Consider the following 72,089-nt stretch of genomic DNA (forward strand, 5'->3'; position numbering starts at 1 on the left):
AGAAAAACTTACTAAGGTAAGTTGCAGCCAATTCTCTATTTTACTTAGGAATACCAAGACCATGGAAAAGCCCTTAACGTTCGAAGAAGTTTACAGAGAGTTCCTAAGATTAGGAAAACTCGTAAACGATAACTGACCAGGGAAGGTAAAACTGTACGACACATTCCCCCCCCCGCAGCAGTCACAGATGACATCATGGACATCATGACACACACCCTCAACAAGACTTGGCACTCTTGTCACAATCAGAAGAACAAGCAACACATAGCAACGCCTACCAAACAGCAGAATTGCACACAGACTTTCAGAAAGTACAAAAGAAAAGAAAAATATCTAACACGACAGAAATACCCAAAACAAGAGAAGCAGAAACAGACAAAGGAACAAAGTAAAAAATATCCCCAGTCATCCTAAGAGCCAAGGAACACTGGACATCGATCGCCACCGCTCTGAAAACAACAGGAATCACCTTCACAAAAGCAACAAACACGGAAGAAGGAATACGCATTCAACCAAAGACATCGACAGACTAAAGAAATAAAATTCTTGGATAACAACAACCTATTGTATCACACATTCCAACTCAACAGCGACAACCATCTGAAAGTAGTACTAAGAGGAATCACAGAAACCATATCAACAGAAGAAGTCACCACAGACCTACATAACAAAGGATTTAATCCCATTAAAGTAAGTCGAATGCACAGAGCAGGCAAGACTCCCTGCCCCTTGATCCTAGTCAAAATCTCAAAAGACCAGAAAGATATATACGACCTCCAAACCATCTGCGACCTAATTATAAAAGTATAATCTCTGAGAAGCAAATCCACAACAACCCAATGTCACAGATGTCAGAAGTTCGGTCATGCGCAGCTATTCTGCAAAGCAGAATTCCGATGCGTGAAATGCGGAGGAAAACACGCCACACTGGAACGCAAGAAACCAATCACCCATCCAGCGAAATGTGCTAACTGCTGAGGCCCACACCCCGCCAACTAGAGAAGGTGTACAGCACATCCCCAAAACCAGAAAATACAACCCCAAGGCAGCAAGCCCATACAAGAAAGCAGACCCATCCAACAAATAACATCCTCCACAACAAATGGAAGAACATATCAAGAAGTTGCAAGACCAACCCAACAACCAGACTCCAAACCCAAAACAAACTACCCAAAGCAAACCAGCAAGACCAATCTCCTCAACATAACAAGCTGCACAGGAGAGATGCTTGCAGAACTCCGACAAACTGACCCAACACAAGAGACCAAGGATATCATTCTAAAACACACACAGATTTTATTCTCTGCAATCCTTAATGGATAAAAGCAAAATAAAACCCAACTCTCTACTGATCATCAGCTTGAATGCTAACGGACTACCCAACAATGCAATAGAACTACAGGAATTCGCGGCAAAAACCCAAGCAGACATCATCTTAGTAAATTAAACACACTTGCGTCCATCTGACAAGAAAAGAATCAACAACTACACCATGTGCCGAGAGGAGGAGGAACTGCCATCTTCATTAAAAGAATAAATCACAACGCAGTATCACACCACACCTCAAACAGAACACATGGAAACAACAAGAATTGAAATACACATGGAGAACACAAGCAGTATCATGATATTTGCAGCCTACAACCCCCCCCCCCACAGATAAGAAACTGCTAGAATCAGATCTGGACGAAATACTAAATGCATGTAAAGCGGTCATCATAGCTGGAGATTTTTATGCCAAACATTCTGCCTAGAATAGGAAACTCAAATATCAACGGAAGAATACTCAACTCTTACACTACTTTACGAAACATAGCAATAATAGGACCCACAGAACCAACACACTATGGAGCAACCGGACATCCTGATGTACTTGATATAGCTATATTAAAAACATAGCGCACAGCTATGTTTTTAATATATCAAATACATGCAGTCAACGAATTAAGTTCTGATCACAAACCCATCGTATTACAACTAGGCGCCACACAAGTTTAACGGAAAATACCTCCACCTTTATAAACTGGAAACAACTTCTCTCAGCCCTCCAGGAAATTTTTGGCCCAGTACCACATGGAATATCCACTGAAGACATAGAAAAGCAGCAAAAACCTTTGAAAAACAAGTACTAACAGCAGTATCACAGGTAACACATACAACCAAATGCGCATCACCCAATAAACTCCAAAAGGACATAAAATGTCTTATCCGAGAGAAAAAACAGGTTAAGAAGAAAATATCACAGAACACTGGATCCCGCAGATAAACAGCAGTTAACAGAACTACAAACTAGGTTCGGTAAGCCCTAAAGGATCACCGTAACGAACTCTGGAATAATAAAATGCACCAATTAAACACAGAGGATCAATTGTTGTGGAGAATGATGAGATCACTTGGTTCAAAACGTAATACACTTCCCCCAAGCCAAGGAGAATATAGAGTCGTCTACAGTGACGAGTAAAAGGTAGAAGCATTTGCAGACAGCTTAGAAAGACAATGCAGTCCCAATTATGCCAATGTAGATTTATGCTTCATAAGAAAAATCCACACCGAAGTGCGTAAAATAACTCAAAACGCTTCACTCCAATCCAACAACAAATCCCTGTCACGAACAGAAATATATGACATCATAAGAAAACTAAACAACTAAAAGGCTCCGGGTGCAGATGGTATAAGGAACAAGATGCTCAAGCTACTCCCACGTAAAGGGGTTATACATCTGGTAGCCATCACCAATGCCATCCTTCGGCTAAATTATTTCCCAGAGCGATGGAAGCTTGCAGATGTCTTCCTAATTCCAAAACCTGGGAAAAATGCACAATTCCCACAGAACTAGCGGCCTATCAGCCTACTATCATGTGTAGGCAAGATAGCCAAACGCGCGATACTAACACGAATTCAAGAAGCAACAGATAACAATCAAGTCATACAAGACGAGCAATTCAGATTCAGAAAACAGCATTCTACGACCCTCCAAATTTACAGAATCATTGAATACATCGCCCAAGGGTATGAATGGCACCAACATTCTGGCGCAGTCTTCTTGGACATAACACGAGCATTTGATAGAATTTGGCATCATGGTCTAATTTTTAAGCTACGCCAAATAGGAATCCCAATACCACTTGTTCTACTTATCAAATCATATCTCAGTAACAGAAAATTAAAATAAAACTGAATGGAATCAGATCCACAGAAAGGAGAGTCATGGCAGGAGTCCCACAAGGCTCTCTGCTATCTCTCCTACTCTTCTCCATATACATGGCGGATCTTCCCAAGTTGTCGCCATCCATCACCGCTCTCTATGCCGACGACATAGTTATCTTAGCCAGATCCATCCAACAAGCTACAGAGAGTAGTCAACGAATTAGAGGACTGGTACCAAATGGCGCATTGCCGTCAATCCAGGAAAAAGCTCTACAGTACTTTTCACCAGACTTAAAGCAGAACCAAACACAAGCATACAAATGTTTGGAAAAATCATCCCTTGGCAAAACTCGACAAAATATCGAGGAGTTCATCTTGATAAACGCCTGAATTTCAAGACACACATAAATAGTATCTCCACCAAAGCAAGTCAGACAATAGCACAGCTATATCCTTTTGAATAGAAAGAGCTTCCTAAACATAAATAACAAAATCTTCCTCTATGAATCAGTAATAAGACCACAACTCCCTTACGCATCACCAACCTGGGAACACACAACTAAAAGCAACATCAACAGATTACAATCGATCCAGAACAAATGCCTAAGAATGGCATTTAATGCCCCTTGGTTCATAAGAAACCTGCAATTACACCAGGAAGCCAATCTTCCGGATATTAAGACCTACATGACAGACATTGCAGTAAAATTCTTCACATACACAGATAATCACCCAAAACAGCTAATTCAACAGGCAGCAGACTACAAACCCTCAGACCATTTCAAACAGAAAAAAACAAAATCCTCCATCGCAAGATAAAGCTAATATAGCTTACAAAGCTCACAATGAGCGAGTAATTTACCCACAATAAGCTTCTCATACACAAGCTAAAATCAGATGAATGGATAAAGAGTCAAGGACTCGGTCCATCTCCCAAAAAAATTCCAAGTTCCAACATTTTCATGTTATCCCGTGTGGTGGATTTCATGTTCATGAAGTAAAAGTTTCATTAGTTTGAGATTACTGACAATTGAAAAAAAAAGTATTAAAAAATACTTTTAAATTACTACTCTGAAATTTATGGAATAAGTTTCCTGAATTTCAATGACACATATTGCGCTTCTTGTCGACTGTTTAATTTTTTTTCTTTTTTTGTAATTTTCTAATAATCAATTTATTTCTCTTTTCACGATTTATATGCCCCCATGGAATAAATCGAATCGTGTGTGTATGTGTGTGTATATCCTACACGTTAATATCTCTGTCGGTATTAAAGTTACAACGCCCTTTGGTTGAAAATACCTATTCCTGGATCTCTTATAGGACACAAAGAAATAGTATAAGAATTTTCAATTGAATATCAGTTAACTAGTCGCAAAGGGAAGAGGAACTGAGTTTCCTCTAAGAAACTTGGGTTTATCATCTCGCGGAACAGCAAAACCCTGCCGTTAGTACACACCAATTAACATGCATAAAACGCTAATCTCATACCCTTACTTCGACAGCAATGGAATAATAACACACCCACAGAAGTTTAGCTATTCTCTACTTCACCATCATACGTATCTGATATGGTCCTTCTGATTCAGTGAAGTTCATTGCAGAGGTAGAATCATTTTATTACGTCTTCTCACGAAATAAAATCGTCACTTCTAGTCGCTTCATCAACTATGGGACCAAAGGACTTTTTGGCTGTTTATCTTCGGCAAAATTTCTCTATTTTGTCTGCAAAATTTAACTGATTTGCTCCTTTTGTAATGCGGAGAGAACCACGTTCTCTGCTAACACTTGTACTAAGCCTGGAACCACACCGGCCAGATGTGCCAACTGCAGTGGCCCTCATCCGGCCAATTACAAAGGATGTACTTACCCTTCAAAAACAGACTGTAGTAAAAAAAATAATCAAACTTCCTCTCAACCTCGCACGTAACTAAAGGAAACAGAATTTCCTCAGACTCGAATAAAATTACAAATAAAAAAGATACACATCAAATGAACAAAATGTACGCCAAAGCGGCGAGCTCCATCAAAGCAACATGCCAGGATCAATCTATCCTTACTGCTTCTATCGCTACCATGCTTCAAGATTTCATTAGATCAAGTCCATCAGTAACCTCTATAAAAAGATTCCTTCAAAAAACTCACACACAACATTTACTGATGATTAGAAATAAATTTCATCCACATTCCGTTTTAATTGCAGCTTGGCAGTGCCACAGATGGTTCGTATACAATAAAAACCAACTGCCTCTCCAAGAAGGCTATTGATCTACACGAATTTTCACTAAGATTCAATCCAGATATTACGCTAATGAATGAAATTCACAACCTGCGGACAAACCGAAATTGATAGAAATACCTGCTCTACGGGAATGACAGATTGGATTACAGAGGCGGTGGCACTGTCATTTTTAATAAAAACTTCATTAAGCACAATTCCATAGCGAACCCACCAACTACAAATTCAAAGATTATAGGCATGGAAGTCTGCACCAACACAGCCGGTGAGTTGTAAGCAGCAAAATCTGTGCTGCTTACAACTCACCTACAAGAACTTTGCTGTCGGCTGATTTAGGCGATCGATATTGTACGCATTAGGGAATCCATTATGATTGCTGGGAAATCTGAATTCCAAGCATCCAGCCTGGGATAGTAATATAAAGTATGCGACCAGTAAAAACGATCGCATACTTTATAATTACACAGGATCGAACTACATTGTAGTCGCGGGTCCTATTGAGTCTACTCATCACAGTCTTGTCAGATCAGATGTCTTTGATATTGCTATCATACAGAAAGTCAAAGACCAATATCACATTCAATCATTAAATTGAGTTTTCCTCAGATCCAGTGGCGTATCTAGGGGAGGGCGGAGGGGGCGATCCTCCCCAGGTGGAACTCTGAGCCTTTTTGAACTTTTGCCCTCTTTAATATTGTAATACTGCTGCGAATTTGCCTCACAATTGCTGTAAGTGTTGCTAGTTGTGAGAGGAGTTTTTCAAAATTAAAATTGATTAAGAATTACCTACATTACTATGAAATAGACTTCGCCAATGTCATCGACGATTTTGCTAGCAGAAAAGCAAGAAAAATAATATTTTAGAATGAATGTTGGAATTAAAGTTTTACTTCAAAAATAAACATAATGCTTTCATTGATTTCCTTATATGTCATTTTGTCTTTTTGTACTATTTTGGTGTGTATTGAGAGGGGCGGTAAATTCAGGGATTACTCTAGCGGCTAAAACTCTAGCTATGCCACTGCTCAGACGACGACGACTCTATTCTACGTAAATTAACAATCAAGAACAACTCTCTCCCTTTCACTCTTTCATATCTTGAGAAAGATTATCCAAAGTATTCTCCGAATACATTAGTCCTGTAAGATCCAAGGAATGTATTGACAAAGCAATATAAAACCTGACTAATAAAATAACTTGCAGCAGTCACCTAAACTACAAATGTCTATAAGCCTAACAGTCTTCCAGAAAAGACTTGTATTATAAACAAAATTAAAGAGAAGAATAAAGCCAATAAAAGATATCTTATCAAACCTGCTCCACAAGATAAAAACTCCTCAGTAAATTGAACAGTTTAGTCAAAGAAGATCTCAAAAATCACAGAAACCAGCAGTGGGAAAATGAATTATCCTCTCTTAGTCCTGAAGATCATTTTATCTGGATTTTTTAAAAAAAAAATATCAGAACAAAACACAAATCCCCCCCCCCCCTATGCAATCAGATCACTTTTCAGCACACACTGAATTTTAGCTATGTAATAAGTAATCTGAACTTTAAACATCAATCATGATAACAAGGTGCATCGTTATGTTAGACGCACATTAAAACAACCCAACAATAATTCAAATCTGATTACCTCTACTTCACCAGTTCACAAGCCAGGCAAAGATCCACATTTGCCTCAGAATTATCGTTCCGTCGGCCTGCTATCCAATCTACGAAAAATTGCCGAAAAAATTATCCTCTTCACACTTCAAGATTCAACAAACTGAACAGTTGCGTTCGTCGGAATCAGAGTACCACCCAACAAATTCATCGTTTAGTAGAGTATATTACTACGGGTTATACTGTAATTGGAAGCAACATACCCGTGGTGTATTCCTTGACATAGCAAGGGCTTTTGATAAAATCTTGCAGTTTGGTTTGCTTTACAAACTCATCACCACCAACATATCTATGAATATGATGCATTTATTATTATATTGTTATTATTTGACACCTCGAGGGAGTCCGAAGACTCATCGAGGGAGGGGACCTGCTCTACAGCTCTCTCCACCACTCGATCCACCAACTACAACTAACCGCAACTACACCAACGCCATCTACCGTCGACCACCACCACTAATTGTTCCACAGATAATCACAAAAATTTATGCAAAATGGCAGGATTTGAACCCGCAGCCTTTTTTGCTGGAGAGCGGATACGCTAACCACTCGGCTAGCTAAAAAAAAAAAAATGCCCTACCTTCGTCTGAAGCAAGCTATCTCATACTTCGAAAGAGACCATAAAAGTTCCTCACGTCATCGAACCCAGCACTTTGCGACCAAATGGCTTTGTTTATACTGACTGAGCTGCGGAGGCTCTGCATTTAATCAGATCATATCTTACAAATACAAAGATGCAGGTCAAAATCAATGAAACAAGTTCTACCTAACGTAGAATTTTGGCTGAAGTTCCACAAGGATCCTTAATGGCCCCGCTTTTGTTTGCAAACTACATGACAGATATACCACAGAACCCCATGACGTCCATCACGGCTTTATGTGCAGACGATACGGCAGTACTAGCTAGATCACTCCGTTCTCACCTTGAACGGATCAAACGGATCACATTGAACGGATCAAAACTTCAAGACAGCAGGGTTCTCACCCTGCTGTCATCTCAATAGAAAAATGGTTCTCAGACTGGAGAATGAAAGTAAACCTTCAAAAAAGAGTAGCAATACTCTTCACCAGACGATTAGCATCTCCCAAATGGGACATTTTTCTGTTTGGTACCAAAATCCAATAGCAAATAGTAACTAAATATCTCGGGTTACTACCAGACAAAAGAGTGTGCTTCAACAACCATATCAGGAAAATCTGTGTGAAAGTATCCAAAAACTATTGCTAAACTCTATCCTTGATTAACCGACACAACACATTAAACACTATCAGATGATGATTCGTTCTATAATTACCTATGCCTCTTCAGCTTGGAACTACACATCCAAAGTTAGCATACTAAAATTGTAATGAGTGTAAAACAAGTGCTTTCGTGGTGTCATCAAGTGCTTTCATCAGAAACGAACACATTCATCGTGATACCAACACCCATATATCTCTTCGTATTCACTTACTTCCGTTAGATCTGAAACGGGCGACCTCATTCTAAATGAAGTCACCCTTCCAGAGTCTAACAGAAGATATCCATTAAACGAGCATACTTATCATTTTTGGCACAATTTAACTATATCTTAAAAGAAATAACAACTTGCAAATTAAAATAAGAGCTGTTTATATTGAAGTTAATGTATCTATATATTAAATGTAAGTCAACAAAAAGGGCAAATGTAAGAGTAATTATCAGTGATTTTTCTACACGCGAAAGAATGCCAATAATTCGGTTAAGAAGGGGCAAAGGTCGTCCTACAATACTACAATTGCAGCGTAAGCGTTCGTGGGTGCTACCTCTAAGAAAACATCAAGACACATGCATAGCCGGAATTGGAAAGCCCCGTATCAGGATCGGCGAGGTCACCCAGTCGGGGACGAATCGGAAGGGCGAAAGGAGAGATCAAATTTCGAAAGGTGGGGCTCTTGGGGAGCGTATAAAGTTCGTAAGAATGCAGAACGGAGAGAATCCCGAAAGAACCCGAGATAGTGTAGATAAGTACTTTTACATATTCTAGCCCTTTAGAGAACTTGACTAACAGAAAAGGAAGAAAGTGTAACCCGAATTTCATAAGGATAAACTTGAAGAATTATTTTATGGGTGAATGACTCCATACCATTAGACTGAATTCTGAGAACTATTAATTTACTGGAGATTCTGTACCTACTTGAGGGAGATTAATAATGTGCCAAATACCTAGCTGGCTCCTATCAAGTTGTAAACTAAATATTTGATAAGTTAAAGAAATAGTGTAAAGATTAAGAAATCCATGTCTATCTAAGAATGGGAGAGTGGGAGAAACGGAAGAGTTTTAATCTAGCATTAATATCAATTTTATCGTTGTATTGTAATGAATTATGAATTCACTAAATTTTTATGTTACCATTCATGCTTGTTTTTCTGACCATGTTGACTGACCTAGAACCTGCATAAAAATACGAACCTGGTGATCATATGCGAGTGCGGGGACATCCTAAGTAAGAAAGGAAAAGGGGCACGACTGCAAACAGACTAGAAAACCTACGGCTTCAGATTTCAATCTTTATTTTAGTAGCATCTGATACTCTATAACCATCCTTAGACTGAGTTTGACTCTGTCCTTAAAGCCCAGGCTGGCGCAGGAAATAAATTTGTCTGAGCGAATGTGGATGACTTGTAGAGAGCAGAAAATAGGTATTTTCTGGGGACTCAAAACTTAGAGATTGTTAGATAAGCAGTAAGATTATGTACTCAGTGTTAGGCAGATGAATTAGGGATATATAAGGGTTAAAGATAGCACACAGAGGCCAACATGTTATACAAGTGAAAAACAAGACGTAATAAATGGCGCAGCCGGTAGGATTAAATCGAATAAGCTTATATATAAATAGGAAAGGATTTAATCAACCAACAAAACAAACTAAGCAAGCATAAATCATAAATAATAGACATAACACTTCCCAATTCAAATATTTGAAGTTCGCAATTTAGAGTAAGTGCTGGATTATCTTCGTATAGTTGGCTATAAACGAATTTAAACTTATATTTAAATGCAACGTAATTCTATGGACTTAAAAGAGTTTACTAGCATCATCAATTAAAAAATGATCAATAGTTATCTTAGTGTCAAATTGGGGGGTTTTGTAGTCAAACTGGAGTTTCTTGTTATTTAAATATAATCTTCATTTGTCACATTTCATCGCATTCATCAATGTTATATTAACCCAAAAAAAAAAAAAAAATGAACTAAAATTTTAGCTCTTACGTAAATCTGACATCTTCTCTACAAGCATTCGAACAAAATCCCAAATAAGGGCAGGAATAGGTATAATATATGACTCGACAATATTCTTCGACAGCTTCACTTTAATGACGAGACCGACAGTCTTTATGGTTACTTCTCTAAGTATAAACGTCGGGATACAGGCGGCTATAACTAAACATGCCAGCTAAGAAATAAAAAGAAAAATATTATATAAAAGTTAATTTTGCATTCAGAATATCTTATGAATTACGAAATTAAACTATTAATGAACACTTACGTCACATTTTAGAATCAGACCAATCTCTCGGGTCGTAAACTTTTTTTTTAGTAATTCCCAGTGAAATCGAAAGAGCCAGGCACCTGTTATAGCTGTAGCAGCTCTAGATAGAGCGTGCGATATTACATTGAAACTAGCGCCGTACCAAACGTCATAATTCAAAAAAGCCCAGTTAGGATTTTGTGGAAATAAATAGTAGAAACTAAACACAGTAAACCAGCAAAGGTAAAATATACAAAGGCACTTTAGACAATACATTGTATAAGTTGACTACTTAGAGAAGGCACTAGTCGAATAGTAATTTAAATCGTTCTTGTATTTACAACACTCAGTTCATAAACTGAAATTTTAGAAAAAGAACTGAAAGATAAGTGTTATTACATTTCAATAGTTATTTGCAAAGCGCACGTAACGATATGACGTCACAAAAAAGTATCTTCATTGTTGGTGTTGATCTGTATAGTCTATGGTTTTGTAGAAGTCTCTTTTAGCAATAAAAAATATAACAATTGTATGAATTGTCGTTAACTGTGACGAGGCTCTGGGTCTGAATCCCATTGTGAACATGAATTTTTTTTAAGTCCGTTAATGTATAAACGATAACGAAAAAATAAATGAAAACCTCCAGAAAATAATTAAAAATGAATTTAGAAAAGGATTTTCAAAAAAATAAGATCCTAACTTTTGCGAGTACTATTTTTTTTGGGGTCTTTTTTCTTTTTATTAATTATACTATTTTCTCGTTTATCACATTTACTTATTTTTCATAAAAATTCATTTTTAATTAATAATATTATTAAAAATATTATTATAATTAAATATTATTATTTAATTAAAAAGATTGTTGATTTCAGTTGGAAATCAATAATCTTTTTCGGACTAAAGCTTGTCAAGATAAATAAAAATAAAAAAAAACTTCTGAAAACCCCATTTGTTTGTGAAAATGAGTTGAAAATCTAAAAATCCGAATGCATGTGTGCGAGGGCGCTATAGACAGCGATCCATCACTTATTGCGCATGTGTTGATGCGCAATAAGTGATGGGTCGCTTATTGCGCATCAACACATGCGCAATAAGTGATGGATGATGCTAAGTGTTGCTTGTGGTCAATTTAACATTACTATACCTGCGTGTAGTTGCAATGGGAATGCACCTAGCATAACTTATCGAATCGTGTATATGGAAATATAATTGTGTTTTAACAGTTTATTTATTTTGTTATTTATTTCATCTAAAATGTCGAATGAAATTTGATCTTTTTTCTGAGTTACATATGCATATATAAATATCGGAATAATACTTGGGATTTTTGTCATTTTACTAAATGAATGTCTAAAACGATTTTAACGACATCTGTTACTAAATGTAGTTAGTCAAATTCCATAACAAATAGCGATGTTTATTACACAATTTACCAAAATTTATTTGTACAAAACACTCGCAGATTACCTGGATTTGTTCGGTTCTTTAATTCATTTAATTTTTGTAACAAACAAAATGAATAACTTTCAAGTCTTGAAAAAATTTTAAGTCTCCATGGAGAATTAACCCTTTTTTTCTTTTCTCCTTTCATTTCTCAAATTACGCAAAGTATAGCTGAACCATTTCTTAATTAAAAATTATCCTTTGGGACCCACTCCAGTGCGAGTGTTCAAGTTTTACGGGGGGGGGGATGTAGAATTTTTTTTCGATTTAAATATTTTGAATTCTTGTTATTTTAAAATTATTTATAAATTATTTAACACAGCTTACGTTTCATACGGTCATACTTACATCATTTTGATACAGAAGGTATCAAAATGATGCTTAAGAAATAGATGATGAAACGTAAGCTGTACGCTTACGCGTACAGCTTACGTTTCATCATCTATTTCTTAAGCATCATTTCGTCATAAGTTAGACTGTATAGCCATTGTTTCGTACAAATCCCAAATATCCCTCTGGATTATTACATTAATCTAGATTTTGGCAATGATGATCGCAGCAGTTTGAAATATACTGTACCGCATTTTTTAAAAATTAGTTCTGTTTGCATCAAACCATTCTTATTACTTCTTAATTTGCAAATGGTAGCTCAGTGGATGTGGCGTTTGCACACCATCGCGCTAGGCCGCACGAAGGAAGTCTTGGTTTCGAGTCTAGTCGGCGACTAGAGGAAATTTTTCTAAGCCTTTTTTCGACCGGTTCCCGAGTTAGTCGGTCTCTGGCACGGGCAAGCAGGTTTTTCCTCCCGGAAACTCGGGTTTTTCGTCCTGTAAACTCAAGAAAATCGACCGTAGAACCCACATTATTTCAGACATTAAATATATTGTGTTAGGGTTAGAGACCACGAGATGGCGGCACATTTGAGCCGTCTCTCTTCACTGCGTACCGCTTAATTAGTGATAGCCTTGGGCCATCTGTCTCTGATTGGGTACCAGTGGAGATTGAACTGCCCACTCAGTCTCCAAAAGTTAGATAGGGCAAATGGCCTCGCCTACTCCCGTATATACGGGAATAAAAAGGCGTTAGCTGATTTTTTTTTTTTTTTTTTTTTTACTTCCACTTGCATTTGTCGGCACTGGTTTAACTGCTTTTAAATCTTTTTTGACTCGCTATTTTACTCGTCTTACAGCTGATCAAATACATTATTGTTCATAAAAAAATTGTTCCCATCATCCATACACTTTCCTTGTATTTAAGATTCGGCTGCTAATATATATTTGATACTAGTTTATGCTGAGAATCGGTATTCGCTCCTCTATAGGTCATAGATTTCCAGGTAATTTTATGAATGTCTTTATAATTAAACATTGTACTACACTTACGATATTTCGTGAATCAACAAAGTTGATGAATCTGATCCCGATGACATTAGACTCAGTACGGAAGCTACATTTTCCAATGATTGATCTGTATCTATCCTCTTTGCCTATCTTTACTCTTTTACACTAACTTCGGTTTTCAAATCACCGATAAGAATTTTAATATCCCCTCTTTAGAACTCTTCTTCTCGTAGATCTTATCTAAATCATTACAATCTACTCCAACAATATTTTAAAGGCGTACAGCTTACGTTTCATCATCTATTTCTTAAGCATCATTTCGTCATAAGTTAGACTGTATAGCCATTGTTTCGTACAAATCCCAAATATTCTAAAGAGATATTGAAGAGTTCCTTCCCATAGCAAGTCTATAAACGAAGTCTCTAAAAATGTCTAAGGCCAATTAACATAACAAAACTAATTCAACGTAAATTTGATTTAGTTACCATCTGTTGTTTTTGTTAAACTTCTGGTTTCATAGTTTAAAATGTTATTCAAATTAGAGTTTAATTAATATTAATGTTATTTGATAGCTTACCATTTATAAAGTCTATTCATTCATACATGCGTGACTTATTAACATATAATTGAAATTATATGGCCTACTGTCATAAATCATAAATATTCAGAATATGAAGAAATGTGGAAAAACAATCATAAAACCGTAATGCAATATAAATAAAAATAAAAAGATTATAAAATAATTGAATACTCTTAAACACTTACTACAAGCTATTGATATTTTGGAAAATTTTATAAAACTAATAGAAGTAGCAAAATACACCATAAATATTCAAACATAAAAGAGATATTTAAACTCTTATCTGATGGAGTTTTTTTTTTTTTTTTTTTTTTTTTTCAGGATCTGTGATGGCGGCTACCGTGTTAGTGTTTCGTGTATTGTGAATTTGATTGTTTGATATGTTTTTTAGCGATTTATACTTATTCATTAGCAATAGCAGTTAATTGCTTGCTATCATAAACAAACTCTTTATTTTTCCATAGTGGTTTATCCAGGTAAGTCAATTGAAATTACAAGGACGATACGCTAGGCCTACCGCCGCTAGTATCGCCTTTGTTTTATTTCTTGTAATCATAAGCAACTGTCTATTTGCTATGGTGACAAGGGCAAGGCATGTCCTGCCCCACAGAAGATACTTTGGGGCCAATCATGGAGGCACCATATGAAGAGCTAAATTTCAAAGAACTTCTTGCTATCTTCAAGCATGTAGGCAATCTACTGCAAACTAAATGGCCAGGTAAAGTCGTAATTCTTTAAATAAAAGCGATTGATTCAGATGACCCTCAAATCTCTGAACTTCTTCCCAGTATCCTTCAAGATAGCACCAGCGTAATAGAAACAACTGCTGATGACAATTCCATTGCAGATCACAGCGATTATCAGGAGGTTCGCGCTCGCAAAACTGCAGCCTCTCACCCACCCAAAGCGGATCGAATGGACGAAGACAATCCTGACCCGGACTCTCCTACCTCCTCAAGGGAAAATATACCTCCGATTATTCTGCGAGAAAAGAAAAAATGGATGTCCCTAAGAACTGTGATGTCTAATTTAAAGATTTCATACAGTCAAGCAAAGAATGTCACAGAAGGTATCAAAATACAGCCCTGATCAGTGATGGATTATCGAAGGGTGACTGGTGAATTGGATGTCAAAGGTATACAGTATCACACATTTTCGCTAGGATCAGAAAGAAACCTCAATGTAGTAATCAGAGCTGTCTCGGAAGACGTATCCATAGAAGAAGTGGTTGCGGATCTACACCACCAAGACCTACCACCCGTTAAGGTCAGTAGAATGACCAAAAAAGACAAGACAATGCCACTGGATCTAATTGAGATCAGTCAAATTTATAAGCATATATATGATCTGACATCCATCTGTGCACTTAAAATTACTAGAGAACCACTAAGAAAAAGAGCTTCAACAGGGCAGTGCCACAGATGTCAAAGATTTGGTCACGCCCAGAAGATGTGCAGGGCTGAATTCAGATGTCTAAAATGTGGGGTCGCCCACCCAACACATACATGCACAAAACCAAAATCTACCCCGGCTAATTGTGGCGGTCCTTACACTGTCAATTACAAAGGATGTGCTCACAATCTAAGAAATAGAAAATCAGAAGAAACATGTTCTTCCTCACTCAGCACACCTATATCAGAGACTACTTCACAGTTTCCTGAAGTTCAATATAAAAGGTCAGACGAAGCCAGAGGTTCCCAAAAGAGTAACTCCGCAACAACAATCTAGGTCATATGCGCATGTAACTCGTCCTAAACAGCTATCATTACCTCTTCTCTCGCAAATATGCTGTTGGATTTTAGCACATCCAACCCTTCAGAAAGTTCTACTAACAGATTTCTAAAGGACACACAAGCCATTATCTCAGCGCTCACTAATGAACAGTAACGAATTAAAACCAGAATCTCTAGAGATCATTGCGTGGAACGCGAACGGCCTGAGGAGTACGATCTTAGAATGTCAAAATTTCGTCCAAAGACATCAGCAAGATGTCCTCTTACTAAATGTGACGTACCTAAGACCTTCAGACAACCCTAAAATTTGAGGATACCAACTGTACAGAGCTGATAGACTATCCCACAGACGAGAAGGCACGGCCATTTTCATTAAAAATTTCATCTCTCATCAGTCCATAAACATCCCTCCTACCACCAACCTCGAGGTCACCGGCACTGAGATTCTCACGAGTTCTGTCGGCAAATTAAAAATCTTCGCAGCATATCATCCTCCACAAAAAACATTGCCGCTTAATTAGCCTTGGGCCAGCTATCTCTGATTGAACTGCCCACTCAGTCTCCAAAAAGTTAGATAGGGCTAAAAACGGCCTCGCTTACTGCCTGTATATACGGGAATAAAAAGGCGTTGGCTGATTTTTTTTATATTTTTATAATAATAATAAATTTGTTATAATTATATACTACAATACTACTATATTTTAATAAAGAACTAATACTATTATATTGAATTTAACCATGTCAATACTTCCCGGTCATTTTGTAACTACTATCACATAATGCAGTATGTGTCTACCAGTCTTTGCTATTCTTCGTTTTCTAATTTTTAATAAATTCATTCTTAAAGTTTATCTTAGCAGATGGCGCTGTGCAACCTGCTGTTTTAAAATAATACGATGTCCGTATACGTGGTAAAAGTGCTATGTTTGTTTCAAGTATAGCAATTTTTCAAATTGTAGAGTTTGTCTTAAAGGTGTAATGTAATTTATGTGTGTGCAATTTGTATTAGTGATCCGAATTACGGAGGAGTCTAAGATGTAAGTAGTTTGGATATTAATAAAAGAATGTATATATTTTTAGAGTTGCATTGTGAACGAAGAACTGTTGAACAAGTAAAAGATTTCAGCTGCTTAGGCACAATTTTTAGTGAAGATGGTAATTTAAATATGGAAATAGACAACAGAATCAACAAAGCTGGTATGGCAGGAAGTCAAGTGAATAAATTATATGGAATAAGAAAGAAATTATTATTATTATTCGTGACACCTCCAAATTAGTCAAAACACTAAATTAGCTGTATTCAAGATAGTGTTCAAACCAATTTTAACTTATGGATCTGAGAGGTGGGTTAGAAATAAAACACTTGATCAAAGGCTGCAGATATGAGAATCCTGAGAAAGATTAGGGGCATGAACAGTGTTTCTCAACGTTTTTTGAATCATGCCCCACCTCAACGTCTCAAAGATTTTGATGCCTACCCCCACTAGCATAACAGTCAGCTAAGTTCTGAAAAAGTATAATTTAAATATGTATATTATAATTGCTCCCCTGTTGAGAAACACTGCGATAGAGCTTCCTCTAGTTAAGCCATTCTAACTCCATGTTATTACTGTTATATTCCTAAATACATTTTGCAAGATGATGATATAACACTTTTAAGTTATGGTTTCAAGAATTTATAAGAAAGATTGTTAACGCTAACTAAAATCTTTATTATAGGTAGATATTTTTTTATCTATCTTAAGGGTCAAAGCTGTATAACTGAGAAGAGATCCCCACATAGCCTTTAAAGGAATGCGGAGAACCGACCAGGGCTTCTGACCTATTGTTCAATCCTCACCTTCTCGTGGCGCACCCTGTTGGGTATCTACCTGGATACTAAACGAACGAGGATGGGCTGGCAATTTGGGATTTAGCCAATCAAATTTTATTCTTATTGGCTTAAAACAAAATGATGGTACAACATGACAAAATTTTATGCTAGCTGGGGCATCGCCTGGTTAAACAAGGCCCCCATTGTTTTCACCAGGGAACCAGGGTAAACAGCAAAAAGTCAACTACTGGAACAAATCTGAAAAAGCACCCCAACTCAATATCACCAGAGTTAAAGATCAGTGCTAGCAACATAAGAAGCCTGAATGGCAAAGAAATGGAGCTAGCTGAGGAATTAGATAAGTACCAGATCGACATAATAGGAATCACTGAAACAAAAAAGACAAGAACTGGTGAGAACTTTCTGAGCAATAAATACAAAATGCTATATTCAGGCAATGACAACCAAAGAAAAGAAGGTGTAGCCATTATATTCAACACTAAATATGAGGCTAATCTTGAATGACAGGCAGTCTCAAGTAGAATGATGTGGGCAAATATCAGAATGGGAACTGGACAATGAGACTTATTTGTGCCTATGGTCCCACAGAAGGTTCTACTAAGGTAGAAGTGGAGAAATTTTTTCAGGATTTAGAGAAAGCAGCTGACACAATGAAAAAGGAAAAGTTGGTCCTTGTTAGGAATCTAAATAGCAGAGTAGGAAATGATTGTCAGACATACAAAAAATATTTTCGGAAAATTTCGAGAAAAGAGCAAAGCTAATAATAATGATAAATGCCTGTTGGATTTGTGCTCAGGGCATGGACTGGGTATTACTAACACCATGTTCCAACATAAAAATGTGCACGAATTCACATGGAGAGAAGAGGCAAGAAATAAGAAAAGTCTCATTGGCTATGTTATTGTTGATAGTGATGTTTTCTCCCTGGCGCAGGACATCAGAGTGTATAGAGGATTTGAAATTGCAAGTGATCACTATTTAGTCTTGAGTAGGATGTAATTGGATTTCATATTGAAAAGAATAACATGTAAGAAAGTTTTAAAGCAACTAAAAGTTGGGCAGCTCTCAGATGTGAACTGTAGACTAAAATACACAAAGATTATTGAAGAAAAAATGAAAGAGTTTGAGAACAGGAACCAAACCTTGGAGATTCAGTGGCAAGCCTTGAAGAAAACCTTGATTGATTCAGCCAGAGAGGCGTGTGGTGAGGTTGTCTGCAAGGATAGGAAAATCAGAACTCCATGGTGGACACAGGAAATTAAAGAGGCAGTGAAGGAAAAGAAGAAAGCATATCAGACGTTCCTGGCAAATAAGTCAGCTTGTGCTCTTAGAGAATACAGAGACAATTGTAAGAAAGCTTAACACTGTGTGAAACTAGCTAACTAAAAGTCATGGGAGGACTTTGGCAAGAACATAGAAAATAAATATCAAGAAGGTAGCAAAATATTCTGGAGGTTGTTGAAGAAGCTTAGAAATGGAGAAAAGTGTGTTGTAAAAGGAGTTAGAGATGATAAAAGTGACATGAAACAGGAGGAAAAAATATCCTTGAAGTATGGAGTAATTACTTCGACAAATTGCTAAATGAAACAAGCAGTGATAGCACAGTGGTAAAAATCACTCAACAAGATACAGTCAGGAATATATATCCATACTTGAAGTAGAAAAAGCCATCAAAGGTTTGAAATGTGGAGTAGATGATATTCGACCAGAAATGCTGAAGTATGGTGTATTCAGAACTATCCAGGCCTTCAGAACTATGCAGTGACTGCACTGCATAGTTCTGAAGGCCTGGATAGAGGGACGAATTCCCGATGATTGGAGTAGAACTTTCATAGTACCCATATATAAAAAGGGAAATAAAACAATGTGAGAATTACAGTGGTATTTCCCTACTGAGTGTTCCTGGCAAGATCTATGCAAGTATACTTGAGAAACGGTTGAGAAGAATTGTGGAAAAAAAGCTTGGTGAAGAACAAGCTGGATTCAGGCCAAATAGAGGCTGTCAGGATCAGATCTTTACTTTACAACAAATAGTTGAGAAATCATTGGAATATAACAAAGATCTCTATTTAAATTTTGTAGATCTGGAAAAGGCATATGACAAGGTGCCAAGAGAGAAGCTGTTCAATACTCTACAGTTATATGGTGTCAATGGGGCATTATATCAAGCAATACTTGGTCTTTATTTGAGTTGTAAGTCAGCAGTTAGAATTGAAGGAAGTACAGGAAGATGTTTTAATGTTAAATCTGATGTGAGACGGGGATGTACATTATCCCCTGTGTTATTCATTATCTATATGGATCACATTATGAAGGAAAGTGGTATTATTAGACATGATATCAAAATTGGAGATGTTAATGTCAGCTCTTTGCTTTATGCAGACGATGTTATACTTATCAATAAATCCGCTACAAGTCTGCAAGATTCCCTGACTAAATTGAATAACTGTTGTAATATACCATGAAGGTCAGCAATAAAAAGACAGACAATGGAAATAGGCAGAATTGTTGAAAATGTTAACTGCATTGTGAATGGAGAACCTGTGGAACAAGTAAAACATTTCACCTGCTTAGGCACGATTTTTAGTGAAGATGGTAAATTAAATATGGAAATAGACAACAGAATTAACAAAGCTGGTATGGTAGGAAGTCAATTGATAAATGTATATGGAATAAGAGAGAAATTAGTCAGAACACTAAATTAGCTGTTTACAAGACTGTGTTCAAACCAGTTTTAACTTATTGATTTGAGAGCTAGGTCAGAAGTAAAACACTTCACCAAAGACTAGAGATCACAGATATGAGAATCATTATGACTATATTGACATTATTAATAAATTCAATGAGTGCAAGAAAAAATCAGAAATTCCTGTGAAACAAAAGAAAAGAGAACAACTCTCACCTCAAACTATAGAGCTACTGAAAAAGAAAAGAACTGAAGAAATCTGAAGGAAATTTTCTAGAATACAAAATTATCTGTAAGTTACTAAGGAAAAGAATTCCAGAAGACTACAAAAGTTTCAGGATACAGAAACTAAGAGAAGCAGTGCAGGCAAAAACTGGCCTGAAAAAACAGAGAAAGACTTAAATTTTAAACAGTCAATTTCATCTGCTTTACATCAAAATGGAGAAAAACATACTAATAGAAAAAGGATAAAAGAAATTGCATAATTTTTATGATCTTTATGCAATTAAGTGCCAAGTCTCAGAACCTATCATTCTTAAACCAAAAGTGTATACCAGATCTACTTCCAGATGAAATAGAACATGCCCTTAAGAAAATGAGTAAAGGTAAAGTCTCAGGACTTGATCATGTTAAGGCTGAAGAAATCTAACTAGGTGGACCAATTATTTTGTCAGTGCCTTATGGGAAATAAATGTCAACCCTACTTACATCCACATGATAAAAGAAATTAATAAAAATCAGATCACACAAATAACCCTATTTGGTCAACCTATAAATATAGATATAAAGAGAGGGATCTGCCAAGGCGATGTGATCTCCCCAAATCTATTTACCAGCACTTTAGAATACATTCTTAAAAAAAAAAAAAGTAGACCTAAATGGAGGAATAAGCATAGATGAAAAACTACAGATCCTTATGTTTGCCGATGATCTATGATATCCCACAACCTAATAAACCTAGAAGAAATAGGTGAAAAAATATACACAAACAGCAGTAAGATAGGCTTAGAAATAAATCTAGAAAAAACCAAATGGATCAAAAACATCTATACAAATTACAATCACCTATGTATTAATAACATCCTTATAGAATAAGTTGACTCCTACGATTACTTAGGATAAACAATAAAAATGAATAACTATTTATCTGAAGAACTAGCAAAGCGAAAGAAAGCTGTCTGGCTATCATTCAGCAGACTAAAAGAAATACTGATACAAATCTTGACATCTCTGCAAAGGCAAAACTATTTAATAGTGACATTCTTCCATCACTCACATATGGATCAGAAACATAGATCACAAGAAGAAAAGAAGAGACTCTCAGAATAACTTGGCATGCAATAGAATGTAGGATTTCTAACATCAGCAAAATGGAACATGTTGGAAACAATGAACTAAGAAAGAGATCAGGCATAAAAAATGTAACTGCAGTACATGATGTGCCTACCCCCCCCCCCCACACACACACACTCAGTAGTTTTTCGACATCGCAGAAGAGAGGAAAAGCCACAACACCCAGAAAAAGGTATGTGTAAATTTCTATTCCTTATGCTACATATACTTTTTGGTACATTTACACTCACAATGCCCTAAGAATCCATGAGTAAATAGCCAATGACATTTAAACAGGGGCACTCCTAAACTGAAGCAGGCAAAATAGCTGTAATTATAATAATTCACTTTTATTTCCATGAGCAGTCATCACAACTTAGATTTTGCTGTTATCATTCAGGGGAAAATATCATATTTACAACACTGTGTTAAATAGATTACCATTGCAATTTTAAAGTTATAGGAATTTAAAATGTTGTTCTCCCAAAACAAGTATGTGTTATTAGTTTTTAATGTCGTAAAAATTCTTCTATTGTCACTGTAAATTATTCCTGTCTTTTGATGAGAGGTGTTGAATTCTATTCCTGGAGATATCTAAGTGAATAAACTATATCAAGTTGTTAATCTTCTTGTTTGTTTGAACACATCAGATGCTGTCTGAAACTGCATTTTTGTATAATACACTGTCTGTCATATACAATGGTGTGCTGGAAAGGTGTGATAATTACCATGAAAGAATTGAGGTAGAATCATCTAACTTGCACATTATTCTACATATTCCCCATTAAGTGTCATACGCTTGTTATAACACTCCTTCATCATTTGCAATCCTCAGAGAAAAAGTCTTTACCTTGTTGTACAAACCCATCCTCAGCTGCAGATATGACTTAATCATCTGTAGTAAATTTTGTTCCTTTCAAGTTTCTTTAAATTTTGGAATAGAAAATAGTCAGATGGCGAGAGGTCTGGTGAATAGGGTGTGTGAGGCAGACATTGAAACCAATAGTTGTGTATTGTCGGATTTCGTGAGCAGGTGCCTAGTCGTGAAAAAGCAATACACCTCTGGTCATTTTCCTGCTGCGTTTTTCCTTCGGTACCTCCTTCAGTTTCTTCAGAGCTGTTGAATAAATTGCTATTGTAACAGTTTCACTTTTTATGTAGTTTCTTGTATAAGGATTACGCCATCCATATCCCAAGAGACAATGGCAAGAATATTACTTGCTCGATTTTCAGTTCGAAACTTCTTTGGATGTGGTGAATCTGTGTGTCTCTACTCCAATGACTGTTGTTTTGTCTCTGGATCATAGCTATGAAGCCTTGATGACAGACAAATACCAGCTGTAATTGTGACTGTTTCATCAACAGTCACAATATAAGCAAAAAATGTGTACCTGCTTTCTCAGAATTGCCTGTGAGCTTTCAATATCCAGATGTTGGATGATGATCCCAACTCATTCCCTGGATATCTCCACAGTCTTTACAATGTTTTTGGATGGTATATGTCTATCATTGATGTTTTCAAGTTTGATCAATGGAAATTTTTCCTGATCTGGGTGCATCTGTTGTCTTTAGGATGGACAAGTTTAAACTTGTCCATCCATCTTGAAACTATTGGCAGTGCTGGGCCATAATCCGCTTCACACAAAATTTGGTGAATCTCACTTTCGGACTTTCCTTTCAACATGAGAAACTTGATGACAGCCCACACCTCTGCATCTTCGAATTTCTTCACAAGCTATGTCTTCTTAAAATGAACACTTAAAATTATTACAATTCGATGGAACATGGGTGAGCTTATAAGATTTCAGATATGTTCTTTCTTGTAGTTATATTAGTTGCTTTAATATCATTTTGTTGTAGGTGTGTAATATATATTGTTGTTTTGTTTAGAACCTTATTAAGTCTTTCGTTATATTATATCCTTGTCTGCGCCTTTGTAAAATATTTACTTTCTTTACTTTTCCTTTTATCTTCTGCTAATCTATCTACTTCGTTACTTAAATTTTTTCTTGCCCACCCCCTTTTTTTTTTTTCTATAGCTAGATAGAACTTGAGTAGCAAGTCTATCTAATGTAACAGTCCCTGAGCAATCGCCCAATATCAATTAAGAAATTTATTTATTCGCAATGACTGTGCCACTTAATTAACCTTTTTATGTTTGAAAGTCATGACGAGGAGATGACAAAATTAATTTAATACTTTTATACAATTTCTTTACATGCACATCGTGGCTTGTAACTTTATTCTATTCCCACAGGTTTGTTAATATTTTCGGGATGATGCATTGGCTAAGGAATGAGAACCAGGTAATTACAAAACAAAAACATGTTTATTATCAAACTAAAGGATATGATACAAAGCACATAAAAGTTAATAAAAGAATTAATCTAAAGCACTTTAACACACAAAGACAACTTGCTATCTAAGCAACAGAAACTATAGTGCGCTCACTTTCAGAAAACTTATTGTACTTTGAAATAACAGCAGCATCTTCTATGACACCACTTGGCCTGCAAGCATGCATAAATATTCCACAAAGGATCACGTTAACTTTCTTCCAACACAATCAATACTTAATCGATACTAATTCAGACACTGTCATAAACAACTTATGAATTGGACAAACTTAACAATACATGTTCTTCCCTTATTGAAATTCAATGTAACCGCCAGTTAACAAGTAACCTCTCTCAATCCTTTATGATTTCGAGTTACAGTCATATATCATTCTACAACAAAATAATGGCTTACTTGCTAACAATCTCGAGAGGAAAGTCCGATTTATATTCCGTAACACACATAATCTGGAGTGTCTTCCGTTCAGTCAATCCTCAAGAGTTTTCCTTCGTAGGACATGCTGGGGTTCTGCTGTAGCTACCCTGAGCCTAGAGAGAGAGAGTCCACGACAGAGAAACATCTGGTGTCAGCAACAGGAAGAACGATCCTCCTGGATTCAGGGAAGGAACCCCTATAGAAAACGTAGGTGAAGGGCCAAGCAAGAGACCAAGGACCAAAAAGCCCAGAACCATGTGCTGCAATGTCTTTTATTCCATTTTCAGTCCTTTGTTCTTAATTCAGAGTATTCCAGGATTAGCCAGAAGCAATGAAAGATTTGACGCCATTGCTGGCTGCCAGACCCTATGATTTTGGTGGTATTCAGTGCTAATCCGGCTTAATTCCTATTAAGCTTTTATAAACAAGTCTAAAGTGCAGGTGCATTTTAACAGTAATTTATTCTTTTATGTTTGACATCTTACTAACCACATTTTTTTTATACTTTCAGACAAAAAAAATTGGAAAATCTTTAGACAAAATTCTCTTAAAAAAATAATTTCTCGCGAGATTTTACAGTGTATATCAGAACTTTCCATATCCCCCCCTCGTACTATTAAAGGACAACCATTGTTTCCTTATATTTTCCTTCCGTCATAGTATATGTGGTTTATGAGAGAATTTTTGCATTTTCAAGAAGCTTGATGTTAGGCAAACAATAGCACAAGCTGAATCGAAATATATTGTCCTTTAATTATCCACATGGCTATAAGGCGTTTAACTTTATTTTTTCTTGGATTTTCTTAGATTTTAGTTCATTTTTCCAAGCAGGTGCAATGTATAATATCATTGGTAGTAGAGCTCAGTTATGTATTGTGTTCTGTGCTCAATGGCCTAATCCGCAGTTTATCCAGTTATATAGATGGTAAGAGATGGGAAATTGTTCATGAGGCAGGACGACACCAGACTTCAACGAACAAAACAAAACCAGTAACCTAAAACTGAGTGCTACCCTTCTGTGGAATACTGAAACAGGGCTGTTCCTAATGTATACGACCTACCACTTGAAATATTTGACTGTAGGTGTGACTGTTAACTATAAAAAGACTATAAAATGTAACCTTTGTAAAAACTTTTCTTTCATATAATACTTCAAACACATACTATGTAAACTTATACCATACAATTATTAGATGGTTAAAGGAGAAATTTTGATAATTTTATCTTTGTCTTCTCAGAAATTGAACGATATGTATATATACTAGTAGTGAGATATGAATTGAATAGCCTGAAATAGGTTGATATTCTCATGGTAATCATGATACCATTCAATACCGTTTGCATAGTAACAGTTCTGGCAGTATACCCCTGTACACTGGAAATATAATACTCTTCATCTACATAATTTATAATCAAATATGCAGTACTTAAACTGTGATGATTTGTGACATAACAACAATACTCGTATATGCTATATATTTTGCAAGTGATGGCACAGTTGATTTATTTTAACTGAGTTAAATAATGTTCTGAAGACATTAAAACAGAAGAATATCATTCTTCGGTGGTTTAAATTTAGATTTAAATAACAATGATAGCAAAACTAAAGAATATAAAACTATATTATCTTTGCATGGTTTCTTGCATACATAGAAAGCAATATTAGGAAGCACGCCATTCCACAAACTGTATTGACTACATATTTGTAAGAAATCAACTGTCCTTTGTGGTTGTTATGTGCCAACCAGCCATTATCAACTGTTGCTCATTCTGAGAACAAAGGTTCTCCATCCCATTTGGCCTCCTGTCCTTTCTTTCAGTAATTGTAAGTTCATCTTGGTAAGTTTTTTTACGTTGTAAATCCAACTCTTTTGTGGTCTTCCTCTTCTCATTCCCTCAGTCTTCCACAACATAACTGCCTTTTCCAATGATTCATCAGCTCGCATAATATAACCAATGTACAATTACTTCTGTTTGACTATTGTCTTCAAGGAGCATACTGTCGTTTTACTCTCTAAAACCTTCTAATTGGTCATTCTTGCAGTCCATAGAATTCTTAATCATCTTCTCCACACCCATAATTCATTTGAATCAATTTGCTTTCTGTCTTTTTTCTTAATAATCCAGCTTTCACATGTATACATCACTACTATAAATATCATTGATTTGACAATTCTAACTTTCGTGACCTTACTCACACCTGTATCTTTCATAATTTTGTCAGATTTAACATTGCTTTTTTCTTGATGCCTATCCTCTTAATTTCATCTTCACATTTACCATCTTTTCTGATTCTGAACTGCAGTAAATCATAACTTTCGACAATTTCTCTTTACTTCGTATTATAAATTCATTTGAATTGTCAGAAGCCATCACTTTGGTTTTGCTGATGTTTAAATTAAGCCCGGTGTTTTTATATTTCGTCTTAATACAATCAACCACTCCAGATCCTGTTTCCTCTACCTCTCCCAAATCCTTTTTAAATTTCCACAAACTCTTGGATTTGAATTTTTATAATTGGGATGAATACTGATGTTTTCCAATCTGTAGGCCAGTATATTTTCTTCCAAACCTGATGACAAATTTCAGTCAATATAATCACTACGTCATCACCAGCTGCTCTCAATAATTCCACTGCACACCATCGGCTAAAGGAGCTTCAATTTTCTTGCACCTTTTGTTTAGATGCTTTTCTTTATCTTTCCTAGCCTGTCTTAGGAATCTGCACTTAGTTGTTGAATTTCCTAATTTTCTTTGTTTCTCTGAAGTTCAATTTTCATCTTTCCTCTTCTATATGAATAGCTTCTTCTGACAACCATTTACAATTTTTTTTCTTGTTGCTTTATTTAATCTCCTTTGTCTTCTTCCCATAGTTCTAATTTTCTTGCTGTCTTCTCAAAACTTTTTAATTTCTTTCCGAATTCTACTTTAAATGCTTGATTTATAGGATTTAAATAAATTCTTATCAGATTTGATTTTTTTGTCTTTTTGTTTCTTCTCAGCCCTTGATTTCAGTTTAACTTCAGCTATCAATAATTCATGATCTGTCGCACAGTCTGCACCAGTGAAGTCCGTGTCTCCAATCTTCTTTTACGTTGTTGAACAAAGTGTTTGCAATAAAGCAACTGTTCTCAACAAATTTCCTACATCCTTTCACCTGCTTCATTCCTCAGCCCAAACCAAAATTTCCAATGATGCCTTGTTCTCCTTTTTCATTCAGGTTTGCAGTCCAATCACCTGATATCAAAAAAAAATCTCTTTTATCAATACTGTATTAAACTTGTTGCATGCTGCTGTAAAATTCTTCTAGCTCATCTTCACTTCAGTCTGTAGTAGATGCATTCACCTAGATGAATGTAATATTCACTGGATATGCTACTAGTCTGATTAGAATTATCCTATTGTAACCAGGTTTTAAGCCAAAATGTATATTCTGTATTTTCTTCTAACTATGAATGCTACTCCATTTCTTCGAAGGTTTTCATGTCCAGATTAATAAGTGACCCATTCCAGTCCTCATTTCACTGATTGCTAACATCTTAATTCGAGTTCTTATTTCTTTCTTCACTAGTTCCCGTTTTCCTTGATACATACTTCTTACATTCCATATTCTTAATGTATGTAAATCAGTACAGCAGAGGCATCTTCTTCTGAAATTAACTATATCAGAAGTTGAACTTCCAGAAGGCTTTAATCCAGCTTCATCATTCTTGTTAACTTCATTGGAAGTTCCTCTCTGCTCTTTCCCAGTACCCATTTCAGTGTCTGCTACACCATACCCACACACAATCCAAGAAATTCCTTTACATTCACTGAAAGCCTAGTTTGATGGGGGTTTTCAACTGCATTTATAATTGGACCTTTCTTCTTTGAAAACATTTTCCATTATGATCCCTGGAGATGTGCAGGATAGGACCCCCTTTACAAATCGTTCAATCTGTACTGGATGTTCTTCAAGAACATTCTACAGAAGCCACAGGAATCAGCTGTTTGTTTCCTACTGCATGAAATCCTTGTTCACTATTTAACCAAATGTGATTTCCGGCTTCAGGTATTTCTCAAAGATAGGGTTTATCGAGATGATTTTGATAACATCCCAAGACTAAAAGACGCAATTTATGGCATAGCAGGAACTGCAGAATATTCGACATTACAGTCCTCAAATGTATAGTCAAAGTGAATAAAAATATATTGTTGATGCTTATCTCTCCATTTTCTACTTGTTAGTCACAGAAATATTAGTAGACCCTCTTATCCGGGGAGATACGTTCAAAGACATTTCACGGATACCTGAAACCGTAGATAGTACTGAACCCTATATACACTGTGTTTTTTCCTATACATACACACCTATGATAAAGTTGAATTTTTATATTAGGCACAGTAAGAGAAAACGCAGAACTGATCAGAACGGTGTCAATTCCAGATAGTCTTGATTTCCGAAAGGCTGCAAGATGCATATATCTTTTTCCACCTTTGCAACAAGTTGACCTGGTGCTGGACTACCTCTGGAATGAGTGGAATTGCCTATAAAGAAAGGGCCATATGACCCTTTCTTTTAGTGATAGGCAAATCCAAAATGTTTGTAGAAACTATGAAAGTTTCATAAGTTGAGCTGAGAGCTTACGAGAATACAATCATCGACATCCAAGAGTTAAACTATCTACTTGCCTTAAGTAGCTTAGGCAACTTGGGGATGCCGATTATTGTATTCTCGTAAGCTCTCAAGTCAACTTGCGAAACTTTCATAGTTTCTACAAACATTGAACTTTGAAATAGTGTTGAATCTAAGATCCACTTTGTCAATGTAATATAAATTGTTTTTTTCCAGAATTTCAATTTAATGTATTCAGACTGGGGTTGACTGCAGATAACAAAGCGCAAATTGTGAACCCATGTAAAGCGGATGACTACTGAACCTACATTTGGTACATCATACAGCTCCCCAGGTAGTAATTAAAAAGTAGTAATTTTAGAACTACTTTTTTCTTAGATATTACTTCCGCATGATGAACAATGTATTCATGCAAAGTGTTGCAGTATTTCTATTAACATTTTTAACAAATGTATTGAACTTCATAAGTAATGTCATACATTAAGATGCTGTTACTATTCAACGGTATAGTCTTTACTTAAGTATGGTAGAACTGTTGGTTGGAGATTACTACATCAATCTTCCTCTGAAACGAAATGGAGTAATCAGAGCTTCATCCATTACTAGAGTCTTTGTATATTCAACTAGCGACCTGTCTGCCAGCTTGTTAACATTTTGACATTGTGGAAGCTATTTATATAACAGTATAATATATGAAAGAATAACACGAGAAATTTCTTTGTATTTCTGAAGGTTAACAAAATTTTGAGTACTTAGTACCAAGCATCTACAACAAACACACGAAATAGCATATAACATCAGAACACAGTCCTGGAAAGCAATTCAGAGACTATCTCACAGCATTAATAAAGTTGACTTTTATTTTAAACGTATATTATAAGATACCAGATGAAATGTTATATATTATTTCTCAAATATATGATGTGTTGTATGTTCTTTCATAGATGCAGAAATTTAATTTTACAGTGACTGCCCACATTTGTTTTTGAATAATAACACTGGCCAACAAAAAAAAAAATTTTTTCCTGCTGATTATGATCTGATACTTGTTTTTTTACTAATTTGGGTGCGCTGATTTCAAATATCAAACCCATTTTTCTCTATCACGTCAGGTTTTTCCTCTATGGCATTTTCTTTTTGCTAATTTGTAAGTTTTTGATAGTTTTAAGGAGGCAGTACTATTTAGAGGATCAAAAAAATCGATTTTTTAATATTATTTTCTGAAAGCATGTACTTTTAAAAATCTGTTCCTAACTTTTTATCAAGAAATTCAAAAAATTCCCGAAGATATAGCCTATTATTCAAAGCGGTGTGCAGATCAGAATCGGAGCACTCACCGCTCTCGCTTGTTAGTAAACGAATAAATGCATAAGAACCTGCAACGGGACGTACTGGTGCTTTGAATGCGAGAGAGGCTGATAACCGACCTAATACATTTAGGTGATGAAAAGTAGGCGATGACAACTGCCTAAAACAAATGAATGCTATATGCATCATAGCGGACAAAGAATAATCGAAATCAGTCAATCGTTAATCGATCATGAAAGTATGATGAGCACTTATAACGTTTCAATAAAGTCTCTGTTTTTTTTTTGTCTTGTTAATTGCATGTTAGTCGGCAGTGAAGAAAATACATCATGTCTACTACTCGAAATTGTGTCAATAGTGTAGATTCCTTCTGCTACATTTGTGGCAGCTTTACTGTTCCCAGTCATAGGACAAATATCACTGATTTCATTAAGAAAGTGTACTTTGCATACTTTGACATAAAAATTGCAGATCAGGACAAGTCATGGGCTCCAAATAAAGTGTGTAAGTCATGTGTAGAAAATTTACGACAGTGGAGCAAGGGAAAACACCAAAAATTAGCTTTTGGCATTTCAATGATTTGGCGTGAACTGAAAAATCACGTAGATGATTGATATTTTTGTTTAGTTCAGACTTCTGGTTATAATAAGAAGAATAAGAAAAAAATTGTGTATCCAAATCTCGACTCAGCAATTTGGCCAGTTGCTCAATCCAATGAAATAGCCGTGCCAATTTATAAAGGACTTCCTTTACTTGAGAACGAGCATGATCGGGATGTGCCAGATGTTCTTGAGGAGCAAGACCCGGATGTTGATTTAGACAATGAAAATTTAATTTCAAGTTCTGGACCACAACGTTTTACTCAAGCAGAATTGAATGACTTAGTAAGAGATTTGGGCCTATCAAAGGAATCATCGGAATTGTTAGTTTCAAGATTAAATGAAAAAACTTACTGGAGCAAGATACGAAGATAACTTTTTATCGTAGCAGGGAAAGTAATATTGTACAGTATTTTAAACACGAGTGTGGGTTTGTTTACTGTAACAATGTGTCAGGTTTACTAACTGAAATGAGTGTTGTACAATATCATCCAAATGAATGGTGTTTATTTATCGACAGTAAAAGCAGAAGTCTCAAGTGTGTCTTATTACACAATGGGAATGTATATGGCTCAATTCCTATCTATTCAGTCCACTTAAAGGAAACATATGAGGACATTAAAAAGGTTCTGAAGTTATTAAAATATATACAGACAATAAATGGATCATCTGTGTGGATCTTAAAATGGTTAACTTTTTACTTGGCTTTCAAAGAGGATATACAAAGTTTCCGTGTTTTCTATGCTTCTGGGATAGTCGAGCTAGAAACCAACACTGGAGTCAGAAACATTGCCTCTTAGAATATCCTTAAATGTTGGAGAACAGAATGTTATAAATCAACCTTTAATCGACAGAGAAAAGATCATTTTTCCACCTCTACACATCAAACTAGGTCTTATGAAGCAGTATGTTAAAGCTTGAGATTTACAAGGTGACTGTTTTCAATACATATGTGAAAAATTTCCATGACTTAGTTATGAAAAAATTAAAGCCTGTGTATTTGATGGACTGTAAATTAGAACTTTAATGAGAGACCCAAATTTCATCAACTCTATGAACGAAATCGAGAAAGAGGCTTGGACTTCATTTACGATGGTTGCGAATAATTTTCTTGGAAACAAAAAAGCGTGCAATTACAAAGATCTAGTGGAAACAATGCTTGAAAATTTCCAGCACCTAGGTTGCAACATGAGCATAAAGCTTCATTTCCTATACAGTCATCTTGATAGATTTCCCGAGAATTTAGGTGCTGTAAGCGATGAACAAGGTGAAAGATTTCATCAAGACTTAAAAACTATGGAAGATCGGTACCAAGGAAGATGGGATTCTCACATGATGGCCGACTACTGTTGGAGTATTCAAAGGGATTGCCAAAACAGAACACACAGCAGAAATTGCTACAAACAAAAATTTATTCCCTGAAACTCATGTGTAAGTAAAATTGTTATTTTTTTTATAAATATTCTTGTAATTTTTAATGAATATTGTTAAGTAGTTATATATCTAATTATCGGCCTCTCTCACATTCAAAGAGCGCCAGCACGTGCCGTTGCAGGTTCTTACGCATTTATTCGTTTACTAACAAGCGAGAGCGGTGAGCGCTCCAATTCTGATCTGAGCACTGCTTTGAATAATAGGCTATATCTTCAGGAATTTTTCGCATTTCTTGATAAAAAGTTAGGAACAGATTTTTAAAAGTACATACTAAATAATATTAAAAAATCGATTTTTTGATCCTCTAAATAGTACTGCCTCCTTAAAACCATCAAAAACTTACAAATTAGCAAAAAGAAAATGCCATACAGGAAAAACCTGACGTGATAGAGAAAAATGGGTTTAATATTTGAAATCAGCGCACCCAAATTAGTAAAAAACAAGTCTCATATAAAAGTCAGCAAAAATTGTGTTGGACAGTGTAATCAGTGGCCACGTCTCTTGGGCAAATACTTTGCACAGTTCCTTGTAGTCTGTTTCCATTTTCTTTTCTTCATTAATAAGCTTTTCTTTAATTTGTCAATCTCTATATTACTGCTTATCAGTAATTGTAGTATTTTTATAATATACGTAGGATTGCTTTTATCATCTGAAATTGTAATTTTCACTCTTCTATTATATGACTGTTCCATTCAGTTCTAATTTTTTATATCTGGCCCACACATGAAAGGCCACAAGAACTATAGCACACTAGTACCCTAGTACCGTGTGTCGGCAAGATGAACGGAATTAAGACGTCTCTTCACATTTTGCTTAAACAACTGAGAGATGTAATCTTTGGGGAAGCCAGAAGAGTGGTGGAGATTTTTCCAAAGGACAGAAGATGGAAAGAAAGAGGACACAGTAAAGATAGTTTGGTGAGTTTCAAGATAGACTGTAAAGGTATGTTAGCAATGGCTCTTGCTTTAATGATTTTGGAAGAGAGTGGACGAATAATAGTGGCCAATTCAGAAAAGACTTGGGTGCACCTCCCCAGATATGGGAGCAATATGCAATGGCTGAGAGATTTGTATTTTGTACAGAGTTAGTAGCTGTGAATGTCTGTAGTAGTCTTGTGCAAAAAAGTATACCAAGTTTATTTTGCTGGCCGCAGAAGTTAAGTGGTAATATGATTGTGCCAGGAAAGATGGAAGGTGGAAACACCCCAAGAAGAGAAATCTGATCGTGTTTTGGATAACTCTGTATTACTGAATTAAGGGGAATGGATGCAAGCTCTTGCTTTCGAGAGATCAGACAAAATTGAGTTATGGTAGAATTGCCCCACATTCGACAAACCACCAAGAGGTTTGTCGAATGAAATGTACCATCTTAACCAAAGCTATAAGTAGGATTGGAATTCTGTGAGAGCAGTTTGTTTACATACAAGAGGAACAGAATGCAAATAAGAACAGAACCCTGGGCTAATCTTGCATTAGAGGGAAATACGCTAACCACTGGTGTGGTTGGCCAGCCTGTTAGCATATTTGTTTACCAGCCAAAAGGCTGCAAGTTCAAATCCTGCCATGTGCATGGATGATCGTGATTGTCTGTGAGAATATTCATGGCGGTAGATGGCATAGTTGATGGATTGAGTGAGGAGACAGATGTAGAGTAGGTGTTCTCCCTGAATGGGCCTTTGTACTCCATGGAGGAGTCATGTATTAATAATAATAAAAATTCTGAGGAGTGTAAGCTGTCTATCATGACACGTAGTGAATGACCGGTAAGAAAGTTAGCAATCCAGTTGCAGAGCGAGGACGGCAGATCGCAGGATGGAAATTTTTTTGAGAAGGCCTCTGTGCCAAACCCGAGCAAATGTTGAGGTCAACCACGTGTGTTCTTACAAATTAATCAGTGGATTGAGTCCATATGTGGGTGGTGAAAGCAAGAAAATCAAGTGTAGATTGCAAGTGGTGGAATCCATACTGCTAGTCACTGATTAGTTCGTATGTCTGGATGGTTCAAGAGTTGGTTGCTGATGACCTCCATAATTCTTGACAAAACAGAAGTGAGTAATCGTACGGTAGTTCGCTGGTTGACTTTTATCAAATTTGTTTGGGACAGGCTGGATGTGTCCCGTTTCCATGTTCTCGAGAAAATGCCAGTTGAATAGAACAGATTAAAGAGGTGATATAGGATAGGTATTAGTTCTAGGGCACAATAGGTAGGATACTATCATGACCAAATGCCTTGTTTGTGTTCAGGTTGTTATGGATTCTTGAGATTACTTTTTGTCAGAAGACTGGGAGAGTTGAAGGTAGCCGTACTTTCTAAGATCGAAGGAATTTTCCCCAGGTTTTTACGACAGTACCATCTGTAGTCACCTTAAGTAGGCTACTACTTCTTGCTCAGCGCAAATAAACTTTCAACTTGACAAATTTTAGTCCTTAGTGGAATTTATTTGATATAGGAAAGTTGTACTAAGAAAGATATGCATTTTCAAATTCTATGCAGAGAAGATGAAAATTGAACAGTTGATATTGTTGTTAATAGCAGAATTGCATCCATCAAAATTAGATGCATCACATAACTACAACCATTTGCTGTAGTTATGCATCACATAACTACAGCAAATGGTTGGTGCTTTTGATGCTTTCGTATGCGAGATAAATGTGATTATTGCCAACGATAAATACCCGAGTGTTGGATTTCGATGAAAAAGAAGTAGGCATAGTAGTGTGCTTTGACATTTTACCTCAAATGAGCCAAGGACAATTAATTATCATTTAACACTTATAGAGATGTGCAAGAAATATCATATGCAGGAAGAAAAAATAATTTATCTAACAACTGGAAATCGATTGTGTAGCATAATAGGAAGAACCACATAATACTGTGTTATTTGGTTGGAAAAGACTTGGCTTCGATTTTCCTTGGAAACGAGAATCTTTTTCCAGGTTGCCTGAAGTGAAGATGATTTAGACTATCCTCAACAGAAGGAGCCTTCATTATTTATCATTTTCTATGTTTGTTTAAATTTCTCCTGCAGGGAGATTCGCCCTAGTGAAAAATATTAATGACCGTAGATGGTATAGTTTTTGGAAAAACTATTAAATTAAAGAAATAAAGAAGTAGCATATGTAGAGACTGGACAGAGTGGAGTTGAGATGATTCTTGGAGTCTGAGGGGTAACCTAGAAATAGATAAAAATAATAATTATTATTAATACAGTACCTGATGGAGGTTAAGTTTACGAATGCTGATTTCTTGATAATATAGGATTTTTCATGTCAGAAAGATCATACAGGGTTGGCCTGGATGCATCCATGAGTGTAAAAATTTTATTTGCAGAGGCATTTCACTAAACAGTATCCAAAAATCACAAAAATGATTTCAATTGCAAAAGGAATCTTTTAAAAATACATTCATTCACTCATATAAAATAAAATTTTTGAGTCATGTGTTTTACATGTTTATAAACAAAACATTTTATAAATAAATATTAAGTTTAAAATTTTTATAGCTTATCATACTGCATTATAATTTTATATTCAATGCTAAAGTGAAGAGATTCATAATTAACATTCGTACACTCTTATTAGAAACACTAAATATTTTGCTTAAGGTCTGTAATGAAATTAACCTTTATTCAGATTTATAATGACTGTACATAATTACTATAATGAGGCTGTCAACACCTGTCACAGTTGATTTATAATTAATCATTTGAACAATGATTGAGTAATGACAATAGATAGTAAAGTTGTTGGAATGTGGCTTTGTCAGATGGAGGTTTAAGCAGCGAGCATATACAGAAACATATATGCAAATGTATTGTGTGTGTGTGTGTCATATAGTTCGAATGAATTTCTTATTTAATTCAGAACATCATATGCTTTGACTTTGAGTAATTTTGAGGAGAATTTATTTGCTTCTGTTAAAATTTGTTCTAATGCTTATTTAATTTTTTGTAGGAAAAAAAAGATAAATTACAAAATAGCTGATAGAGGGAAAGAACACAAGCTGAAGGTGTGCCATCTCCACTCCAGCAACAGCAGTGTACAAATTATTGATGAAATAGTTACATTATTGTGAAAAACATAATATTCAAAAAATTACTATTATGAAGAAATGAGAACATGTAGAAATTCTCCTAATTCAGTAAAATTATTGAACTTACTTGCATAATACTGCAAGAATGTGTGGCTTGCATAATACTGTGTAAAAAATGATAGCATTTAAAGTGTGAAAGTTGAAGCAACGATTTTAGAAGCAGGGTCAGGTAAATTATCACAAGAAACATGTTTGCCTTTTCAATTCTCCACAATGGTATTTTGAACTCGACTAAGCAGAAAACAATTTTGATACTACTGAGCAAAAACAATGTCTTGTAACATCTATAGGAGGTATTGAAATCAGATAGTTTGAAAAGACATTTATTACTTCACTCTCATTCACAACCTTTCTCCTCTTGAAAAATACTTCAATAATCTTCAAGACGAATTACTCGTTCATAATAAGAAGTCTCTCCCTTGTGCAATGTGTGGCAAAACCTTTTACTCATCAAGTATATTGAAAAGACATTTGTTAGTTCACACTAAAGAAAAAACGTTTTCTTGCAAGGCATGTGGAAAGGCATTTTCGAGGTCAAGTACCTTGAAAAACCATTTGTTAGTTCATACTGAAGAGAAACCATTTTCATGTGAGATATGTGGTAAACTTTTTTCACGATCTAGTGTACTGAAGAGACATTTTATCATTCATACTAAAGAACAGTCATTCTCTTGTGAGAGTTGTGGGAAGGCATTTTCAAGGTCAAGTAACTTGAAAAATCATTTGTTAATTCATACTAAAGAAAAACCATTTTCATGTGAGGTATGTGGGAAGCTTTTTTCACGGTCTGGTGAACTGAAGAGACATGTTATGGCTCATACTAAAGAAAAATCATTTTCTTGTGAGATATGTGGGAAGCTTTTCTCACGAACTAGTGTACTGAAGAACCATTTTATAGTTCATACTAAAGAACAGCCATTCTCTTGTGAGAGTTGTGGGAAGGCATTTTCGAGGTCAGGTACCTTGAAAAATCATTTGTTAGTTCATACTAAAGAAAAACCGTTTTCATGTGAGGTATGTGGGAAGCTTTTTTCACGATCTGGTGAACTGAAGAGACATTTTATGGTTCATACTAAAGAACAACCATTCTCTTGTGATAGTTGTGGGAAGGCATTCTCTTTGTCTAGTAACTTGAAAAAACATTTGTTAGTTCATACTCGACAAAAGCCATTCTCTTGTGCAAGTTGTGGGCTAGCATTTTCGCAGTCAAGTAGCTTGAAAACTCATTTGCTAGTTCATACTCAAGAAAAACCATTTTCATGTGATAGATGTGGAAAGCTTTTTTCACGCTCTGGTAACCTGAATAGACATTTAATACTTCATACTCAAGAAAAGCCATTTCTTTGTGAGAATTGTGGGAAAGCATTTTCACATTCAAGTAGCTTGAAAGCCCATTTATTAGTTCATACTTCAGAAAAACCATTTTAATGTGATAAATTTGGGAATCTTTATTCACCCTCTACATGCATTTAATAGTTCATACTGAAGAACAACAGTTCTCTTGTGACAGTTGTTAAATGGCTTTTACACAGACACAATAAAACTAGAAAGACATTTGTTATATCCTAATAATAAGAAAAAATTTTCTTATGAAATTTGTGATGTGCTGTTTTGGAATCTTACCATCTTCAAGCCATTTATTAGTTCAAACTTGGAGGAATAATTTTGTTGTCAAACTTATGGGACATTATATTCAACATTCCAGTAGCAAGGCTTATACATTGATCATACATAACTGGTAATTAGCTTATAGAATTTACAACACATATGAAGGATATTAATTAAAGTTGCCTTTAATTAATATCCTTCATATGCATTATTTCCGTAAGCTAATTACCTGTTATATATTCAACATTAAGATTTCCAAAGCTCTTTATTGGATCTTTTCTGTGGATAAAGTGTTTCATTGATTATAAAATATTTTCATGAAGTTATATGTAAAAGCATTTTTGAGTTCTAAATCTTTCCCTAGGGGAAACCATTTACACTCCAGATATGGTTTTGTCCTCTTTCCTGTAGCTATACTTTCATGGCTGAGTAATGTGAAGACACCTTTCTTAGATTATAATCAAGAAAAATCATTCTCCTTTGCAACACCTGCAAAATAACATGATGTTATTAATTCAATATCACACAATATTGAAGAACTCATTTTGTTGAGTATCATTATTTTTGTAGAATTTGAAACAAGAAAGTTTACAATTAAGAGGTCATGCTCTACTTTGCAAAACCAATTTTCTTGTATAATATAGTCAGAAACCTAAATCAAGTCATAAGAATGCTCAATTTACTTTGAACTTTCAATTTACTTTCCCTTGTAATATTATTATTATTATTATATCAAGTAATTAATCTGTAAAGTTCTGCTATTTTTGTATGGAATAAATCCTTTCACATTTAATTAGGAATTAAATATTTTGCTCTCAACCAATTTGAATAAAATTTATTTTATATTCAAAACTGTTTGTACCTAACAAAAATCAACAGCTTGTTTCAGATTAAAACAAATTTGCCCACTTCATACTCTGATATAAAATCCTTTCATGAATAATACATTATTAGTGTTTTCTGTCATTCATAAATTAAGCTTTTGTATTCCAATGAATTTTTATGTTTATTGTATTTTACATGAGGGTATATTCTTTCCAGGTCTTAGAAACATTAAAAAATGCATATCATTCTGTTCTAAATTGATTCATATTTCTGGAACAGAATCCTAAATGAAAGCTTCATATTCGAAAATATTAGTAGAATAATAGAATACTTGGTAAATAAATATTTGGTAATTTCTTTACCATATTATGGGGTTGATTGATTGAACTACCTATGTTATGATTTGCAATTTACATTCTCTTGGTATAAATTACAAATGGATGTAATTTTTTATGTATTCTTTTCCTGTTTGGTCATGTGTAATAGTAATTTATGTTAAGCATTACTTATTATCATTCTCAGAAAGCTTCTGGTGCAACTTGTTAGTATTTATGTATCTTTACAGTTTGCAAAGTTTGTTGTTCTTGCAAACGTATTCTGTTCAGCTGATCTATCTTCTTTCTCATACTTAATAAACAATCTTGTTTTGAAATGCAGGCCAACTTATTGCTATGTAATGAAATCATTTTCAAACTACACTAGAATCCCACATACTTTTAAAACCGAATAAGAAACTCAAAGATTGGAATTGGAGAGTATCTTGCCGAATATAGTAAACTATAAAGTATCGGTGAACACTTAGCGTGAGCTAATGCAAGTGACCCTAGTACGTATTATAGTACAGTACTGGACGACTCGTTGCAAAGGTGGAGAAAGTTCTTAGGTATTTTCCATAATGTAAAAACACATTTCCTAGGAAATGTATGCTGTTATTACATTATTTTATGGAGGGAAGTCACTACCCATACCAGTTTCAGCCTTATGAATAAGTAAAGCCGTCTCTAAAAATTCGGACGATCCCTATCCCTAGGCCACTCAATCGTGGGCGAAAGACCGTCCATCTCAGCGTTGGCTCCATTCAGTGATGGCCTTCCACCCACACGCCACCACCAAGCAGAACCGCTCAAATTCCGAAGAAAAGCATTCACCGACAAAACCCCTCAGCGGGCTGTGCTGGAGAACACTCTCCCCGGAGACTCAAATTGCTCCCTTAAGGTGAAAACCTTAAGAGAGCGAACTCATAATAGCCCCACTAGTTTCAGCCTTTTTTTGAGACTTCATCAGTAAGTAGCTAGACCTAATAAATAATACCAAAGTGTATAGCGAAAAGAACTTATATACTCTGTGATATGAGTTTCCAAACAGGTGCAAACATTAAGTTACTTAAGTATAAAGAGCTAATAAGCTTCATTTTGGCAATGAAAACATTACTTAAATTAAGGGGATATTAAATCCCACATAGTTTTAAAACCGAATAAGAAACTCAAAGATTGGAATCAGAGAGTTTCTTGCCGAATACAGGGTGTTCGGGATAAATTTGACAGTTTCGTAAGGAAAAAGAAAATCTTCTTTGTATCTATTAAATTTAATGAATTGACAAAAAAACATTACAGGCAGAGTTAATTACAATACTATCAACAAGATTTACTCAAAATAACCACCATTAGCATCGATCACAGCTTCAATTCTGCTTCGGAACCTCGAACAAGCTGATGCTACAGTCTCCCTGGGAAGGGCCGCAAAAACTGTTTTAATTTTATCCATTAACTGGGCTTTTGTATTACTGGAAGTGCGATTGGTGTCTTTTTCAACTGCGCCCCATACAAAATAATCCATGGGGTTAAGGTCTGGGGAGTTTGGAGGCCAAACATTTGGACTGGTGAAGTCGTAGAAATTTTCAGACAACCATTTTTGACTTTTCCCAGAGGTGTGGCAAGGGGCCGAATCCTGCTGCCATACATACTGCCTACCATTGGCTACCCTTGTTATCCAGGGCTTGACTACAGTTAGCAACTCCACGAACAAAGCCCGAATTCCAATGCCAGGGTTCTTCAACACCTGTTCCTGCAGATTTGCGAGGAATTCTGCTGTACGAACGCAATCAGATCGTCTGCTAGGGATCTTTCTTCTTGCTACATCCTCGTAGTCACCATTGCAAGTCTCTAGTTCATGCCTGATTGTTTTTACTGTATTCAGGGAGCATTGGGCAGCAGTCGTAATATCCTTATTTTGATGGCAGGCACGAATCATCATGATACAAGTTATTCTCTTCCATGATTCAGGTGGGTTCCAGCTATCCATCCTTTCTGACATCTTGTATATGAATGAAGAAGGGTCCAAACTTTTAAATGAAGAGAAGTGTGTGTTAATACATGTAACTTACGGAAAAATATAATTAATTATAAATATGTCAAATTTATCCCGAACACCCTGTATAGTAAACTATAAAGTATTGGCGAACACTTAGCGTGAGCTAATGCAAGTGACCCTAGTACATAGTACAATACTGGACGACTTGTTGCAAAGGTGGAGAAAGTTCAGATTGCTATTCTTAGGTATTTTCCTCAAAAAAGGCTGAAACCGGTCTGGTTAGTGACCTCCCTCCATAATGTAATAACAGCATACATTTCCTAGGAAATGTGTTTATACATTATGGAAAATACCTAAGAATAGCGATCTGAACTTTCACCACCTTTGCAACGAGTCATCCAGTATTGTACTACGTACTAGGGTCACTTGCATTAGATCACACTAAGTGTTCGCCGATACTTTATAGTTTACTATATTCGGCAAGAAACTCTGATTCTAATCTTTGAGTTTCTTATTTGGTTTTAAAACTATGCGGGATTTAATATCCCCTTAATTTAAGTAATATTTTCATTGCCGAAATGAAGAAGCTTATTAGCTCTTTATACTTAACTACACTAGAATATTTATTAATAGGTTGCAATAAATATTTTGGTACAACACATATATGATATTCTTTACTGAAATATTATATTTAATTTCCAAATATTTTAACAATGCATGCACTGTATTTGCATTTAAGTAGATTGCAGAGTGTCACACTGTGGAAAAGTTAAGTTTTGGAATAACTACAAATCATTGGAGATATTTTCACAAAAAAGAGAAATAATTTTTATATCAACAGCATGGAAAAGTGTTGCAGAGATTTTGTCATGAATCTTTTTAACTATACAAGAGGAGTTATTTAAATCTATCAGTTACATGAATCTAAGGAAGATTTAATCGATGAAATAGCTCAATATGTGGACATGTTTAATATATAGAATAAAAATCAATTGTATAATCAGCTTTCAATCTTTTGTTTAGTATTTGCTTTACCAATGAGAAAAGTGATTATGAAATTTATCGAGAGCATATTTGCAAAAAAAAGGGGGAAAGTGAATGAAATTCTGTATTCCCTTTATTTCATTCATACTGGGTGAATGGAGGACTGTTGGAATAAACTGGTCATCCGTTTCTGCTGGTTATTTGGCATATTTTGCCTATTATCTACGTTTTCTGAAAGGGTTAACAATAGATGAGGGTTGTTTGAGTTGCTTAAATTTCAAAGCTAGTTAGCTGTGGAGAATCTGCAATTGCCTCTAGGGACTGCAAGTAAATGAACAGGAGCTTCTATTCTGGTGATCTCTACTTTCTCTTGTTGTATCATTATTTTGCATCTACATATATACTCAACTGCAGAAGATTGTCTGTACTTTCATTTTTATCAAAAAAAAAAAATGTTTCATTATCAGGATGAACCCAAACATAAAATGTTGGCACAACATAAGAAAATATTATGCTGATTGCTGTCACCAGGTTTAAGTAGCCAGTATGTTTTTGACAGAAAACCAGGACATTCACTGTTCAGCTCATCTCAGTTTACTTACAATGTCTACAAAATTATTCTTATGGTCTGTAAACAAACAAGCAAACAAATTCAAGTCAGTTACTCCTAAGTGAAATAACTATAAGATAATATATTTAGCAAATGCAATCAAGTTATGCAAAATGTAAATGTACCAAACACCACCATAAATTTCTTGAATGGCAAGCAATCATCAAGAGTTCATAGGCACAAATTCTGACAAGCTAAAAAAATTCACATTGATCTGATTGGAGCCTAAGAATTTATACAGTTTCTATTAAGACAGTGTAGAAAAATGAGTTATTTTGATATTTGTTATGAATTGAAATAAAAACTAGCAGAAGAGATAGGAATACTAAATGTGTAAAAATATTTTGTTAAATTATGGAGGAAACTCTGGTTTTTCATCCTGCATACAGAAAAATCGGCCTTTCAGAACACACACAATTTACAGAAAACAATACTAGTTGTGTTGGATGGTAGATGACATTGATGGAGATGATTGGTGGTAGAGTTTGGTGTAGTGGTGGAGACAGTTGTATAGTAGGTGTCTTCTCGTGATGAGTCTTCAGACTCCTTGAAGGTGTCATGAATAACAAGATAAATTCACAAAGGTAATAATCTCAAAGTAAGTTTAAGCTAATAATAGTAGTATAAACTTGGCAGAGCCTAGAGTTAAAAAATATTAATTGGTCAAACATTTGAAGGAATCTACTCAAGAGATTTGAGTAGATTCCATCAGAAACATCCTTGAGATAAGTGATGGCAATATGGTGTAAATTCCTGAGAGAATCAGGTGACATCAAGAACTCCTCAGTGAAGCTTTACCAGTGACCTTGCTAAATGTGTTTAATGGCATCAAATTTTTGACATAGTGATGTGATAGATCATGGATGTAAAATGGTCTGGGTTTTCTTAGAAGAACTGAAAACTGAATAATTCATTTATTTAACCAATGAAAAATAAAGAAGTCTAAAAATCAAAGGAAAAGCAATGATCTTTTTCTACTTCAGGAGGAGTACAATTTTAGCATGAACTTGTGTAGTCTTGTGATGAAGTCCAGAAAAGGAAATCTATACATCAAAAATATCCACCTGAATGAACCATAAAGAAACCCTAGGTTTTGCATATGATAAACACTATAGCATACTTCGTTGTTTATGAAATTCACCATAGCTAATCTGACTTTGCCAAGCTAATAATAGTTCATGGTAACAAGTGTTTTGTTTACAAAGTATTCCATAACTAAACATGCTGTCCCCACCTAACTCCTGGTTATTTGGAAACAGTTAAATGTGTTGAAGACATAAAAGCAATTTTATAAAGAATGTTTGTACAAAGAAAATTTAAGATTTATACATTCAGATCCATTCTAGATAGAAATGTTAGAATGAAGTTATCTTGGCAAATAAACTTTACTGACATGAAGACAAATACAGGAATGAAGTTTGCTGAATTTTTCTTAGAACACATGCATGTGCTCACAGATGCATGCACTCCCACATGCACCTTCATGTGCATACATACTAATCCCACCTTTTCAAAGTATAGGTTAGCTTTTATGGAGAGTGGGATTAGCATAAACCATTTATCTTAGGTATTTTTATAGGTGGAAAGTAGACATTTCATTGGTGGTTTGTGAAGTGAAAAATAGTTAGGAGTGCTATATTTGTTGTGTTATTATAGCTTCTGCAAATCGTGTTTTTATGTGCTATAATTGTCTGTGTTTTAAATTTTGTGGTAGGTTGAGTAGTGGGTATCAGATGTCATTTCACAACTGTATGAGTTGTTGAAGGATCTGGGGGTATAAAGAGTTGTGGTTTGTCATGTTATATGATATGTCTTGATGTAATTCCTTAGTAACAAGTAGCATTTCAGAATTTTATGCAATGCCATATAAGATTCGGTTAAAGGCTGTTGTATGCAAGGCCTCCAAATCACTGTTGAAATAATTTTCTGATGTAATGTTTCATATTCTGCTGGTGTTATGGGTGTGATTTCAAGATGCTGGCAGCTATTTTTGTTGTTGCCACAGTGGTATTTGTGAGAGTGGTGCAGGGCGCATGATTATTGGATTATGTACAGTTAACATCTGCATTTTAATGCTATTCATTATAATTGAGATCTGGTAGAAGGGGGTTGTGATTTCATTCAGGTCTTGTGCTTTGGAAAGAGGGGGTTTGATGTCTTTGTGGACTGCCAGTAGAACTGTGTCATGTGTGTATTGATATATTTTACTTTGTGTGGTCAAGATGTGAATGTCGTTAATGTATATGTTGAACAGGGTAGGTGATTAGTGCCTTATGGAACTATGTGTTTTATCTGTATATAACCCGGTTGTTTGAGAGAGAGTTCCTCAACCAGGTATGCAATGTTCCTCTTATTCTGACTGAATGTATTTTGGTCAGCAGTATATCAAAAACTTTGGTTCAGTCAATAAGTATAAGGACAGAAACTTGTTTTAATCGAGAGTTAGGTTTGTGGCGTCGGCGATGTCTTCTAATAAGGTAATGGTGCTTTTTTTCTGAAATCCGTATTAGTTTTGTGATATAACGTAATTTTGTAAACAGTTCTGTAGTCTAGTTTGTGTTATATTTTCCAGAATTTTGGAGATGACTGGTAGGTTCCCTATTGGTGTGTAGTTCATTGTATTGTTTCTTTTGCTATGTTTGTAAATTGGCGTGATTGTCGCAGTTTTTAGTACTTGTGGATTAATCCAGTATCGAATATTATGTTAACGAGTTTCAGAAGTATAGGATTTATTTGTTCAAAGTGCGTTAAAAGGACTATGAGTCCTTAGGATGTTAGGAAGTTGTTGAATTGAAGAAAAAAAAAATTATGATTTTTAATTGGATTCATAGGAATAGTAATTTCATATCATATAAATTAGTAACTATACACGTGACATTTTTTTTACTTAAGAAGGTTATATAAAATCTGATATAAAGTATAATATTGTTTATAAATATAAAACTATTTATAAACAACATTATACTTTATATCAGTTATTAATATTAATATTAATATGATATCTGATATTATACTTTATATCAGACCACCAGAAAAATGTCATAGAATCGAAACTATGACATTTTTCTGGTGGTCTAATGTAACGGAACGCACTAAATTATCAAAAGATTGTCACTTTTCTCTAAGTTATTAATATTTTAGTTATTATTCCAACGATAGAGAAGGGGTGCACCTAATGACCGTTTCGCAATAGCAGGAATAGACAGCCCCACTCGAAGAAAAAAAATATCCTAAAACTAGCGATTCTGTGGCGCTAATTTTAATTTAAATTTCTCAATTTTTAAATACCTACAGAACAAGCAAATCTAGAAAACGAAATGTACCTTGAACTGTTATTGACAAATTCGTTATTTTCCCAAACTCAAATTTTGTCATCCAAAAACGAATTTTTAACAATTTATCAAGGCTTATTGTTTCTCATTACAAAGCAATTAAAACAAATTAATTACAGTGCATGAAAAGAGTACTGCAGGGCTGAAAAGTTCTCGGACTAAGAATGAAGAAACGAATTTATAATTTCGAAATTACTTTTATTTTTCAACATAATCTCTCTTTAGAATAATACATGTATTTCGGCGATGCACTAGCCCATTATCCCGTCCCTGTAGTGTTTGTCACTAAAATCTCAATCACTTATTGATTCGAAGAAAAACGCTAACCAGCGAGGAAATGCTAGTTGTGAAAAGAGATAGAAGTCAGTGGAAGTCAAATCTGGAGAACAAGGCGGATGTACCAACAATTTATAGTGGAGATTCTTTAATTTTCCCACTCCCAAAACACCTTTGTAGGCAGGTGCAGTGTCCTAGTGAAAGATGATTTTTTTCCCCTGCAAACTGGGTATTTTCTCACTAATTTTTTTTGTCTACTCTGGTTTAAAGATCGTAATAATATTCCCCGGTTATTGTTTTACCCTTTTCAAGATAATCAACAAAATGTCTTTAGCATCACACCGATACCCTGTCCTTGACTTCTTTGGACAAGGTCATGGTATCAGCTGAACAACCTGCTTCTGTCCACTGTTTTGACTGCTGTTTGGATTCTGGTGTGTAATGGTGGATCCAAATCTCATCCATAGTAATAATTGGACGCACGAAATCATTTTTGTTTTTGTTAAAACGCCCCAAGCACTTTTAAGTGATTTTCATGCGAGTGCGTTTTTAATCTTCCTTGAGCAAGCGCAGCAGCAATCTTGACTTGCGCAAAGGTTTATCATTTCCAATTCTTCATGCCTATAGTCTCAGCAATTTCAACCAATCCCATATCGTGCAATTGATCAATGCTTTCTCATGTTGTCACACTTTTTGGACGTCCGTCACGTGGTTCATCTTCAAGGATCGTACGGTCACGTTTAAACGAAGGAGAAGTGTGCACATAAAGGTTTATGAATTTCGTTTGCGTTTAACTGTCATTTACACAGAATTTTATAACCGCACAATTTTATCCATTTCAAAGGCACAGACAACACTTTTGCTTCCGACAGCCGAATAAAATAAACCAGTCAATGTCACATGAATGATTAAGACATAAGTGCCAAATTAGAAAAAAATGGTTCCGATATTGTTGCCATTTATGATCTAGGCTGAAGACGTACAGACCACACACGTTTGATAACCTGATAACCTGATATGGCTTGATGGATTACAGTCCCGTGGACTTCGATCCCTTAATCGGTATGAAATAGTCGTGTAGTAAATGTTAGCGAGCACCTGGCTCAAACTATTTAGGGTTGTACGGAGGTACCAGAATCGATAAGCAAAGCAGCTTTCGGGCGCTTATGTTTCCACCTATCGTGTTCGTCATAATTCGATGACTCTTGAATGAGTTGATTTGGATGAACAGCTGCTTTGGCAAAATAAGCAGCAGCACTGTTATGGAGGAAAGTGGGAATATCTGGAATATCGGCATCTCGATGTAAGAGAGTATTTCTTACAAACCACGGAGCGTTGAAGATCATACGGAGGCACTTGTTTTGTATAACTTGTAGCTTTTTGATGTTAGTGGGGGAAGTGTGACCCCAGACTGGCGATCCGTAAGTTAACGATGGTCTGATAATTGTTTTGTAGATCCGTAGTTTGTTATCAGTGCTGACTTGACTTCTTCTATTGAGGAGAGAATAGAGTTGTACAATTGCAGAGTTTGCTTTTTTGCATGCATAAACTATGTGGGAGTTAAAGTTTAAACGGTTATTAAGTTGAATGCCTAGATATTTGGTGCTAGATCTCCATGGGATGGCTGTGTTAAAAAGTTTAACTTCTCCAAAGTGAGATGCTTGTCTTCTTGTGAATAGAATGGCAGTGCTTTTATCGGCATTTACAGATATTCTCCATTTTTTGAACCAGTCTTCTAAATTTGTTGCTGCAGTTTGTAGTCGCTGAGTAGCTATATTAGGCCTGAGAGATCTGCTAAGAATAGCCATATCATCTGCATAACTAGCTATAGTGGTTAGTGATGTGCTAGGAACATCAGAAACAAAGATGTTAAAAAGCAGCGGTGAGAGCAGCGAGCCTTGAGGGACACCAGCAGTGATTTTTTTCAGTGAGGATCTAATTCCACGCAACTTAACCTGAATTTTACGGTCCTATACAAAGGAGTTAATAATTTTGGTAAGATAAAGAGGGATGTTGGCTGCAATTAATTTGTAGATGAGACCTTTGTGCGAGACCGTATCGAAAGCTTTTGCAACATCTAGAAAGATAGCTCCTGTGTGCTGTTTCCAGTTAAAGCCTGTAGTGATGAACTCAGTCAGTCTGTGAATTTGCTGTGTAGTGCTATGTCCAGTACGGAAACCAAATTGTTCTTTCGGAATTATGTTATTTTTATTCACCTCCTCATTAAGTCGGTTGAGAATGACTCTTTCTGCTATTTTTCCTAGGCATGATAGAAGACTGATGGGTCTATAGCTCTGTGGCATCTGAGGTGCTTTACCAGGCTTGAGAATAAGGAAAATATCGGCTTGTTTCCATCTTGAGGAGAAATAATTAATTCTCAGAATTGCATTAATAATGGCTACTAAATGCATGACAGCTTTGTGTGGGAGGGCTTTAATTGTTTTGTTGGTAATTTCGTCTGGACCAGGGGCTTTTTTGTTTTTAAGCTTTTTAATGATTGAATAGACCTCTTTAGGTGAGGTGGGACAGATATTTTCACAGCTACAAGATTGCCGAAGCACAGATCGTACCCTACGATGTATTTTTTCTATGAAGACTAGATCCGCTTGTGCATAATTAGGACGGCACTGAAGTTGGAGGGCCTGAACGAGAGTTTCCGCTTTTTCGTTATCTCTGTAAACAAGACTTCTTTCTCCGTGAATGGGCTGGATGTTAGAGCGATCTGTACGGAGAGCTTTAGTCAACTTCCACAGAATTATCTTCAGTTTTGAGAGAACAGAGTTTTCTTTCCCATTGCTGGTTTCTGTGATCTTGTAAAGCGTAACGGACTAGGTTGGACGCTGTTTATTTCTCGACGGTCTTGCGGAGATAGCGTGTTGTGATAGCGGCGTCTGAGCCTATTTTTGTTCCTTATCAGAGCAAGGATTTCTGCAGGAAGTAAGTTAACTTGAACTGGGGTGGAAGTAGAGCAAGCTGCGGATAAGCCAGCCTGTATTTTACATTCAAGATTGTTGACTGCCGCGTCAATTTCTTCACGGGTGGAAATAGTCGGTACTGAGTCTATGATAGTGTTCATTTTAGTCTTGAATTTTGCAAAGTTTGTGTGGGATTGGCTGGGAATGAGCTCAGGCTCCTCCCCTAAACTTAAGAGTACTGGATTGTGATCTGAGCTTAGCTCGTCAACCACTTGAAGTCGGAATTGCTGAGAAATATTGTTAAAAATAGCAATATCCAAAACATCAGGTCTGCCGATCGCTCCGTAGTGTGTTGGCTCAATCGGTCCTGCAATAACGATATTTCTCTTCAAGGCAAAGTTGTAGAGGATCATTCCGTTGTTGTTAAAGCTTTTGCTGTTCCGTAAAGGATGCTTGGAATTGAGGTCTCCTGCTACAATTACTGCTTCATTTGTATCTAGTAGCTGAGAGAGATCAGAGGGGAGTAGAGGTTTGCCAGTGGGGTTGTATACGGAATAAATTTTTAAGCTGTCTGCATTGTTGGTAAGAATTTCAATGCCTGTCTCCTCGAGGTTAGATGTATTAATCTTCTTAGTCTCATTATAGCGAATATTTCTTCTGACAAAGATGGCAGTGCCTCCACCTCTGGCATTAAGTCTGTCATTTCTAAGTAACGAGTAGTTTCTGAGTTTGGGATTATCGCAGGGACGTAGGTGTGTTTCGTTAATGAGGAGAATATCAATTTGTAAATGATCTGTAAGCTCCTGTAATTCCAAAATTTTGCTGTTGAGACCGTTTGCGTTCCAGAATATTATCTGCATAGAATTTGATGTTAAAGCCGGATTAGTCATTAATCATGGAGAAGATGACTTGAGTATTCCTAAGGAATTTGTTGGTGTCGGCCTGGCTTGGATTTGTTTTGCTGAAGGCCATTAGCATCTCCCCAAGTGAGGCAGCGAGTATTGCTGAAGAATTTTGACTGCTAGTTGAGGGGAGTACCTTAGTGTTACTCGAGGAAACCACGGAAGCATAGGATTTATCTGGTGTAATTTTTCGCGCTTTGATTTTAGGCACAGATCTCACAATATTTTTCTGAGTGGGCTGGGTTAATTCCTGTCTAGGCTTTTGAAGGTTGAATGGGTGGAGAGAGCAACCCTTGTAGTTTGCAGGGTGTGGGCCACTGCAGTTCGCACATTTAGCAGGTGTGGTCTTTGGCTTGACGCAAGTGTGCGAGGGATGGTTGCCACCGCACTTCACACACTTGTAGTCTGCTCCGCATAGCATTTGCGCATGCCCAAATTTTTGGCAGCGATGGCATTGACCAGCCGATGCTTTTCTTCGTAGTGGCTCGGTCTTGATGACCAAGTTGCAGACTATTTTAAGATCATAAATTTCTCTCTGGTCTTTACTGATCTCTACTAAGACCAGAGGCATGGGGCGCTTGTCTGCTCGATACATTCGTGAAATCTTGATCGGCTCCAAGCCTTGTAATCTGAGGTCAGTAGCTATTTCTTCTGTTGTTATGTTTTCTACCAATCCTCTGATCACTACCTTGAGGTTCTTTTCACTTTTAAGTTGGTAAGTATGGTATGGAAATTTATGATCGTCCATAAGTCTGGTGAGCTGGCGGTAGTCCGTTTTTCCTTCAGGCTAAATGTGTACTCCGTCATCTGTGTTTTTGGCTCACGAGAACTTGATGTTACTTTTCTTCATCGTCTCTGCAAGCAACGACCATTTTTCCTTAGATCGCAGGACTACTGGTGGGATCCTCTCTTTGGGCTGTATCGGTATATTTGTCTCAGTGCTTGCACTAGATTGTGCTGATGTGTCCATTTGAGATGCAAATTCATGTTCTGCAGCAAGAGACTCTTTCTTTCTCTTCTTTCTGCTGACTTCCTGGTAATCATTAGAGTCTGTGTCGGTTGTAGCGGAGGAAATGACGCTGTCATGTGTAGGGCGAGGGGAAAGTTCGGAGGTTTGAGGGTCTTCTTTCTCGACCTCCATAATCTGATGAACTTCTACCTTTCCTGGCCATTTTGTGTGTAAGATGTTACCAATTTGCCGAAAGATAGCTAAAAGTTCTTTGAAGGAGAGATCTTCATATGGTGAATCCATAATCTAGACTTGAAGTGGGGGAAGGACCTGCCTTGTCCCTTCAACCACTGAGTGTCGTACTGGGCGGGAAATAGGAGAGAACCTGAAAATGTTTTTGAAGGTGAAAATAAAAAGTCTTACCTGCTCTGATGATCGAGCACGCTGTTAACGCATCAAATAATCACTATTTAATGTTGAAAGTAACTCTGAATTAAGCATTAAAAACAAAACTTAACTCACTGCTGTAATACTACAAGGAGCGCAGATAAACACGTCTGTACTCACTGATAAACATAAACAACTCAAGATAGATCCCCTCCTTGCGGTACAGTAGTAATCTCAAAATAGTAAAAAAAAAACGACCTCAAGTTCCTCCACACTCAGAATTCGGATCACCACACACGTTTATACAACACGTTATATATATATACGATGGCCACCCATCTGTTGGATTGAACAATGTTCACCTTGGATATATGTAACGATTCTTTCGCCAGATATGAGGTTGCTTAAAAGACAACAGAATTATTTTCAACAGAAGAACTGCATATCAGGTTGGATATTTTCACGTCTGTGTGCATTATGTTATATGTGCATAATGTGTACAATGGGGTACCAAAGCAATTGATGTCAAGTCATTATTCTCTGTGTACAAGTAGCCCAGTCGTCAGTTAAACATGTGAAGTTAACTTTGCTTTAACTTGAAATCAATGGCATGGAAAACAGATTGTTGGTTAAAACATCAAAATGTAATCGATGAGGCACGGCAGATCAGCTTGCAAATCTTGACCAATGTGGCAAAATATCTGTGACAGGTAGGCATATATGCCAAAAGGCCTGTAGTCTGTTTCCGTTTATTCATAGCTCGTCGTAGTGCACGTTTTCAGTAGTGTTGTGTTCATTACAATTGGACGAGACACTAATGGGCTAATGGACTCTTTACAGATGAGAATCGTTTTATTGTCTTTCTCCCGATTCTGCGCGGCACTTGATCTCGTGTGAAATTTATATTGGTTACTGTCGCGAGAATGTTTTTGAAAGGGACAGCCGCAGTGGTGTAGAGGTCCTGGTGTTGGTAGGCATTATGCTTAATAGAGGGCCGAGCTACAAGAACTGGAAAAGGGAATATGGCTAATGAACGATGTTGCGCCGAAGATCTTCGACGTGGTGTTCCATTGCTCCTTTGTGCTGTAGGTGAAGAAATCATTTTTATGAATGACAATGCCAAAACACATCGTACATGAGCAGTGGAGATACTTATGGCTTCATAGGTTATTAATTCAATAGAGTGGCCGGCACTCTCCCGAGAACTCAGCCTCATAGAACACGTTTGGGACGTAATAGGAAGATGCATTCAAATTTCCCTCCAGAAAATAAACCAGCCATTGTGCTTGTTATGAAGGAGGGTTGGCCAGTTTGCCTCAAGAACTGCGGAATCACTTGGTGTTAACCGTGGTAAAACATTGAGAAACCTGCGTCGAAAATCAGGTTAACATATTCGATACCGAAATGTTTCTTTGCACATTTTCTCTAAGCCTTGTACATTCATTCCTTATGGCATTAGCCCATAGAGTATCGTAGCCTTTAATGTCAATAATAAAACGAATAGGCTCATGCATGGCAATAAATAAAAAATTATGAAATTCCCTTTCGTTTATCTCACAGTTCACTGGCAAATAAATTGAACATACTCTAATAAGAAATTCCTGAGATAAGTGACCTTATGTTTCCAGAGCAATATAAATCTTGACATGATAGCAAAGAAAATGACTGATCACCAGAAGAGTACTCGATATTTGTAAAGGACCAGCTCCAGTTCTCTCCTTGTATAGAACAGCGGAATTGAATTCCTTAATGTAGGGTCATGTTTGTGTTTTAAATACAACAGAAACAAAAACGCTTATGTGACTGTAGCATATTTAGCACTGCGATCGATTATCAGTAGGTGTTCAACTTATTAAAATTATGAAAGTGAACACAGCAGTGGGATTGGGATGGGTACCTGCTTGTGTATTTCGTGAATATGTAAAAGAATCGCATTCCTCCTGACGAAGGTGTTCTTATCTCTTAAGGTTCGAATGGAGTGGAAAGAATGTAAAATAGTACCGTTGCATAAAGTTGGATTCAAGACAGTGTTAGCAAACTATAGACCATTTAGTATATTGGTAGTCATTGTTCAAGTATTTGAAAAGTTGGTGAAATGTAAAATATTACCGTGGGTGGATAAGAATGCAATACTCCATAGCGGGAAAGATGAATTTGCAAAGAGTCTTAAATATACACATTTATATTAAAGTCACATCAGAATTGGATTCAGGTAATGGATACACCATGTTACTGCTCGACTTTGCCAAGGTATTTGAAAGAATGCTAAATGGAAAACGATTTACAAAAATACAGGAAAGGTAAATGGATATGAAATTAGCGGCATCATGGAAGTGGGTGACAGACATACATCAGAGAGTAGTATATGGGAGAACAGAATCTAGGAGATTGATGGTGACTACTCCATTAACTGAGAGTTCCAGAAAACAGATTTTAATTTGTATATCCCTGACAGAGGGAACGATTCAGGAGTGGATATTTCAGTTGATCGCTGATGATGCAAAACTGGGGGAAAGCAATAGCTGATACAGTTGACGATGATATCCTGCAGGAGACCTAACAGTGTGATGTCATTTATTATGTCACAAAGAACAAACAAACATTGCAGCATGAATAAATTCTAGAAGTTTTCTTTCTATGATTACAAACAAAACTAATTGTTATGCATATCATTGTTGTCACTGTATAAAAGGAGTCGAAGAGTGGATAATTTACGGGCAAAGTACTTAGTGTATTTTAAACTGGTTATAGAAAGGTTTCGTCCCAGTCGCGGTGTAATTCATGAAGGAAATTATTCTGCAACATTTCTATATTGGACACACCTCTGTGGTTTCAATTGTGTGGAATATATTTTTTATCATCTGAGTGCTTCCAGAAAGCATCTGTTGATCTAAAAATGTTTCTTTATTGAATAATGGGGTGGTTCGGTGGGAATTTAAAATGTCACATAACGTGGCATTTTATGTGGAGGCACATTTTTAAGAGGGTGGTATATGAAGGGATTATTGCGATTATATATTTCTATTAAGGATAATGAGATAATGTTGTCACCGTAGTGTAATGGATTTGCTCATTTATTCCAGAATAAATTAAAGTATAAAAAGAAAACTTTGACTGACTGTTAAACGAACCAAACAGTGACAGAATCGAAATAAACAGTAATACTGAATCAGTTTAGAAATGAGAAATGGGTAATGAAAGTCCAAAATATCCAGGTCACCTATATACTTTAAATTAAAGATACGAAGAAATTATATACTTGGTTTAATCCTTTATCCAGGAAAATCGGTCTGGGTAGTAACAATTCCCACAACGCCCACCATTATAAGTGCCGTAAGTATATGTGCTTTGCATTATGGGAGACTAAGGCAGGTTATTCAAAGTCATTAGCTTCTATATATACCAGTTCCCTCACTCCTGATTATATTTCAGGTGCAAACTATGGAAACTCGTATATGACTACTCGTAAAGATCGTTTGGTCTTTCAAATTTGAAGAGGAATGTGAAAGATTTACTGAGAGTTTAGGATGGTTACACCGAGTTAAAAATCGAACTGCACTGCATAAACTAAAAATAACTGGGGAAACTGCTAGTGCCGACAAAAAAAAAACTCTCGTTTCGTGAAGAATTGCAAAGGATAATTCAGGAGAGTGATAATGACGATCGGAAAATACTGAACGTCGAAGAAATTGGTCTCTTTTGGAAACGTATGCCTACAAAAACTTTCCAATCTAGAACCGAAGCATCTCAACCACAATGCAAAGCATCTAACAATCGTCATACGCTTTTGGCAGGAGCCAATGTACAAGGCGAATTTAAACTCAAGCCTATGTTAGTTAATCGTGCGCGAAATCCAAAATCCAATATTTTGTAGAAATCATCACAAAATATTAGCATTGGGATTTCGCGCACGAGAAACTAACAAAAGAACTGGAATATAACAAAGGAACCGGAAAACAACTGGGATTTATTGAACTGGATAAACTTGGTTAAAAGATTCAACCAGGTACATGATTTCTTGGTATCTTTAGTTTATAGTATAACCAAGTGGAGAAAACTTACATCCCTAATATATTTTAGTGATCAGCATTGATTGTCGTTGAATAGCTGTAATGATTTATTTATTTATTATTTATTTTTGACTTCCACAATTAGCATTTCCTCGCTGGTTAGCGTTTTTCTTCGGAATCAATAAGCGATTGCAGCTATAGAGAGTATTTTGTAGATTTTATTGAGAAACACTACAGGGACGGGATAATGGCACTGGTGCATCTCCGAAATACATGTATTATTCTAAAGAGAGATTATGTTGAAAAATAAAAGTAATTTTGAAATTTTAAATTCGTCTCTTCATTCTTAGTCCGAGAACTTTTCAGCCCTGCAGTACTCTTTTCATGCGCTGTAATTAATTTGTTTTAATTGCTTTGTAATGAGAAACAATAAGCATTGATAAATTGTTAAAATTTCGTTTTTGGATGACAAAATTTGAGTTTGGGTAAATAACGAATTTGTCAATAACAGCTCACGGTGCATTTCGTTTTCTAGATTTGCTTGTTCTGTAGGTATTTAAAAATTGAGAAATTTAAATTAAAATTAGCGCCACAGAATCGCTAGTTTTAGGATATTTTTTTCTTCAAGTGGTGCTGTCTATTCCTTCTATTACGAAATGGTCATTAGGTGCACAACTTCTCTATCGTTGGAATAATAACTAAAATATTAATAACTTAGAGAAAAGTGGCAATCTTTTGATAATTTAGTGCGTTCCGTTACATTAGACCACCAGAATAATGTCATAGTTTCGATTCTACCATCTATAATATTCAAATAGTTTTATAATATTTAAAAACAATATTATACTTTATATCAGATTTTATATAATCTTCTTAAGTAAAAAAAATGTCACGTGTATAGTTACTAATTTATATGATATGAAATTACTATTCCTATGAATCCAATTAAAAATCATAATTTTTTTTTTCTTCAATTCAACAACTTCCTAACATCCTAAGGACTCATAGTCCTTTTAACGCACTTTGAACAAATAAATCCTATACTTCTGAAACTCGTGAACATAATATTCGATACTGGATTAATCCACAAGTACTAAAAACTGCGACAATCACGCCAATTTACAAACATAGCAAAAGAAACAATACAATGAACTACACACCAATAGGGAACCTACCAGTCATCTCCAAAATTCTGGAAAAGATAACACAAACTAGACTACAGAACTGTTTACAAAATTACGTTATATCACAAAACTAATACGGATTTCAGAAAAAAAGCACCATTACCTTATTAGAAGACATCGCCGACGCCACAAACCTAACTCTCGATTAAAACAAGTTTCTGTCCTTATACTTATTGACTGAACCAAAGTTTTTGATATACTGCTGACCAAAATACATTCAGTCAGAATAAGAGGAACACTGCATACCTGGTTCAGGAACTGTCTCTCAAACAACCGGGTTATATACAGATAAAACACATAGTTCCATAAGGCACTAATCTCCTACCCTGTTCAACATATACATTAACGACATTCACATCTTGACCACACAAAGTAAAATATATCAATACACACATGACACAGCTCTACTGGCAGTCCACAAAGACATGGGATCCCCTCTTTCCCAAGCATAAGACCTGAATGAAATCACAACCCACTTCTACCAAATCTCAATTATAATGAATAGCATCAAAATGCAGATGTTAATTGTACATAATCCAAGAATCATGGGCCCTGCACCACTCTCACAAATACCACTGTGGCAACAACAAAAATAGCTGGCAGTGTCTTGAAATCACACCCATTACACCAGCAGAATATGAAACATTACATCAGAAAATTATTTCAACAGTGATTTGGAGGCCTTGCATACAACAGCCCTTAACCGAATCTTATATGGCATTGCATAAAATTCTGAAATGCTACTTGTTACTAAGGAATTACATCAAGACATATCATATAACATGACAAACCACAACTCTTTATACCCCCAGTTCCTTCAACAACTCATACAGTTGTGAAGTGACATCTGATACCCACTACTCAACCTACCACAAAATTTAAAACACAGTCAATTATAGCACATAAAAACACGATTTGCAGAAGCTATACTAACACAATAAATATAGCACTCCCAACTATTTTTCACTTCACAAACCACCAATGAAATGTCTACTTTCCACCTATAAAAATACCTAAGATAAATGGTTTATGCTAATCCCATTAGCATAAACCATTTTATGCTCTCCATAAAAGCTAACCTATACTTTGAAAAGGTGGGATTAGTATGTATGCACATGAAGGTGAATGTGTGAGCACATGCATGTGTTCTAAGAAAAATTCAGCAAACTTTATTTGCCAAGATAACTTCATTCTAACATTTCTATGTAGAATGGATCTGGATGTATAAATCTTAAATTTTATTTGTACAATCATTCTGTATAAAATTGCTTTTATGTCTTCAACATTTAACTGTTTCCAAACAACCAGGAGTTAGGTGGGACAGCATGTTTAGTCATGGAATACCTTGTAAACAAAACACTTGTTACCATGAACTATTATTAGCTTTGCAAAGTCAGATTAGCTATGGTGAATTTCATAAACAACGAAAGTATGCTATAGTCTTTATCATATGCAAAACCTAGGGTTTCTTTATTGTTCATTCAGGTGGATATTTTTGCTGTATAGATTTCCTTTCCTGGACTTCATCACAAGACTACACAAGTTCATGCTAAAATTGTACTCCTCCTGAAGTAGAAAAAGATCATTGCTTTTCCTTTGATTTTTAGACTTCTTTATTTTTCATTGGTTAAATAAATGAATTATTCAGTTTTCAGTTCTTCTAAGAAAACCAACACCATTTTACATCCATGATCTATCACATCACCATGTCAAAAATTTGATGCCATTAAACACATTTAGCAAGGTCACTGGTAAAGCTTCACTGAGGAGTTCTTGATGTCAGAAGCAAATTTTATGAAGGAAACGATCATCGCTAAGTGCAACGTTGGCAGTCTTTAAGTGTTTTGGAGACCTCATGTCACCTGATTCTCTCAGGAATTTACACCATCTTACCATCACTTATCTCAAGGATGTTTCTGATGGAATCTACTCAAATCTCTTGAGTATATTCCTTCAAATGTTTGACCAATTAATATTTTTTTAACTCTAGGCTCTGCCAAGTATATACTACTATTATTAGCTTAAACATACTTTGAGATTATTACCTTTGTGGATTTATCTTATTGTTATTCATGACACCTTCAAGGAGTCTGAAGACTCATCACGAGAAGACACCTACTATACAATTGTCTCCACCACTACACCAAACTCTACTACCAATCATCTCCATCAATGCCATCTACCATCCAACACAACTAGTATTGTTTTCTGTAAATTGTGTGTGTTCTGAAAGGCCGATTTTTCTGTATGCAGGATGAAAAACAGAGTTTCCTCCATAATTTAACAAAATATTTTTACACATTTAGTATTCCTATATCTTCTGCTAGTTTTTATTTCAATTCATAACAAATATCAAAATAACTCATTTTTCTACACTGCCTTAATAGAAACTGTATAAATTCATAGGCTCCAATCAGATCAATGTGAATTTTTTTAGCTTGTCAGAATTTGTGCCTATGAACTCTTGATGATTGCTTGCCATTCAAGAAATTTATGGTGGTGTTTGGTACATTTACATTTTGCATAACTTGATTGCATTTGCTAAATATATTATCTTATAGTTATTTCACTTAGGAGTAACTGACTTGAATTTGTTTGCTTGTTTGTTTACAGACCATAAGAATAATTTTGTAGACATTGTAAGTAAACTGAGATGAGCTGAACAGTGAATGTCCTGGTTTTCTGCCAAAAACAGACTGGCTACTTAAACCTGGTGACAGCAGTCAGCATAATATTTTCTCATGTTGTACCAACGTTTTATGTTTGGGTTCATACTGATAATGAAACATTTTTTTTTTTTTTGATAAAAATGAAAGTACAGACAATCTTCTGCAGTTGAGTATATATGTAGATGCAAAATAATGATACAACAAGAGAAAGTAGAGATCACCAGAATAGAAGCTTCTGTTCATTTACTTGCAGTCCCTTGAGGCAATTGCAGATTCTCCACAGCTAACTACCTTTGAAATTTAAGCAACTCAAACAACCCTCATCTATTGTTAACCCTTTCAGAAAACGTAGATAATAGGCAAAATATGCTAAATAACCAGCAGAAACGGATCACCAGTTTATTCCAACAGTCCTCCGTTCACCCAGTATGAATGAAATAAAGGGAATACAGAATTTCATTCACTTTCCCCCTTTTTTTTGCAAATATGCTTCCGATAAATTTCTGATAATCACTTTTCTTATTGGTAAAGCAAAAAGCAAATACTAAACAAAAGATTGAAAGCTGATTATACAATTAATTTTTATTCTATATATTAAACATGTCCACATATTGAGCTATTTCATTGATTAAATATTCCTTAGATTCATGTAACTGATAGATTTAAATAACTCCTCTTGTATAGTTAAAAAGATTCATGACAAAATCTCTGCAACACTTCTCCATGCTGTTGATATAAAAATTATTTCTCATTTTTGTGAAAATATCTCCAATGATTTGCAGTTATTCCAGAAATTAACTTTTCCACAGTGTGACACTCTGCAATCTACTTAAAGGCAAATACAGTGCATGCATTGTTAAAATATTTGGAAATTAAATATAATATTTCAGTAAAGAATATCATATATGTGTTGTACCAAAATGTTTATTGCAACCTATTAATAAATATTCTAGTGTACTTAAGTATAAAGAGCTAATAAGCTTCTTCATTTCGGTAATGAAAACATAACTTAAATTAAGGGGATATTAAATCCCACATAGTTTTAAAACCGAATAAGAAACTTAAAGATTGCAATCAGTTTCAAACTACTCAGACCGGCTTCAGCCTTTTTTGCTGTATAGGAAATCTATACATCAAAAATATCCACCTGAATGAACCATAAAGAAACCCTAGGTTTTGCATATGATAAACACTATAGCATACTTCGTTGTTTATGAAATTCACCATAGCTAATCTGACTTTGCCAAGCTAATAATAGTTCATGGTAACAAGTGTTTTGTTTACAAAGTATTCCATAACTAAACATGCTGTCCCCACCTAACTCCTGGTTATTTGGAAACAGTTAAATGTGTTGAAGACATAAAAGCAATTTTATAAAGAATGTTTGTACAAAGAAAATTTAAGATTTATACATTCAGATCCATTCTAGATAGAAATGTTAGAATGAAGTTATCTTGGCAAATAAACTTTACTGACATGAAGACAAATACAGGAATGAAGTTTGCTGAATTTTTCTTAGAACACATGCATGTGCTCACAGATGCATGCACTCCCACATGCACCTTCATGTGCATACATACTAATCCCACCTTTTCAAAGTATAGGTTAGCTTTTATGGAGAGTGGGATTAGCATAAACCATTTATCTTAGGTATTTTTATAGGTGGAAAGTAGACATTTCATTGGTGGTTTGTGAAGTGAAAAATAGTTAGGAGTGCTATATTTGTTGTGTTATTATAGCTTCTGCAAATCGTGTTTTTATGTGCTATAATTGTCTGTGTTTTAAATTTTGTGGTAGGTTGAGTAGTGGGTATCAGATGTCATTTCACAACTGTATGAGTTGTTGAAGGATCTGGGGGTATAAAGAGTTGTGGTTTGTCATGTTATATGATATGTCTTGATGTAATTCCTTAGTAACAAGTAGCATTTCAGAATTTTATGCAATGCCATATAAGATTACAAACCATAAAGGCTGTTGTATGCAAGGCCTCCAAATCACTGTTGAAATAATTTTCTGATGTAATGTTTCATATTCTGCTTGTGTTATGGGTGTGATTTCAAGATGCTGGCAGCTATTTTTGTTGTTGCCACAGTGGTATTTGTGAGAGTGGTGCAGGGCGCATGATTCTTGGATTATGTACAGTTAACATCTGCATTTTGATGCTTTCATTATAATTGAGATCTGGTAGAAGTGCGTTGTGATTTCATTCAGGTCTTATGCTTGAGAAAGAGTGGGTTCGATGTCTTTGTGGACTGCCAGTAGAACTGTGTCATGTGTGTATTGATATATTTTACTTTGTGTGGTCAAGATGTGAATGTCGTTAATGTATACGTTGAACAGGGTAGGTGATATAGTGCCTTATGGAACTATGTGTTTTATCTGTATATAACCCGGCTGTTTGAGAGAGAGTTCCTGAACCAGGTATGCAGTTCCTCTTATTCTGACTGAATGTATTTTGGTCAGCAGTATATCAAAAACTTTGGTTCAGTCAATAAGTATAAGGACAGAAACTTGTTTTTATCGAGAGTTAGGTTTGTGGCGTCGGCGATGTCTTCTAATAAGGTAATGGTGCTTTTTTTCTGAAATCCGTATTAGTTTTGTGATATAACGTAATTTTGTAAACAGTTCTGTAGTCTAGTTTGTGTTATATTTTCCAGAATTTTGGAGATGACTGGTAGGTTCCCTATTGGTGTGTAGTTCATTGTATTGTTTCTTTTGCTATGTTTGTAAATTGGCGTGATTGTCGCAGTTTTTAGTACTTGTGGATTAATCCAGTATCGAATATTATGTTCACGAGTTTCAGAAGTATAGGATTTATTTGTTCAAAGTGCGTTAAAAGGACTGTGAGTCTTATTTTGTCTATTCCTGGAGTAATCTTTGTTTATAGCTGTCAGTGCGCTTCCTTCAGTTCCTGTTTTGTTACTGGTATAAAACACATGGTTTGATGTTGACTTTCTGTTGGTAATTTTTTGTTCTTTGTTAGTATATTATTGAGTTTTGATAGAAGAGGGTTGTGATTTCATTTAGGTCTTGTTATGCTTTGGAAAGAGGAGTGTTGGTGTCTGTGGACTGCGTGGATTATTCTTGGTTTTTGAGTTGTGATGTTTGTCAAGGAGTAGTTGAATTGGTCTGCTAGTTCCTTTTGGTTTGGGTGAAATTTTTAGTCTTTTCCATAGATTTTCCTTCGCAGTAATACGATTTAGAATGTTGCCATTTATCCTTTGATTATTATAGGTAGGATTTATGTGTTACCGACAGTATATCAAGGTACACGTTAGTGGATGAAAGAGCATGGTCAAGAATATGTTAATATGTGCTATTAGCATGAGCATATGTTGTAGGGTTCAACGCCACTTAGCCATGATTCTAATTCATGCAGAAAGCTGAGTGGATTATTATCTGGGGTTAATTTTTATTATGTATTTGATTATATGTTTGTTGCTATTTATGAATTCCAAAATTAGTGTTTCTGCATGTTTGAGATGAGTTTGGTTTTCGGTCACACTGTATTTTCTTTGATAAATGCCATGATGCCACCCTTAATTTATTTGGTCTACATTAGTTGCAGGTCTGTTAATTATTAATGTTGTATGCATAAGTTTCTGTGTGGTTTATAGCAACTTCCATCAGTATTAATGCATCTATGTTTGTCAAGGTGTAGTTGAGCAGTGTTATCCTTGTAAGCCAGTGTTTCTTTATACTTATAATGTTTGTGAATATGATAGTGATGTCGGTATTGGTGAAATGTTGCTTGTTCAGAGTCAAAGATTTTAAAGTGTATATTATCTGACTGGATATGTTCGCCTAGATATGAGATCTCCATGACGTGGTTTTTAAAGTAATTTTAAATATTGTTAAGAGTGTGGGAGTGTTAATGTATTATATTGGTAGGCTGTATAGTTCGGATTCTCTTGTAGTTATATGAACTCGAGTGTTTTCATTCTGTCTCAAATATCTGAATTCTTAGTCCAGAGGAACTTGTAATTTTTCTCTGTTGTTGTTTTCCTTGCCTGGTATAAAATATTTTTAAAGTATGAGTCCAGTGTTCATATATATATAAATATATATTATACACACACATTGGTGGTGAGAGTTTGTTTCTCTTCAGTTAGGATCAAAGTTGTCAGCCTTGTTTTCCTGCTTGCTGAAAGAATGCAGTCTCTCAGACTTCTGCTGGTTAATCGAGCGATGATTGGGCGATCTCTCATTGTTCTTTTGTGGGCCTCAGTTAATAGAGGCGATGTTTTGTATTCCCTCAATTTCAAATTCTTTTTTTTTTTCATTCATTTTGTAGTATGTGCTAGATTTGGCATTTTGGAGTGTTTTACTATTTCTGCAACTTTATTTTAGTGCTTGAGGTTTTTTGCACTTCTATAGATACCGTTATTTCATCATTCTGTCTCGCACAGTTCCTCACATTTCTTCAGTGGTTTCATTATTCTAGTGTAAGTAATGTTCATGCTCTTCGATTTTTTTTGTTAATTTGTTCCATGTGTGCATTTAGCAAGTCTTCAACCATGAGTTTGAACGAATCTATGCTATCTGTAATCTTAGTAGAAGGAACATATCTAGCTGTGCATCGTTGCTAGTGTCTGTTCTTTGTTCTTCATTTTCTAATGGCATTGTGCACAGCACCATTTGGTACGTTTCACAGACCGCTTTACTTTCCACATGGTTTCAGAGATCCTCGAGCAATTGTAGTGTAGTCTTCGATCGCAACCAAAGCAATGCAGCCCGTCCCCTTCAGAACTTACAGCTTGGTACACTTGTTACAGGACATTTTGATTAGTGACCTTCGATGTCTCAGTGACCTTTGGACTTTCTTGCCATGAGCAACTAGCATGTGTGTTAAAATGGCGATGTCCTTTGTTCTTCGCTCATTGGTGATGACAGTTCTCTTCGTCTAAGATTTTCAGAATAAAAAGTTTGGATTCTTCTAAGCCGATTTCGAAGAATTATACATCAGTCTTCAGTGTGACATAATAATAAATAGAGGCATTCGCCTGTTAACAAATAACACAGTTTGGTTGTTTTTGGAAATGTTCCCAACCTGAAGCAATTTTGCAAAATTATGAATTACACAAGATCTGCCATTGCTTGTTACTGTGAAATATACACGCATAAAAGAAACCTGTGCGGCCTCGGTTGGATATAATTTACTCATTTTTAATTAACCTTACCCTTTTTTGCTTACCCATGAAAGTAGACACAGACCATTCACAATTATTCCATTTGCCATCTTGCAAACCATCCTCAGAATGATTTGTGGCATTTCCAGAAGTTGAAGATTTTTGTATTAATTACGTAGCTCCCTCTTCTGAGCAATTGATCATTTAATAAATTCACTTTCTTGCCGAATTACTCGTAGAATAACGGATATATTATCATTCAATTCAACTCAGGAGAGGAACGTTTATATAAGTTGATTTAAGCTGAAAGTGAATTATTCCAATGCAGGAGACGATTCCTTCCAGAATATTAGATTTCTTTCTTTCTTCGCACTTATCTTCCCATTTCTCCAGTTTCTTATAGAAATTGAAAGTATTTCTTTCATTATTATACGATTTATGACAAATGTATACCGAAACCATAAGAAAAATACCAGATTATAAATAATGGATGTATTTTATAAGTCAACCTCCGATTATTGATTGAATATCATCAAATGTGTAGGAATGGATTGTGATATTGACTTCTTATGATCTGGGTTTGAATCTCTCCTCGGAAATCCCTAATAACGGATTTGCCAGTGCAGAGGATATTTACGATTGCATGTAGAGGTCACGTGCTTTATCTTTCCAGAAATTGGTATTTTTTTCTTTCACAAAACAAGCAAGCCAGAAAGAGAATATTCTTATGTCAATTAATATTGCCTCAATTAATTTTAGTTGCTATGACCGTAAGTTGAACTAAATGAATCACAAATAATACCCCAACTAAATAAATCAACATCCCTAAGCCTGTATCTAAATAAATGCGATTTTCTATTATCAATTTACATTCTAATGATACCTAAAACCGCGTTCAGGTGATCGATTCGACTCAACTAATTATTGTCGACAACACCAGCATCAGTGCTAGTCAACAGCTGTTTACCGAGACGAAATGGATTTAAGTCTTTCAAAAATATACGAAACAGTTGTTTACCAATGAGGACACATCACAAAAATCCTTTCAGTTATAACTCCAACTTCTTTTTTTGCCTTTTTTTTCTTCAATAAAATCAGGTTTTGCATTTTGAAAATTAAGCTTAATCCCACCAACCAACCCGCATGCACCTCCAGATTAAAGCAAAGGAGGACCTACGTTAACACAGATCTACCTTTTCCGTCATCCGATATCCCCGCTGTCCAACCCCTATTCTCCTTCAACCTCTAACAGCCGGTAAACATTATTAATGGCCTCTAGTCCCAACATTGTTTCTCAACTACTAGAGGTCATTTTCTTCCCCGCCACCAGCCCACCTTTCTCCTTCACTGGAGCTGAACACGCAAATTCTTCTCTATTTATAGTAAAGCAACAATTGAACAACAATGATAGTTTATCAAACAATACAGACTTATTGTTTGACGCGTAAAGAAACATCTAATTCTATAGTTTGAATTATTTTCAGAACTGAGTTAGCACTCGACGTCACTTAAAGAATCATTATTACATTATTATTATGTCAACCATATTATTGCGTCACTATAGCTACGTTTCCTGAAATTTGTATAAATATTGGGTTCGTTAGGAGTTTCTCTCGGCGACGAAAGCTGTAAAGAGATGCTGTTTATATTGTAGCCAACATCTCTCTTGGCATTCGTGTTTGGAGTGGAAAGAATGCGAAAGCAGACGATTCTTAATAAGGGTTAACTCATGGAGTTTTTGTTGATACTGAAATAGGCGTTATTTCTGATACCTACTTGCAGACGACTCTCCATAAGCGTCTCTGATGTAGGTTGCTGACCATGAAGTAGGTGTTTCTGACACTTACTTAAAGGCGACCGTTTAAGGTGACGACATACAGTTTTGCTGAAACTGAAGTAGGTGTTACTTCTGACTTGCTCTCTTAAAAACATCAACCATCTTTATTTCCACCCAAATCAAGCCCATTGTTAGTTTGCAAACGATGGTTTCTTATTTTGATGTTTTAATGAAAGGCGGGATTGTAATTACGGGGGCCACCGTGATTACTCTCTCGTTATTGCAAGACGGTTATGGTTCCAGGGGCAGTTGGTCATCCGGTGACCAACCTGTCCTCGTTCTTGCAGAAGAAGTCAGAGTATCAGGATGATTGGCGGTTGAACAGAAGTTTGCAACAGGTGGAGAAGGGACATTAGGTCTTCGAGGTCTAATAAAAAGGCCCAGTTGGAGTCTCTGTAGGGCCGGACTACATGTGCATTTCACCTCGGCCTTTTCCAGTCTGTCTGAGAAGAGTCGACGCTTTGAAGCAGGATGGTAATCTCGTAAGCCCTTAAAATTGTTGCAAACGCCAGAGAACAACACCAGTTGTTCGTTCGGCGGTGAGGTGTGGCAGTGGCCCCTACCAGTTTCTGTGTTCTGTATTTCTGCAAGCATTCAAATTAGACAAAGGAAATACAATCTGTTTTCTTTGGGGAGGGTTGGTGGGCAGTTGCTGCATAAAATACAGTATATTTTATGCAGCAACTAAGATTACGGATTAATAAATCTTTAATGACATCAAATCTAATTTTTCTTTGGCTTCATTTCAATTCATTTTTTTTTTTTTTTACATAATTCTAGAAACCAAACATAGCCAAATCACACCAATAAGCGGTAAAGTGGACTCACAGTAGGTCACTAAATTTCATTAATCACCTAATACAATACTAACGACATGTTAGCCCTCGTCGGATTTGGAAATTGCGATGTGTTGTTTGATAACTTGTGAAATTAAATTTCCATAACGGAGTGGATTTTATTTATACGTTCTTATAATAAACAAACCCTTATTTCTGTTTTGTTATCCTCCGGTTAGTGCTCGCCATACTGGCTTCAGAAATATCGTTCTTCACCCATAGAAGCTTTGGAGATCTGGTAATTGTTTTCCCGTCCATTGGACAAGTGACGTTGAGGGAATTGTCTGGAGAAGAGTTTCTGTTTTGAAGTGTGAAGTATGGTGGTGGAGATGAAATCGTCCGGAGCTGTTTTATGGACTCAATGTAACTCTGGTTGCAGTTATTGGAATGCATGCCAGAAGATATGCTTCACTTCTATGTTGTGCCTGTTTTGCGAACGCATTCTGTCTCCCTCGGCAGAACATGACTTGAAAAATCTGTAAAAAACATGAAATACAAAATGATTATAAATAAAGTGGGTATGTCTAATTCGCTTCCTGTCAGGGGTCATGGCGAGTATGTATAAGGACATGACATGCACGTTTCTATGTATCGGAAAAGTGCAATAAAAAAAGAAACAAGAATGTTGAAACCGTATTTATCTCAAGAAATATTGAGATAATTAAGATGTTCAGTTGGGGAAAAGAACAATAAAATATTCGCCTATACTTATCATTAAATAACCAGTAACAAAAATATCATTTTGCCCTAAAACGTAGATGAAAAGAGAATATGACATTTTTCTTATATATGGAAATATTTGGTAATACTAAATATAAGAAAAATGTCATACTCTCTTTTAGGACTTATCTTTTATCTTATTTAAATATATATGGTTACCACCCAGGAAAGATTATTATAAAATCTATAGTACATTTGTACCCTGGCTGGACAAGTTTTTTTTTTTAAACACGAACTGCTGCCATATCTGAAACCATGTATATTTAAATGAAACTCCTTAACGTTTCCGGTTCCAAGGGTGAAGCAAAATGCTTTTTATACTCTCTGTAATCTGATAGGGATACAGTGATGGAAAAATTTATGAGCTTCTTGCTTGTCCATAGAGTGTTTGGAGATTATACATCATTACTGGAAATTAAGATGGCTTTTGGTCTTTTATGTTTTAAAGAATCCGTTTAGTCGTAGTTTACAGCTTGTTGTACCAATTGGTTGTGGTGTATAGAAGATTTTGCAAAGAACAGGTGCCAAAGGTTGCAGGAAAGAGGAAATATAAGGGATATCAGTGTCCTGGTGAAGTTGAACATCGCTGAGGAACCATGGAGCTTTCCACACATAAGCATTTGTTTTGCACTCTTTGAAATTTAAAAATATTACCGGGACACTGGTTCCAAGCTGGAAGAGTATGCGATTATAGGATGAATCATCCATTTGTATCGGAGAACCTTAATTCTGATGTTTAGTTTGCTGTTCCTGTTAATTAGAGCTGAGCGATGGCTTTGGATGTCTTTGCACATATGATGGTTGAAGGTTAGGATTCTGTCCAGTAGTACACCAAGGTATTTGTGTAGGAATTTTGGTACTGAACAGAAAGATGTCCCCTTTTGGAGACACCGGTCTTCTGGTGAAGATCATGGCTATGCTCTTCTGGGGGTTTATTTGTAATCTCCATTTGGAGAACAATTGCCCTATCTGTAGTAACATTTCTTGAAGTCTTTTGGTAACATGGTGTGGCTGAAGAGATCTGGCTAATATTGCTGTATCATCAGCGTAGATGGCCATGATGGACGACAATGGGTTATGCAGGATATCGTTCATATATTACATATATATGTTTAAAACAGAATCGGAGCCAGTAAGCATTCTTGTGAAACTCCAGCCAAGATACAGCGCTGGGTTGATGTTGTGCCATTTATCTTGGCTATCTTTTCTAGTCGTGCTCGTGTGTGTGTGTGTGTGTGTGTGTGTGTGTGTGTGTGTGTGTGTGTGTGTGTGTGTGTGTGTGTGTGTGTGTGTGTGTGTGTGTGTGTGTGTGTGTGTGTGTGTGTGTGTGTGTGTGTGTGTGTGTGTGTGTGTGTGTGTGTGTGTGTGTGTGTGTGTGTGTGTGTGTGTGTGTGTGTGTGTGTGTGTGTGTGTGTGTGTGTGTGTGTGTGTGTGTTTCTTTGCAAAATTGCACATTTGATTGGTGCTATACGAGTGAGTTCATATGACACGAAAAATACACGAAAACAGGGAAGCATCAATTTGCAACGTAGATCATGTTCGAATGAAAATAAAGAAACACTACATACAATATTTCGCCGTTGTTATAGGTGTGTAATTCTTTTATCTCACGAAATTTTGGTAATTTTGTAATAATATCCACGACACTACGTCTGTCAAAGGAAAAATATAAGTTTGCTTTTAACTTTGTCTAGAAAATTTTTTCCTTTGCTTTTAAGTGGATTTTTTAAATGGACAAATAAAGTGGATTTGTTTCGAAGAAACTTGGTTTTTTTTTTATCCTGCAGCTCAGCAAAATCAACCGTAGAATGATAACACATGAAATGCATACAAATAACTTTTGTTGTTGTTTTGGAGTTACGGAAGAAGGAGAATAAACTCAGGTTGTGAGTCCAATTATTTATGCCTGAAATTTAGGGTATACTCCTAATTAGTTTACGCCTTTCAAGATATGAAAATCTCTATTTTTTTGGGACTCAAACCCCGCCATATCATACTAGTTAAATTCACCTTCAGATTAAAATTTCTCTTATAGAAGTTCTTCGCTTCCGAGACAGGAATACAAACATCTTACCAACAGCAGAGTATCATCGATACTGGTAGCTAATCTAAGCATACAAATAGCACTGGATTAAAAGTATTGCCTCTTATTTAGTACTGGAATGCTTTATACTTCCAACTTCTGCGATGGCTACAAGTAAAAGCTAACTGCTCACCGATTTTCAAAAAAATAAATAAGTAAATAAAGTAATAACAATAATAAATAATTATAAAAAATACCAAGTCCTTAATTTCGGATAAAACTTTTAAATTAAAAAACCACCCTTTGAATAATGGAAAGACTGGAGTTAGAAGATTTATTTATTTATATAAATTTTGGAACCTGTGTATCAATAAATACGAACATATAAAGACAAATGGTCAGGAAAAAACTTCAGCCAAATTAACAGATATAATACATTAAAATTGAATGCCTCTCTGAAAGTGGGTGGAGAGAATCAACCTAAATGCTCTTTTCTGTACTGAGACAAATATTTTTAGGGGGCTCTTACGGAGGCCACCCCAAACGTGAGAACAATATCTGAACAGATTTGTGATTTGCGCAAGGTGAAAGCTGTTCGGACATAAATAGTTTGGAGATTGGAATTTAAGTGGTGGAAGTAGATCCTCTTAGAATTTGCTATCTGCACATTTAATTAATTTGACGAATTTCTGATATAATTGATTTACATGTAATAGGTTATCTTGTGATTGTTGATATTTTTATATATATATTTCTCAAATGCATTATAATTGATACCAATGTCGAATTTTTCACGACTACCCGCACAACTCATATCAACACTATTATAAGTGCGATCACAGATGAGAGAACTATCGACATTTCTGCGCATGGCAGAAGAAGGCGAATCCATTCGAATAATAGGGTTATCAATCTGTTTCGTGAAATGAGCGTTTATTATTATATGTTGAAAAAAATTAGCTTTTCTTTTATGAAAATTCTAGTTTTTAAAGTGGGAATCATTTTGCTCGTTTAACAGTTGGAAAATTTTACGTATGAAGCACGTGATTTCGCGTGTCGGTAACGAATTGGCAATCGCTTTATTCCTTTGTCTCCTTCAACATGAATTGACTCTTCTTGGCACTCTGCCAGCTTTGGTTCTCTCAACGCCCGTCATACACTCCTTTGTCATTTAAAATTCTAAACTCGATTGAACCCAACCCAAATGAAATCTGTGAATGCATCTACCCTAACACTGTGACGTCACAAATATTACGAGAAAGAACCATTTCTGAATAATGAACACTCTATTGTTGCGTTACGACAATTAATATCCCACATTGTCTCATGGAGGATTCTTAGTACAATAATGCATTTTCATTGTTGTGTTTTGTATATATAGAGGGTGGTCATGGTGATTAATTGGATAACTTGTTTTCGAATGAGTTATCCAGCAGGTTTAGCTTGACTGTTGTGGGACTTTAAAGATGGCTGAGGTGTAAAAGCTAAGCCTCTTTGAAACCTTTCTGCAGTTAAGCGGACGGATGGATTGGAGGATGGATTTCAATCTTTCTGTCGCACCTACATGGTGCGGGATGATGGCGGGGTTAAAATCTTAACTGTTGGAGATATGTTTAGCACTAGCACCTAAACCGGTTCTAATCTTCAGCGGTCGAGAGGTGGAGATTTGGGGTTGGTTGGTGGGATTAAATTTTTATTCATGACAAACGTACGCTGCTGTACAAACAAATTTGCTGATTAGCTTTGAGAGAATAAATTATATAAAAATTAATTTAAAAGGGTTTCGTTCTAGAACTTATTTTTCATACAAGAAACGAGTGTCAAGACATCAGAGATTACTCATTTAAATCTTAATGAACTGGAACTGAATTCTCAATCTGAATGAGAGGAAACGGGATGGAAAATGATTCATTACTCATTTCTGATTCGTTAAAAGCAGATTTTTACCTAATTTTGATCCTGTTGGGATTAAAAGCTTTGCTTAGCCAAACGGTTAAAGACACGTCTGAGCTACTTATAGAGGCTAATGACTTCATATCGCTTGCCTTGGTATGTATCCCATAATGCAAAGCACACTCCCCTTTCCGATGTGTATAATGCCATTACCCGTTACACAGACCGGTTTCGACCTTTATTGAGGTATCATCAGTGGGAACCTGGTGATATTAAGTCATCGACCTCTATATACAAGTAGCTCAGACGTGAATATATTTCACTCGCAAAACATTGTTTTGCTTCCTTAGGAAAAGGATTAAAGCCAAATATAAAATTT

At 35.8% G+C, this 72,089-nt stretch overlaps 1 protein-coding gene across 1 annotated transcript; it reads left to right on the forward strand.

Annotated features, from left to right (window-relative positions):
* Positions 1-16,550: 16,550 nt before the first annotated feature.
* Positions 16,551-39,396, forward strand: LOC150098474 (uncharacterized). The gene is made up of 2 exons (XM_090404954.1): positions 16,551-16,676; positions 36,173-39,396. Exon 2 carries the CDS (start codon positions 36,738-36,740, stop codon positions 37,737-37,739), a length of 1,002 nt encoding a protein of 333 aa, XP_090261080.1. The 5' UTR covers positions 16,551-16,676; positions 36,173-36,737; the 3' UTR covers positions 37,740-39,396.
* Positions 39,397-72,089: the final 32,693 nt, after the last annotated feature.

Source organism: Typopeltis vanoorti, chromosome 15, assembly GCF_054136105.1.
Source record: "Typopeltis vanoorti isolate ZY-2024b chromosome 15, IOZ_Tvanoo_1.0, whole genome shotgun sequence".
Lineage (NCBI taxonomy): Eukaryota > Metazoa > Arthropoda > Arachnida > Uropygi > Thelyphonidae > Typopeltis > Typopeltis vanoorti.

Excerpts from the sequence above, each read along its gene's own strand:
- LOC150098474 (XM_090404954.1), top strand. The coding sequence starts at position 36,738 with ATGTGTGGCAAAACCTTTTACTCATCAAGTATATTGAAAAGACATTTG.